Consider the following 71802-nt stretch of genomic DNA (forward strand, 5'->3'; position numbering starts at 1 on the left):
TACCTAACCAAGGAGGTGAGAGACCTCTACAAGGAAAACTACAAAACACTGCTGAAAGAAATCACAGACAACACAAACAAATGGAAGCACATCCCATGCTCATGGATAGGTAGAATCAATATTGTGAAGATGAACATACTGCCAAAAGCAATCTACAAATTCAACACAACCGCCATCAAAATACCACCATCATTTGTCACAGAATTAAAAGAAACAATTCCATAATTCATATGGAACCGAAAAAGAGCCTGCATAGCCTAAGAAAGACTAAGCAAAGAGAACAAATCTGGAGGCATCACACTACCTGATTTCAAACTGTACTATAAGGTCATAGTCACCAAAGCAGTGTTGTATTGGTATGAAAATAGGCACACAGAGCAAAGGAACAGAATAGAGAACCCAGAAATAAACCCAAATACTTAAAGCCAACTGAGATTTGACAAAGCAAACAAAAACATAAAGTGGGGAAAGGACACCCTTTTCAATAAATGGTACTGGGATAATTGGCAAGCCACATGTAGGAGAATGAAACTGGATCCTCATCTCTCACCTTACACAAAAATCCACTCAAGATGGATTAAAGACTTAAATCTAAGACCTGAAACTATAAAAATTCTAGAAGATAACATTGGAAAACCCCTTCTAAGCATTGGCATAGGCAAGGATTTCATGGCCAAGAACCCAAAAGCAAATGCAATGAAAACAAAGATAAATAGTTGGGACTTAATTAAACTAAAGAGCTTTTGCACAGCAAAAGGAACAATCAGTAAACAGACAACCCACAGAGTGGGAGAAAATGTTCACAATCTATACAACTGGCAAAGGACTAATATCCAGAATCTACAACGAACTCAAACAAATCAGTAAGATGAAAACAAACAATCCCATCAAAAAGTGGGCTAAAAACATGAACAGAAAATTCTCAAAAGATTTGCAAATGGCCAACAAACATATGAAACAATGCTTAACATCACTAATGAACAGGGAAATGCAAATCAAAACCACAATGTGATATCACCTTACTCCTGAAGAATGGTCATAATAAAAAATTCAAAAACAATAGATGTTGGCCTGGATGTGGTGGTCAGAGAATACTTCTAAACTGCTGGTGGGAATGTAAATTAGTACAGCTGAGAAGTGAAGCCAGCTGAGCTTCTGGGTCGGATGGGGACTTGGAGAACTTTTGTGTCTAGCTAAAGGATTATAAATGCACCAATCAGCGCTCTGTGTCTAGCTAAAGGATTGTAAACACACCAATCAACACTCTGTAAAATGGACCAATCAGCACTCTGTAAAATGGAACAATCAGCGTTCTGTAAAATGGACCAATCAGCAGGATGTGGGTGGGGCCAAATAAGGGAATAAAATCCGACCACCCGAGCCAGCAGCAGCAACCTGCTTGGGTCCCCTTCCACACTGTGGAAGCTTTGTTCTTTCACTCTTCATGGTAAATCTTGCTGCTGTTCACTCTTTGGGTCTGCACTACCTTTATGAGCTGTAACATTCACCATGAGGGTCTGTGGCTTCATTTCTGAAGTCAGTGAGACCACAAACTCACTGGGAGGAACAAACAACTCCAGACGCATGAACCTTAAGAACTGTAACCTCACCGTGTAGGTCTGTAGCTTCACTCCTGAAGTCAGTGAGACCACAAACCCACTGGGAGGAACAAACAACTCTGGACACACTATCTTTGAAAGCTGTAACGCTCCCCGCGAGGCTCCACAGCTCCATTCTTGAAGTCAGCAAGACCAAGAACCCACCGGAAGGAACCAATTCCGGACACATTTTGACAACTCCGCCAGGACAATCACCAAGCGGTGAGTACCAGTGGACCCCTTTCACTTGCCATTCTGTCCTATTTTTCCTTAGAATACAGGGGTTAAATATTGGGCACCTGTCAGCCAGTTAAAAGTGACTAGAGCAGCCGCTGGACTAAAGACACGGGTGTCAGCCTTTCTGGGAAAAGGCGCTCTGACAACTCCTGACTCTTCGGATTTGGGAGCGTTGGTTTGCCTAGAACCAGTTTCTGCTTTTCCTGTACTTCTGGGCTGAGCCGAGGGTCGACAGAGAAGAAAGGCACTCAATTCTGGGGTCCCAACAACAAGTTGGTTGACCCTGTGGCCATGAGCAGAACTCTCAAAGTCACATGGGCCAAGCGAGACTCACCCATCTATCCTATCTATCCTGACCCTTGCCTCCTGGGTCCTAATACCTGTCAGACAAACTTCCTCCTGTCTCTCTTCTCTGAGGCTAGTCCCACTTCTAAAAACCACTTCCTGTCTCTGGTGCTTTTCTAGTTTCTCCTATAAGAATGATTTCTAGAATAAACTCCAGGACTCTATTCCCTTCTTTAGGCACCTGGGCTCACCAATCAGAAAGACATATTTTTTGCCCAAAGCCCCATCATAGGGGGTACGATCTGGAATTTTAGGATCCCTCCTCAGACAAACAGGCCTAACAAAAGCTATTCCTGAAGCTAGGATATGGGGAGCCTCAGAAATTGTATCCTTCCTATTCATATAAGTGAGTACAAAAGGCATCACTCTTCCAACTCTGGAGATCCCTTCCCTCCCTCAGGGTATGGCCCTCCACTTCATTTTTGGGGCATAACATCTTTATAGGACGTGAGTAAAGTCACAGTACTAACAGGAGAATGCTTAGGACTCTAACAGGTTTTCAAGAATGCATCAGTAAGGGCCACCAAATCCGATTTTTTCTCGGTCCTCTTTGTAGTCTAGGAGGACAGGCAAGGGTGCAGGTTTTCAATAATGTGTTGGTAAGGGCCACTAAATCCAACCTTCCTCAGTCCTCTTTGTGGTCTAGGAAGAAAACTAGTGTTTCTGCTGCTGCGTAGATCGGAGCTGCGTAGTTGTGAGCACAACTATTCCGATCAGCAGGGTCCAGAGACCGTTGCGTGTTTTTGGGCAGGGGTTGTTTCTGCCGCTGGATCGGTGAGCGCAACTATTCTGATCAGCAGGGTCCAGGGGCTGTTGTGGATTCTTGGGCAGGGGGAGAAACAAACAAACCAAAACCACGGGGGGTTTTGCCTTTCGGATGGGAAACACAGGTATCAACAGGCTCACCCTTGAAATGCATCCTAAGCCATTGGGACCAATTTGACCTGCAAACCCTGAAAAAGAGGTGGCTCATTTTTTTCTACACTATGGCTTGTCCTCAATATTCTCTCTCTGATGGGAAAAAATGGTCACCTGAGGGAAGTATAAATTACAATACTATCCTGCAGCTTGACTTTTTCTGTAAGAGGGAATGCAAATGGAGTGACATACCTTATGTCTAAGCTTTCTTTTCATTGAAGGAGAATACACAACTATGCAAAGCTTGTAATCTACATCCCACAGGAGGACCTCTCAGCTTACCCCCATATCCTAGCCTCCCTATAGCTCCCCTTCCTACTAATCATAAGTCTCCTCTAATTTCCCCCACCCAGAAGGAAACAAGCAAATAAATCTCCAAAGGACCACAAAAATCCCCGGGCTATTGGTTATGTCCCCTTCAAGCTGTAGGGGGAGGGGAATTTGGCCCAACCCAGGTAAATGTCCCCTTGTCCCTCTCTGATTTAAAGCAGATCAAGGCAGACCTGGGGAAGTTTTCAGATGATCCTGATAGATACATAGATGTCCTACAGGGTTAGGGCAAACCTTCGATCTCACTTGGAGAGATGTCGTGCTATTGTTAGATCAAACCCTGGCCTTTAATGAAAATAATGCAGCTTTAGCTGCAGCCCAAGAGTTTGGAGATACCTGGTATCTTAGTCAAGTAAATGATAGAATGACAGCCAAAGAAAGGGACAAATTCCCTTCTGGTCAGCAAGTATGGATCCCTACTGGGACCTCGACTCAGATCATGGGGACTGGAGTCGCAAACATCTGTGTTCTAGAAGGACTAAGGAGAATTAGGGAAAAAAGCCCATAAATTATTCAATGATGTCCACCATAACTCAGGGAAAGGAAGAAAATCCTTCTGCCTTCCTTGAGCAGCTATGGGAGGCCTTAAGAAAATATACTCCCCTGTCACCTGACTCACTCGAGAGCCAATTGATTCTAAAAGATAAGTTTATTACCCAATCAGCCACAGATATCAGGAGAAAGCTCCAAAAGCGAGTCCTGGGCCCTGAACAAAATCTAGAGGCAGTATTAAACCTGGCAACCTCGGTGTTCTATAATAGGGACCAAGAGGAACAGGCCCAAAAGGAAAAGTGAGATCAGAGAAAGGCCACAACCTTAGTCACGGCCCTCAGACAAACAAACCTTGGTGGTTCAGAGAGTACGGAAAGTGGAACAGGCCAATCACCCAGTAGGCTTTGTTATTAGTGTGGTTTACTAGGACACTTTAAAAAAGATTGTCCAATGAGAAACAAGCCTCCCCCTCGTCCATGTCCACTATGCCAAGGCAATCACTGGAAGGCACACTGTGCCAGAGGGCAAAGGTTCTCTGGGCCGGAAGCCCCCAACCAATTGATCCAACAACAGGACTGAGGATGCCCAGGGCAAGCGCCAGCTCATGTCATCACCCTCACTGAGCCCCAGGTACGTTTAACCATTGAGGTCCAGGAAATTGACTTCCTCCTGGACACTGGCACGGGCTTCTCAGTGTTAATCCCCTGTCCCGGACGACTGTCCTCAAGGTTGGGAGACTTTGCTCTTTTCACACACCTTTCTTGTTATACCTGGAAGTCCCACACCCTTATTAGGGAGGGATATATTAGCCAAAGCCGGAGCTATTATTTACATGAATATGGGGAACAAGTTACCCATTTGTTGTCCCCTACTTGAGGAGGGAATCAACTCTGAAGTCTGGGCATTAGAAGGACAATTTGGAAGAGCAAAAAATGCCCGCCCAGTCCAAATCAGGCTGAAAGAGCCCCACCATTTTCCTTATCAAAGGCAATATCCCTTAGGGCCTGAAGCTCATAAAGGATTACAGGATGCTGTCAAACATTTAAAATCTCAAGGCTTAGTAAGGAAATGTAGCAGTCCCTGCAACACCCCAATTCTAGGAGTACAAAAACCGGTCAGTGGAGACTAGTGCAAGTTCTTTGACTCATCAGTGAGGCAGTAATTCCTCTATATCCAGTTGTACCCAACTCCTATACCCTGCTCTCTCAAATACCAGAGGAAGCAGAATGGTTCACTGTTCTGGACCTCAAGGATGCCTTCTTCTGTATTCCGCTGCACTCTGACTCCCAGTTTCTTTTTGCTTTTGAGGATCCCACAGACCACATGTCCCAACTTACATGGACAGTCTTACTCCAAGTGTTTAGGGATAGTCCTCATCTGTTTGGTCAGGCACTGGTCTAAGATCTAGGCCGCTTCTCAAGTCCAGACACTCTGGTCCTTCAGTTCATGAATGATTTACTTTTGGCTACCAGTTCAGAAGCCTCATGCCAGCAGGCTACTCTAGATCTCTTGAACTTTCTAGCTAATCAAGGGTACAAGGCGTCTAGGTCAAAGGCCCAGCTTTGCCTGCGGGGATTCCTTGGAATCACCAGCTTTTGCCGACTATGGATCCCCGGATACAGCGAGATGGCCAGGCCACTCTATACTCTAAACAAGGAGACCCAGAGGGCAAATACTCATCTAGTATAATGGGAACCACGGGCAGAAACAGCCTTCAAAACCTTAAAGCAGGCCCTAGTACAAGCTCCAGCTTTAAGCCTTCCCACAGGACAAAACTTCTCTTTATACATCACAGAGAGAGCAGGGATAGCTCTTGGAGTCCTTACTCAGACTCGTTGGACAACCCTACAACCAGTGGCAGACCTAAGTAAGGAAATTGATGTAGTAGCAAAAGGCCGGCCTCACTGTTTATGGGTAGTTGCAGCAGTGACCGTCTTAGTGTCAGAGGCCATCAAAATAATACAAGGAAAGGAATTCACTGTCTGGACTACTCATGATGTAAATGGCTTACTAGGTGTCAAAGGAAGTTTATGGCTATCAAACAACTGCCTCCTTAGATACCAGGCACTACTCCTTGAGGGACCGGTGCTTCAAATACATACGTGCACAGCCCTCAACCTGCCACTTTTCTCCCAGAGGATGGGGAACCAATCAAGCATGACTGCCAATAAATTATAGTTCAGACTTATGCCGCCTGAGATGATCTCTTAGAAGTCACCTTAGCTAATCCTGACCTTAACCTATATACCAATGGAAGTTCATTTGTGGAGAATGGGATACAAAGGGCAGGTTACCGTACTTGGCAAGTAACCGTACTTGAAAGTGACCCTCTTCCCCTAGAGACCAGCGCCCAGTTAGCAGAACTAGTGGCACTTACCCAAGCCTTAGAACTGGGAAAGGGAAAAAGAATAAATGTGTATACAGATGGCAGGTATGCTTATCTAATCCTACATGCCCACGCTGCAATATGGAAAGAAAGGGAGTTCCTAACCTCTGGGGAAACCCCTATTAAATACCACAAGGAAATTATGGAGTTACTGCACGCAGTGCAAAAACCCAAGGAGGTGGCAGGTTTACACTGCCAAAGCCATCAGAAAGGTGAAAGAGAAAAGACAGAAGGAAACCATCAGGCAGATGCTGAAGCCAAAATTGCTGCCAGATGGAACCTTCCATTAGAAATACCTATGGAAGGACCCTTGGTATGGAAAACCCCCTCCAAGAGATTAAGCCCCAGTATTCCCCAACTGAAACAGAATGGGGACTTTCACGGGGCCATAGTTCTCTCCCCTCAGGGTAGTTTATGACAGAAGAAGAAAAGATACTTATACCTGAAGCCAGCCAGTGGAAAATACTTAAAACCCTCCGCCAAACTTTTCATATGGGTATTGAAAATACTCATCAAATGGCCAAATCCCTATTTACAGGGCCAAATCTCCTCTGGACCATCCGACAGGAAGTCAAAATCTGTGAGATGTGTCAAAGATTTTTGACAGGAAGTCAAAAATCTTGGTCCACTGTAAGGCTCCTTTAGGAGAATAAAGAATAGGTCACTATCCCAGAGAGGACTGGCAGTTAGACTTCACCCATATGCCTAAGTCACTTGTTGGTCTGTGTTGATACCTTTACAAATTGGATAGAAGCTTTCCCTTGCAAGACAGAGAAGGCTCAGGAAGTGATTAAAGTCCTAATTCATGAACTAATTCCTAGATTTAGGCTTCCCCAAAGCTTATAGAGTGACAATGGTCTGGCTCTTAAAGCCACAATAACTCAGGGAATTTCCAGGGCCCTAGGGATACAATATCACCTTCACTGCACCTGGAGGCCACAATCCTCAGGGAAGGTTGAAAAGGCAAATGAGACACTCAAGAGGCACTTAAGGAAACTTACACAAGAAACTCATCTCCCATGGCCTACTCTTTTGCCCATGGTCTTGTTGAGAATCCGAAATTCTCCTCACAAAATGGGGCTCAGTTCGTATGAAATGCTGTATGGGTGACCTTTTCTCACAAATTACCTCCTACTTGATCAGGAAATGGCCAACTTGGTCAAAGATATAACTTTCTTGGCAAAATTCACAGAGATCCTTTCACAGAGAAAAGGGAACAGAGTTGTTTCAACCAGGAGATCCAGGAGATCTAGTGTTGGTCAAATATCTCCCCTCTACCTCCCCATCTATGGATTCTCTGTGGGAAGGTCCATACTCGGTAATCCTCTCTACCCCCACTGCAGTTAAGGTGGCAGGAGTGGAATCTTGGATTCACCACACCCGAGTTAAATTTTGGACACTCCCGAGGAACCTATGTGACTGTCAGCTCAGGAGTCCCAAGATCAGCCAGACCAGCCTCGGTACACCTGCGAACCATTGGAGGACTTGCATCTCCTATTTCAGAAGGAAACATCCCAGACGAAAAGGCTCCTACCACTGATCCTGAAGAAAAACCCCTTCCTCCTTAAAAAAAAAAAAAGTAAAAACCTACATAATCTTTATATTTAACACCTCTCCTTGCCCCTTTAATGGAATCCTTTTACTATTTCATCATATTATTAAGCAGTATACTAACCATACTCTTTGCGATAGGACTATATACTGTAGCTCCTGCTGGGATGAAAATCCTAATCACATCAACCTTCTTTCTATCTTCCTTCCTTCTGACATCAATTTACTCCTACCTTTAACTCAGACTGGATAAAATGATCTCATCTTGTAGAGCACCCTCTTCACCTTCCTATTTACTCTTTGCCTATTTATCCCTCCTGCTTCCTTGGATACCTCATACAATCACCCCTCCCCTTCCACTAGCTCCTAATTATCTCTACAACACTCTCAACTTAACCCACTCCCTGTTAAACCAGTCCAATCCTTCCCTGGCAAATGACTGTTGGCTTAGTATTTCTCTATCACCCTCTGCTTACGTTGCCACTCCCACTCCCGCAAAAAAATTGGGTCTTTACTACCTTAACCTACCACCCTCGTTATGAAGGAAAATATCATTTCTGACTTCTAAATATGCAATCATTAGCTGCATATTTAGGTCCATCTCTGAAAGGACCAAGAATACCCTAACACGACTTGCAATCCAACTTTTACGTTCTCACATTTCCAACCTCACCGATTACACAAGCAACGAAAAGCCCATGCATGGCCCTGTAACTACAAATACCATCTTAACTTTCCAAGCCCCTTTATGCATCCAACACAACCTGTTATCAGGCCTGCCCCTGGGGCACCTACTACCCCATCCGTGTAATTACACCCTACAACTTCAAGTCCCAACTGATCATAGTAACTTCCGAGTCACCCAAACAGCTCCATTCAGATGGCTTGTCCACTTCTCAAGGCCTCCAAAACTCATCACCTCCTCCCTGCTTAACAAAGAGTCCAGGTTTTGTAATGGCAAACATACTCCCTGCATGACCATTCATCCCTGGACCCCCTGCAGCAGCACCACCACCACTAGTGAACGCCTTCTCATCCCCTCTTTCAATCACTCTCTCCAATGGTTCCTAGTAGATACAAAATGGTTTTTTTTCCAATGGGAAAATAGAACACAGGGAGCCACTCAGTTTGCTCCCAACACCCCTTTCCAGCCGCTCACCAGAGCTACCTTAGCAAGTACTGTAGGAGTATGTGAAAATGAAAACAACAAACTCACACACCTTTTTAACAAACACAACCAGCTCTGTCTACCCATCCAGGTATATTCTTATATGGAATGTCAACCTATATCTGCCTCCCCACTAACTGGACAGGCACCTGCACCTTAGTCTTTCTAAGTCCCAACATTAACATTGCCCCAGGAAATCAGACTCTATGAGTGCCCCTCAAAGCTCAAGCCCATCAGCGCAGAGCCATACAAGTAATACCCCTGCTTATAGGGTTAGGAATGGCTACTGCTACAGGAACTGGAATAAGCAGTTTATCTACTTCGTTATCCTACTACCACACACTCTCAAAGGATTTCTCAGTTTGCAAGAAATAACAAAATCTATTCTTACTCTACAATCCCAAATAGACTCTGGCAGCAATGACTTTCCAAAACCAAGGAGGCCTAGACCAACTCACTGCTGAGAAAGGAGGACTCTGCATCTTCTTAGGGGAAGAGTGTTGTTTTTACGCTAATCAGTCAGGGACAGTATGAGATGCCACCTGGCATTTACAGGAAAAGGCTTCTGAAATCAGACAACTCTTTCAAACTCTTGTACCAACCTCTGGAGTTGGGCAACATGGCTTCTCCCCTTTCTAGGTCCCGTGGCAGCCATCTTGCTATTACTCACCTTCAGGCCCTGTATTTTTAACCTTCTTGTCAAATTTGTTTCCTCTAGATCGAGGCCATCAAGTTACAGATGGTCTTACAAATGGAACCCCAAGAGAGCTCAACTAACAACTGCTACTGAGGACCCCTGGACCAACCTGCTGGCCCTTTCACTGGCCTAAAGAGTTCCCCTCTGGAGGACACTACAACTGCAGGGTCCCTTCTTTGCCCCTATCCAGCAGGAAGTAGCTAGAACAGTCATTGGCCAATTCCCAACAGCATTTGGGGTGTCCTGTTTAGAGGGGGGAGTGAGAGATGAAGACAGTTGAGCTTCTGCGTTGGACGGGGACTTGGAAAACTTTTGTGTCTAGCTAAAGGATTGTAAATGCACCAATCAGCGCTCTGTGTCTGGCTAAAAGATTGTAAACACACCAATCAGCACTCTGTAAAATGAACCAATCAGCGTTCTGTAAAATGGACCAATCAGCAGGATGTAGGCAGGGCCAAATAAGGAAATAAAAGCTGGCCACCTGCACCAGTAGCGGCAACCCACTGGGGTCCCCTTCCTGGCTTTGGAAGCTTTGTTCTTTTGCTCTTCACAATAAATCTTGCTGCTGCTCACTCTTTGGGTTCACACTAGCTTTATGAGCTGTAACACTCACCAGGAGGGTCTGAGGCTTCATTCCTGAAGTCAGCGAGACCACAAACCCACCAGGAGGAACAAACAACTCCAGATGCACCACCTTTAAGAGCTGTAACACTCACTGCAAAGGTCTGCGGCTTCACTCCTGAAGTCAGTGAGACCACGAACCCACCAGGAGGAACGAACAACTCCAGACGCACCATCTTTAAGAGCCGTAACACTCACCACAAGCGTCCATGGCTTCGTTCTTGAAGTCAGTGAGATCAAGAACCCACCAGAAGGAACCAATTCCGGACACACAGTCACTATGAAAAGCAGTGTGCAGATTCCTTAAAAAATTAAAACTACCATTTGATCTAGCAATCCCACTACTGGGTATCTACCCAGAGGAAAAGAAGTTATTATACTAAAAAGATACTTGCACATGGTTTTTGTTTGTTTGTTTGTTTGTTTTTTGGTTTTTTGGTTTTTTAGATGGAGTTTCACTCTTGTTTCCCAGGCTGGAGTGCAGTGGCGTGATCTCAGCTCACCGCAACCTCCGCCTCCAGGTTCAACCAATTCTCCTGCCTCAACCTCCCAGATAGCTGGGATTACAGGCTTGCACCACCACACCCAGCTAATTTTTGTAGTTTTAGCAGAGACGGTGCTTCACCATGTTGGCCAGGCTGATTCTGTACTCCTGACCTCAGGTGATTCACCCCTCTAGGCCTCCCAAAGTGCTGGGATTACAGGCGTGAGCTACCGCACCCGGCCCAAGCACACGCATGTTTATAGCAGCACAATTTGATTGTGGAACCAACCCAAATGCCCATCAATCAATGAGTGGCTAAAGAAACTGTGATATATATGTTCCATCATACATATCTGTGTATATATATACACACACATATGTATGATGGAATACTACTCAACCATAAAAAGGAATGAATTAATAGCATTTGCAGCTACCTGGATGAGATTGGAGACTATTATTCTAAGTGAAGTAACTCAGGAATGGAAAACCAAACATTGTGTGTTCTCACTGATATGTTAGAGCTAAGCTATGAGGATGCAAAGGCATAAGAATGATGCAATGGACTTTGGGGACTTGGGGGGAAGGGTGGGAGGGGAGCGAGGAATAAAGGACTACAAATAGGGTGCTGTGTATACTGCTTGGGTGATGGGTGCACCAAAATCTCACAAATCACCACTAAAGAACTTATGTAACTGAATACCACCTGTACTCCAATAACCTATGGAAAAATTTTTTAAAAAAAGATTAAATGAAGTCATAAGAGTAGAGCTTGAATCTGATAGGACCGTAGCTCTCTCCCTCTGTCTCTGTCTCTCTCTCTCTCTCTCTTGCTCTCTCTGTCGTGTGAAGAACACAGCAAAAATTTAGCCAGCTGTTTGCACACCAGGAAGAGAGTCCTTGCCAAGTTCTTGGATGTCCAGCATCAAGAACTATGAGAAAATAATTGTCTCTTGTTTAAGCCGCTCAGTCTATGATATTTTGTCATTGCAGCCTAAGCTAACTAAGACAAACACTGTTGACTTCCTATTGGAAAACTTATTCCATGGAGACAGCTACAATTCCAAAATACATGGCTACATATCTCTCTGTCACTCCAACCTATGTGATATTAATTGATATATCATATTTGATATGCTTTAGTTCAGGAGAATCATAAACCCTGGAATCAATAGGGCCCATAGACAATTTCTAGTCTGGGGGTTTCAAACTGCATTGTTAGAACCTCTCAGGGCCTGCCACAGGCAGAGGAGAGTTTATATTTGAGCATCGACTATGTACTAGACACAGTGCCAGGAGAGTCAGCTATGGTACAAGGTTCCTGTCATCTTGAAGCTTACATGCTAATGGGGAGAGACAGATAATAGACAAACAAAAGAGTAAATAGCCAAGATAATGACAGAATCTCCTACGAAGGAAATGATAGACTAAATAGGATGGTCAGGGGAGGCCTCTTGGGGAAGTGGGGCCATGAAAAGAAGGAGGAATAACTTCCTAGATGGAGAGAACAACAGGTTCGAAGGCCCAAATGTGCAAAAGGGCTGCAGGTGGCCTGGGAGAGACGGAATCCAGAATACCTGGCACATACCGAGCAAAGGGGGGAAGGTGTGAGACGAGACTGCAGAAGCAGGCAAGAGCCAGACCATGCAAGACCATGAACATCTTGGTAGAGGATTTTAGGCTTTCAGAGCAAAAGAATGACACTGGACAGTTTCAGGCAGAAGAATGCACAACTGTGGGATTCTCCTGGTTGCTATAGAAGGAATGAGCTAAGGGGAGGCAGGAATGGAAGCTGGAAGACCATTTACAGGGCCTTTGGAGAAATGCAGGTGAGAGAGCATAGGCAGGAGAAGGTTATATTTTGAAGGTAGACTTGCTGCTAAACTGGATAAAGGAAGGGAGAGAAAGAGAAGACTTAAGAGTAACCTAGGCCAGGCACAGTGGCTCATGCCTGTAATTCCAGCACTTCGGGAGGCCGAGGCGGGTGGATCACCTGAGGTCAGGAGTTCGAGACCAGCCTGACCAACATGGAGAAAGCCCGTCCCTACTAAAAATACAAAATTAGCCGGGCATGGTGGCACATGCCTGTAACTACTTGGGAGGCAGAGGCAGGAGAATCGTTTGAACTTGGGAGGCAGAGGCTGCAGTGAGCCGAGATTGAGCCACTGCACTCCAGCCTGGGCAAAAAGTGAAACTCCATCTCAAAAAAAAAAAAAAAAAAGAGTAACCTAAATTCTGAGTTCAAGCAATTAAGTGTTACCATTCACTGAGGGGAAAGACTTGGAGATGAACAGATTTGGGAACTGGCAGAATCCAGAGCTGACTTTGGAGCAGGTGAGTTTTGAATGCCTCTTAACCACTCCAGTGCAGCAGTCAGATAGGGTGTATGAACTACGAAGTCCAGAGAGTGGAGGCTGGAGCTGGAACTGTAGCGGGGAAGAGTGTGTAAGTCAGTACTCTTTTGACTGTGAGAGACAAAAATTCAACTCAAGTAGCTTAAGCAAAATAAGTAACTAAACAAAAATTGAACACAATAATATTAGTGAACTTTCAGCTCACATAACCAGTAAACCCAAGGATGGGCTTCAGGCCCAGCTAGACCCAGAGACTCATATAATGCCATGGATGATGCCTCTCTCCATCGGTTGGTTCTTCCTTCCTCAATATACTGGATGAGGTGGCACCATCTCATAGGTCCTCCACACAGGAGTCCAGAGAAAGGGGAAAACTCTTTCCCACTGCCCATATGCTGAGGCTTCAGGACAATTCTCGTTGGCACAATTTGAGTCATGAGCCCATCTCTGAACTTATCATGCATCCAAAAAATAAAAGGAGAACATGACTAGTCTGGGTTGTCAGCCAATGCAATGGGTCATACTGGGGAGAGGAAGCCACAGAGCATAGAGATAAACAACCTTACCAACCCCTGATGAAGGGCAAAGAAGTCGCTTCCCCAAAGAATAAGCAGGGTACTTTATCAGACAGAGGGGATGGCTGCTAGATGATGAGTAACGTTAGTTATTGTAACAAGCAAATCCCAACATTTCTATATCTGAACACATTAAAATGCTATTTCCTGCTCACATAATGTTTCTTTTTTGAGACAGGGTCTTGCTTTGCCACCCAGGCTGCACAGCAGTGGCACGATCTCAACTCACTGCAGCTTGGATCTTCCTGGCTCAAGCCGTCCTCCCACCTCAGCCTCCCGAGTAGTTGGGACCACAGGCTGGAGCCACCATGCCCAGCCACTCACATAATCTGTGTGTTCTTGATCGGGCAGCTTTCTTTCAAGCAGTGATTTGAGGAAATGGGTTTCTTCTCTTCTGTATCTGTGCCAACTTCAACAAGTGGCTTCTAAATTTCTAACACTAAGCCAGGCCTGGTGGCTTATGCCTGTAATCCCAGCACTTTGGGAGGCTAAGGCAGGCAGATTGCTTGAGCCCAGGAGTTCGAGACCAGCCTGGGAAACTTGGCAAAAACCCCATCTGTATGTAAAAAATAAGAAAAAAAAAAAATTAAAAAACAAAACAAACGAAAAAATAAAATAGTAGCACTCACTCTTCTCAAGCCAGCAGAAGTGGGTGAAGAAGATTAAGAAGACACACCCATTTCTCCACCACCTCTAGTCACATACAGAACTAGCCATGGGGCCCCACTGTGTGTAGGGAAGTTTTGCAAAAGTCATACCTGGCTGGGCGACCGTTCCCAGCAGCCACTCTGCACAATGGGAGGGAAACAGCAGCCACGTCTCCCACAGGTGCTGAGCAGAGAGCAGATGTCCATCTCTAGCATCCATCCAGCAGTCCTGCACAGGATGCAGAGTGATCAGCGTGGGCTTACTCCATGCTTTTCTGGGCTGGTCTCTCTCACAACGAAGCTCCATGTTTATGATTCTTGGCCCTAGATGTATATTAGAATCACTTGTTGCCGGGTGTAGTGGCTCATACTTGTAATCCCAACACTTGGGAGGCCGAGGTGGGAGGATCACTTGAGCTGAGTTCAAGACCAGCCTGGGCAACACAGTGAAACCTCATCTCTACTAACATTCAAAAAAAAAAAAAAAAAAAAAATCAGCCAGGTGTGCTGGCACATGCCTGTAGTCCCAGCTACTTGGGAGGGGTGGGCTGAGATGGGAGGATAACTTGAGCCCAAGAGGTTAAGGCTGCAGTGAGCCCTGAGTATGCCACTGCACTCCAGCCTGGGTGACACAGCAAGGCCCATATCCATGTTCAGACTGATTGAATCAGTCTTTCATGGGCGGAGCCTGGCATTATTATTTGGGAAAAACTCCTTTGAAGTGGCTCTAATGTGTACCCAGGAATGAGAACCATTTGGCTTAAATAAAAGAAAGACATCTGGCCAGGTACAGTGGCTCATGCCTATAATCCCAATACTTTGGGGAGGACGAGGTGGGCAGATCACCTAAGGTCGGGAGTTCAAGACCAGCCTAACCAACATGGAGAAAACTTGTCTCTACTAAAAATACAAAATTAGCCAGGTGTGGTGGCGCATGCCTGTAATCCCAGCTACTCAAAGGCTGAGGCAGGAGAATTGCTTGAACCCAGGAGGCGGAAGGTTGTGGTGAGCCGAGATCGTGCCATTGCACTCCAGGCCAGGTAACAAGAGCGAAACTCTGTCTAAAAAAAAAAAAAGAAAGACATTTAATAGTTCTCAATAATAAAGAGAGGAACCAACTGTCTTTTAAAATTGTAGTCTTAAAAATTTGAGGGAGGAAACCCAGTGAATCCCATCTTGGGACAGGCGGCCATCACTAGACTAGGGACCATTGCTGTAGGGATGACTCATGAAAAATGTGTCACACAAAACTACAAATGTTCAGCACAGTGTTCAAACACACACTGGGCGTGGCATGGGGCAGAATCTGCAGCAGCAAGATCAGCGGATGGGAGGTGAGAAAGAAGCGGGACTGAAGGCTACACGTTCACGTTCAAGGAGTTTGTCTCAGTAGGAAACTGCAAAATAAAGACCATCCCTGACATGTTGACATTGATGCTGAAAGGGATACAGAAAGCCCGGAAGGCCAGGCGTGGTGGCTCACAACTGTAATCCCAGTATTTTGGGAGGCCGAGGCGGGTGGATCACCTGAGGTCGGGAGTTCAAGACCAGCCTGACCAACATGGAGGAACCTCATCTCTACTAAAAATACAAAATTAGCCGGGCGTGGTGGCGCATGCCTGTAATGCTAGCTACCCCGGAGGCTGAGGCAGGAGAATCACTGGAACCTGAGAGGCAGAGGTTGCGGTGAGCCAAGATCGTGCAATTGCACTCTAACCTGGGCAACAAGAGTGAAACTCCAACTCAAAAAAAAAACAAAAAAAAAAAAAAGAAAGGGAAAGCCCTGGAGAAGGAGTGACTCTTGGGACAGAAGGTTTGACACACTCAAAGTGAGAAAATTGATCACTCGGCATACACCATGCACAGGCCGAACCTGGCCCAAAATATCTAACTTTGTCTGAAAAAATGAAAATGTCACTTTCAACACCCCCCCCCACCAAAATCTTGATTTGTTTACAAGAACCATGTAAGGATTCTTACTCCTTAACCATTTGATGGCTGAGTCCCCCCAAAATAGAAATTAAAGCCACACACCATTTTTCATCTGCCCTCTCTGCAGGGGTACGTTCACTTTGGGCTCATCCCAGGCATTCTTTTTATTTTGTTTTTTTTTATAAAGAGTTTCACTCTTGTTGCCCAGGCTGGAGTGCAGTGGTGCGATCTCGGCTCACCACAACCTCCGCCTCCCAGGTTCAAGCCATTCTCCTGCCTCAGCCTCCCAAGTAGCTGGGATTATAGGCATGGGCCACCATGCCCAGCTAATTTTGTATTTTTTTTTAGTAGAGATGGGGTTTCTCCATGATGGTTAGGCTGGTCTTGAACTCGCAGCCTCAGGTGATCTGCCCACCTCAGCTTCCCAAAGTGCTGGGATTACAGGCGTGAGCCACTGCGCCCGGCCACATCCCAGGCATTCTTACAGAAAAGCTTAATCAAATAAAAATAAGCTTTTTAGGGGGTAAAAAACTGTTTTGTAAACAATGATATACTTTGGGACTCAGGAAGAAATGAAAGGATACATTTAAAACATGTATACCAAGAAGCAAATAAAAACATTAGTGGAGTTACTTTATTAAATCAGAAAATTACAGCATTTTTGTACATGAAAAAGCTTTCCCCCACAACTAATAAGGTACAAATGAAAGGCATTCTGTCGGAATTATCATGCACTGCTGTGGAAAGAACACTAAGGCAGGAAGTGGGTTCCAGAATTAGCCTGGTGAATGTTCCATGTGCTGATGAAAAGAACGTGTGTTCCGCAGCTATTAGAATGTTCTGTAAATGTCTGTCAGGTCCATTTGGTGTAAAGTGCAATTTAAATCCAATGTTCATTGGTTTTATGTCCAGGAAATCTGTCCCATGTAAAGTGAAGTCGTCAACTACTATTGTATTAGAGTCTATTTCTAACTTTAAATCTAATAACATTTGCTTTATATCTGGGTGGCCCAGTGTGGGGCACATATATATTTACAATTATTATATCCTCAGGCCTGGCACAGTGGCTCATGCCTATAATCCCAGCACCTTGGGAGGCCAAAGCAGGAGGACTGCTTTAATACCCAGGGTTTGAGACTAGCCAGGCAACATAGCATAACCCCATCTCTACAAAAAAATTTTCTTAATAAAAAAATACAATTATATCTTGCATGAATTGATCCTTGTATCATTACATAATGACCTTCTTTCTCTCTTTTTACAGTTTTTGACTTAAAGTCTATTTTATCTCACGTAAGTATAGTTATTCCTGCTCTTTTTTGGCTTCCATTTTTATGCGCTATCTTTCTCCATCCCTTCACTTTTGGTCTATACGTCTTTACAGGTGAAGTTTCCTATAGGCAGCATATAGTTGAGTCATGGGTGTGGTTTTTAAATCCATTCAGTCCATCTATATCTTTTAAGTGGGAGAATTTAATCCATTTACGTTCAAGGTTATCATCAATAGAGGTGTGGACTTTAAAAAAAAAATATCTTCCCAGGAGAATCGCCTGTTGTTTTAGAGACAGGGTTTCTTTCGCCCAGACTGGAGTGCAGTGTAGACTCACACTGTAATCACAGCTCACTGTAGACTCCAACTCACGACCTCAAGGGATCCTCCCACCTCAGCCTTTCAAGTAGCTGGGACTATAGGGGTGTGCCATCATGCCCAGCTAAATTTTAACTGTTTGTAGAGATGGGGTCTTGCTTTGTTTCCCAGGCTGGTCTCAAACTCCTGAACTCAAGAGATCCTCCTGCCTTGGCCTTCCAAAATACAGGGATTACAAGTATAGACCACCACATTTAGCCTTGATAGGAGAAGACCTATTTGTGTCATTTTTTAAATTGTTTTCTGGTAAAAATGCTAACAGTAACTAGGAGCTAAAAGATTCATTTTTTTTTCCTCCGGGCATCCACTCTGAGCCCTAGTGAAGAATGGTGCTGGCTGTGAGCACTACCAGCAAGCGTACCCTACTGGTTGGAGAACTTTGTTTAAAGGATATAAGTTGTATGTCTTCTGTAAAGGACATGACGATTCAATAATATCAATATCCATTCATCCACTATAATCATAGTCAATACACAGAGAAAACCATAAAATGCCAGAGTTGGCACCTTAAGATTCTCTTTCACAGCAAAGGAGCAGGACTAAAACCAGGCATCGTGACCAATATCCCACAGGTGCTTTGGTAAAATCTCCAAGACCAGGGCCCAGGCCTTCCAGTACCTAATTCAGTGTTCTTTCCACGCCCACACAAAGGCAAGCAGCAGGAGGAGGAGCAAGCATAACGCCTTCCCAGTCACCACAGCCATGCTGTCAAACCTCTCTCTGGATATGCTGTGTTAACTTCTGAGCCTTGGGGATACCCATATTTACAAAATGATAAATACAGTTAGTCACAGTGTTTAATATTTGGATATGGACCCAGACGCACAAATGAACAAGAATCTCATGTCCTGGGACTTCATGGAGCACATGTTACAGTGTGCAGAGAGACAAACTTGGAATCACCCGTGACACTGCGCATCGAGACTACTGGGGGCAACAATGGGACACACTGAAAGATGACGAGTATGTCACAGGAACTTGAAAGCATTCATGCTCCTTCCTTTTCACAAACTGAGACATCTTCATTTTTTTAACGTGTCCCAGAATCATCTTGACAACAGAAGCACTCTCATTACTATAAAGCCCACGATGAAAGCAGATGGCATGAATTCACCCTAGACAGGTCATGCCAACTTAACATCCCTTTCCAAATAGTATGCCGGTACTATACCAAATAGTATACCACTCTAGGAAGAGTGGTACCAGGTGATAAGCTCCTATATTCCAATGATCAGAGTAAAATTTCACCAGAACTTTATGTAAAATACATCTTGTAAAAGTATGATTACTTTTTCAGAGTGAAGGCAATATTCTGTGGTTGGTTAATGTTCTAAGATGCTACAAGAACTTTGAGACAGGGTTTCACACTGTTACCCAGGCTGGAGTGCAGTAGCACAATCATAGCTCACTACAGCCTCACATTCCTGGGCCTGTGATCCTCCTGCCTTAGCCTCTTAGTAGCTGGGATGATAGGTGTGAGCTACCACACCCAGTTATTATGAGAAATATATAAAATACTATTTGTGATCATGTTATTTGTAAGAAATATATACATTGTCTTAATCCTTGCTTGGTCTCTTGGCTCTAAACCCCTTGAAGTATCTTTTGTTTGCTAATGAAATGATCGGCGGCTGGGAGCCCCTAGGTAGTAGCTTCAGGATGAGGGGCTGCTCACCAGAAAGACCAAGGCAAGATTGGAGGGTTTGGACTCCCAGCCTCAGCCCACAACCTCCATAAAGGGGAGAGGGGCTGCAGGTTGAGTTAATCGCCAGTGGTAATCATGCTGACATAATGAAGCCTCCATAAAACCCCAAAGGGTCAGGGTCTAGATGAGCTTCCGGGTAGCTGATGGCGTGGAGAGGGCATGAAAGCTCCATACCCCTTCCCACATTTTGCCCCGTGCATCTCTCCCATCTGGCTGTTCATCTGTATCCTTTGAAATATCCTCTACAGGCCAGAGGCGGTGGCTCACACCTGTAATCTCAGCACTTTGGGAGGCTGAGGTGGGTGGATGACTTGAGGTCAGGAATTTGAAACCAGCCTGGCCAATGGAGTGAAACCCCATTTCTGCAAAAAATACAAAAATTAGCTGGCTGTGGTGGTGCACACTTGTAATCCCAGCTACTTGGGAGGCTGAGGCATGAGAATCGCTTGAATTGAGGAGGAGGAGGTTGCAGTGAGCTGAGATTGCACCACCGCACGCCAGCCTGGATGACGCAGTGAGACTCCATCTCTAAATAAATAAATAAATGAAAGATCCTTTACAATAAATTAGTATCGTACCCAATATGTAGTTTTAATAAAGTAATAAAATTAAAAATGGGTAAACATAAGTAGAGTGTTTCTCTGTGTTCTGGGAGCTGCTCTAGCAAATAAATCAAGACCAAGGAAGGGGTCACGGGAACCCCATTTTATAGCCAGTCAGAAGTACAGGGACTTGCGATTGGTATCTGAAGTGGGGGCAGTCTTGTGGTCTGAGCCCTCCACCTGTGGGATCTGACTTCAATTCCAGGTAGATAGTATCAGAATTGAATTATAGGACATCCAGCTGGTGTCCACTGGACAATCTGGTGTAAAAGTATTGAGTGGTATGTGATAACAGCAAAAACACTTTGGTTTTGTCCTATATCCCTAATACTATGCTTTTATGTTATCAGATGATGTTATTACAGATATGACTGGAGATGGGGTTCTTGGTCTTAAGAGTAATATTTCAACTACTTATTATTTACTATTCCTTTCCCACAGAAACTCAGTGAAAATGATAGAACATTATAGGACTTTTAATGTTTTTGACATGCAAGCATAATGCAGACCTCTTTGATGGTTGACAGATTCCTTTATTAAGTCAAAAACTTCATACAATTGGAAAATAAATGTTTCTTCAATGAATAATCAAACAAAAATTATCCAGGACCTTATAGGATTTTCAGTATGTACCAGGCTTGATGCACATCTTAGAAGACAGGACATTATCTTGCTGGGATCATTAGGGTATGACTGAAAATGAGAAACAGTAATTTTAAAAACATTTGCCTAAGAATAGCTTTCCCAAACAGTAGTTCCCCTGAAATCAAAACAGGAAATACAATTTACGTTTATACCTGGTTTTAGATATGACTCAATATACATCAATTTTAACTTTATGGTTTGGTATTACTTTTTTAAAGGTGCTCAATAGAAACTCAAATCTCACTTTAAGACCATGAATTTCAAGCTGCAATGAAGTGTACAATAAAGTTGTAATTTCTCGACATCAAAGTTTAATTATTACAAAATAGTTCAAGCAACAGAATTTCAAAAACAGTATTTGCTTTGCTTCCTTGTTTTGCTCCAACACTAATCATGCTAAGGTTTTTGAAGCACAGCTATGACTAGGACAGGCACTGGTGATTCAGTCACAAAAACCCTTCTTGGATGAACAATACTCGCTCTTTTCAGAAGAAAAGGCAACTTTACTTTTTCTATTTCTATTATGAAAAACAGAGCTAAACAATCTTTTTAAAATTTTTTTGTATTTTTAGTAGAGACAGGGTTTCACCATGTTGGCCAGGCTGGTCTTGAACTCCTTCAAGTGAGCCACCCGCCTTGGCCTCCCAAAGTGCTGGGATTACAGATGTGAGTCACCCCACCCAGCCTGTTTTACAATCTTGAAGTCTCCTTTTCCACCAGATGATTAAAATCTTAGTTTGTAAATTCCCTCAGTCTCTTAAAATCAATCTATCCAGAAGAGAAGACAAACTTAGTGAAGGAAAGAATGCTTCCTCACTCTCTCACCAGAAAGCCAAAGCAAAAATAGAGCCCCATAGAAATTTCAACATTGATTATTTTTTAAATCTTAAAGCTTAGTAGGAATCAAAAAACTTTACATAAGTCAGCAGATCTGCAAACCTTGTTAGTTCAATACAAACCATGATCTAGCAGACGACTTATATTCAAAAGCTCATCTTCCAAAAGGTTCCACTTGCCCATCTACTTACAGAGTCACCATCTTGTTTAGAGAGGCAAGTAGTAATCTTATATGACACATAAAAGCCGTTTCACTGTGATACATATATAATGAAAAGCAATCAGTCTCCAAAGTTTTTCCAATCCACAAGCATGCGTACACACACATACACACATACACAGTTTCGGTACTCTCATCTCTAATAATTTTTAAAGCCTATTTTTCGAATTGAATTTTAAAAGTACCTTGAATTTAAATTTTTTTTTAACTTCAGTCTTCAATATTGAAACTGCTAAGTTACCCCATTTTTCCTTGAAAAAAAAAAATAGAAAAATAAGGTTGGGGAAAAAATTGAAAATTAAAAATAAACTTGGGAAAACATTACTAAATAGGTTTAAGAGAAAAGTCTATACAGGCCAGGTGCCATGGCTCATGCCTGTAATCCCAGCACTTTGGGAGGCCGAGCCAGATGGATCACTTGAGGTCAGGAGTTTGAGACCACCCTGGCCAACATGGTGAAACCCTGTCTCCACTAATACAAAAATTAGCCAGGCATGGTAGCATGCACCTGTAATCCCAGCTACTCAGGAGGCTGAGGTGGGAGAATCACTTGAACCCGGGAAGCGGAGGTTGCAGTGAGCCGAGATCATGCCACTGCACTCCAGCCTGGACAACAGAGCAAGACTCCGTCTCCAGAAAAAAAAAAAAACAAAAAAAAAACAAAAGCCTATATAAAGAAAATATTCCAATAGGAGATAAACCTATGTGCACAGAGTTACTCACCCCACCCCAGCATGACCTGTAATTAATAACAATTAGAAACAAATGAAATACTCAAAAACAGGAAATTAGGGAGATGATGAAACAACATGGGAAATGCATGATAAGCCAAATATAAAAAAAGATCCCTGTGAGATGGAGCAGGGACCCCTCTTTGGGGTGTGCCAGGGGGATTCCCACAAGCACAGAAATAAAGGAAAATCTTGAGTTCCTTCACTGAAAATTCCAGGCACCTAGCTAGCCCTGAGAAGTAAACCAGCAACCTGATAAGCAAGAAAGTAGTAACAGTTTCAAACAATAGCCAGGGAAGTTAGTCTCCTAGAGATATCCTTAACATGTGTCCCTGAGCTACTTTTCAGAAACCCAGGCCCCCACCAAATGGATTCACACAGACATCAGATAAGGGGGAACACCAGGAACTAAACTCTGACCTCCAGTCTTTGTTCTAAGTTTCTTGCTGAGGGGCCTGGCCTGACCTTTTTGTTTCTTTCTGTGGATCCCAAGTTTTTAGACAAAGCTTTGCTTCCTTAACCAATCACAAATCAGGGAGTCTTTGAATCCACCATAACCTGTAAGCCCGCCCACTTCACCTTTCAGGCCAAACCAATATATAAGCTTCATGTATTGACTTACAATTTTGGTGTACAGCCAATCCACCCTGAAGGCACCCGATCTCAACTGATTTACAATTTTGCCTTTAACTTCTGCTTTCCTGAAATTTACCACTGCCTTTAAAAACTCTAGCTTGGAAGTCATCATGGAGATCAGGTCTGAAGTATGAGCTGCCCAATTCTCCTTGCTTGGCGCCCTGCAAAGAAACATCCTCCTTTCTCCTGCTGCAAAACCACCTTTTTGCAGTTTTGCTGTTGAAGTTTGCCTTTACTGCGCAGGTGAGCAAACCCCAGTTCAGTTACACCTGCTCTATTTGCAAAAACTATACAGGAACATTTGACCATAACAAAACCACTGGGTGACGTCTACCGGAAGTATCACTGCAGAGGATTACTCAACAAAAAGTGCAGTTTTCTATAGAAAGCCGAGGGTTTCCCTTGGGAAAGTGTTAATATTTTATTGTTAAGTAACTGGGGCAAAAAGACTAGATTTTCTATAACTGCAACAAAATAGGATTGGAAAGGCATCCCTGCAAGTCCCCAAAGTATAAGGATGGAATATTTTTGATGGTTTTATAATGACAACTATAATTTAGCTCTCTGAAGAAAATGTCCAATCAGACTCAATCACACAAAGCATTTACTATTTTCAATCACTTGCCCAATAACAAAATGTTTAGTAAGAAATTATTCAGAACATGAAGTTGTTTATGAAACATGTGACTAAGCAACATTAAGAAACGCTACAATAGAGCAGCTTACTGTATTCTGCAGTACTCTATACCACTACAAAAATAGTCATAAAGAGCTTAACATACTCAGTATAATGGTTTACTTTTTGCAAGCCATGTATCTTTCAGTTACATTCTCCCAGTTGATTATATTCCAAATAGCTTTTAGGTAATCAGGCCTGGCATTTTTATACTGAAGGTAATAAGCGTGCTCCCACACATCAATCCCCAGCAGTGGAATAAGGCCTGTTAGAAAGAAGGGGAAAAAAGAACGAACCATCAGTTTCAGTCTAAAACACTGCATCTTCTCAAGTTCAACTTTTATTATTCCACCCATACAAAATTACCCTTTGTAACAATCTCATTCACTTGGTTTTTTTATAGAAATAGGAAATCTAGATAAGAATGAATATTCCTATAGAATATTTTTAATTTATTGTTTACAAACAAAATGTGACAAATACTAAAAATAAATAAAATAGACTTAGGAAAATTAATAACTGCATTTTAATAGCTATTCTTAAAAATACCAACAAATTCATTCAAGAGCCAATTCTCAGCCTTCCTCATGGTGGTCTCAGGAGCAGCAGGAAGGGTGTATTACATCCGTGGGAGTGGGCAGACGCCCCCTGAGAATCTCCTCCAAAGAGTCTGGGCACTCACAGGGGTTTACGAGAAAACAGCTCTGCTCCGCAAGGCTAATTTTAATCTTTGGGAACACAGAGCAGTTGGAGGACACAGTGTTTTCAGAAATTAAGTGAGGTAAATGAAGAATTTAGTTCTAACTGTAAAACATTCATTTAAAAAAACTCTTGGGCCAGGCGCAGCGGCTCATGCCTATAATGCCAGCACTTTGGGAGGCCGAGGCAGGTGGATCTCTTGAGGTCAGGAGTTCGAGACCAGCCTGGCCAACATGGTGAAACCCCATCTCTACTAAAAGTACAAAAATTATCCAGGTATGGTGGTATATGCCTGTAATCCCAGCTATTTGGGAGGCTGAGGCAGAAGAATCGCTTGAACTCAGGAGGCAGAGGTTGCAGTGAGCCGAGATTGCACCACTGCACTCCAGCCTAGGCAACAGAGTGAGATCTGTCTCAAAAAAATAAATAAATAAATAGGCCGGGCACAGTGGCTCACGCCTGTAATCGCAGCACTTTGGGAGGTCGAGGTGGGCAGATCACCTGAGGTAGGGAATTCGAGACCAGCCTGACCAATGTGGAGAAACCCCATCTCTACTAAAAATACGAAATTAGATGGGCATGGTGGTGCATGCCTGTAATCCTAGCTACTCAGGAGGCTGAGGCAGGAGAATTGCTTGAACCCAGAAGGCGGAGACTGCAGTGAGCTGAGATCGCACCGTTGTACTCCAGCCTGGGCAACAAGAGCAAAACTCCATCTCAAAAAAAAGAAAGAAAAAATAAATAAATAAATAAATAAATAAATGCAAAACATTTTTGTTAATGTACCTATAAAATTACGTGTACTTATTTTAAGAAATATCAGGACTTCTAAAACATTTTTACTTACACAAGATTCTGAGTGTTATCTGTTAAGATTTGCACAAATTATTACATGATTGTAAGTTAAAACACTGCTGATTTTCCTTATTTCTAGTTGAATGCTTTACAGAAGAGCATCTCTCCCAAATGAAATGACAATTTTTAAATCTAACCTGTTGTTCCTTGCAGTGGATCCTGATTCGGACAAGCAGCAATTTGTAACTGTCCCCGTTCCTTATTAAAACCAAGCCAACCCCAACCTGAGCCTTGGACACCAACAGATGCAGCCATCAGCTTCTCCTTAAACTTTTCAAAGGAACCAAAGTCACGTTTGATGGCTTCCAGCAACTCCCCTATTTTAAAAAAATCCAAAAACACCCACAAATGAACACATTTCAACAATTACAATAAAATGTTGTATTACAAGTATTAAAATATTTCTGTCATAGGGCCCAAGAAACTAGACATCAGAAAGCGACACCTGGATCTAAGTTGCACAATTTTAATTCGCATGTTTTCGTTTTTTATAAACTTTTTTTTTTTTAATCTTTTACTTTTTGAGACGGAGTTTCACTCTTGTTGCCCAGGCTAGAGTGCAATGGCATAATCTCGGCTCACTGCAACCTCCGCCTCCCAGGTTCAAGAGATTCTCCTGCCTCAGCCTCCCGAGTAGCTGGGATTACAGGTATGCACCACCACGCCTGGCTAATTTTGTGTTTTTAGTAGAGACAGGGTTTCTCCATGTTGGTCAGGCTGGTCTCAAACTCCCGACCTCAGGAGATCCACCTGCCTTGGCCTCCCAAAGTGCTGGGAATACAGGCATGAGCCACCGTGCCTGGTTCAAATTTTATTTTAAATTCAGAGGGTGCATGCTCAGGCTTGTTACGTGGGTATCATGTGATGCTGAGGTCTGGGGTGCAATTGATCCCATCATCCAGGTAGTGAGTTTAGTACACAACAGTTTTTTACCCCCTCCCCTTCTTTCTCCCTCCCTGCTCTGTCCCCAGTGTCTGTTGTTGCCATCTTTATGTCCATAAGTACCCCATGTCTAGCTTCCACTTGTGGCATTTAGTTTTCTGTTCCTGGGTTAACTTGCTTAGGATAATGGCCTTCAGTTGCAAGTTTACATTTTTTAATGAATCGTGTTAGAGGGATTTCCCCACTCACTGTGCTATTTTTGTTAGGAAAGAAATAACTACTTCTGTTAGCGTTTTCTTTTCCCTGAATAGAAAATTTTCCCTTGACTTCTACCCTGCTTCTTCTATGTCTCTATTTGGGAATAAAGTTATTGTTCTTATCCAAGGCAGCCCAGATCTTCCTGTCTCGATTACATTGTTTTAAAATGGGCAATTTTCTCTATGACTGAACTAAGGGTATACTTTAAGAGCTACAACCCTTTTATTCTGTAGCAATACAGAATATAATTCTAGATTAGTCACATCAACTAAATCAATCGCACTTCTCTTATTCTACGGGTTTAAAAGTAATCATCTTTGTAAGCACAAATGATGGAATGAAATGGTACAGATTAAAAAAAAAATGGCCGTGTACCAAAACCATTGGTTGCATATGAATATATCTGATATTCTGATAACTGACAAAACTTCATAAGCATTAACTGATAGTCTGGAAGACTGAACTCAGAAGAAAAACAAGTTGGCTGGGCACGGTGGCTCACACCTGTAATCCTAGTACTTTGGGAAGCTGAGGTGGGTGGATTATCTGAGGTCAGGAGTATCAAACCGGCCTGGCCAACATGGAGAAACCCCTCTCTACTAGAAATACAAAAACATTAGCCGGGCATGGTGGTGGGCGCCAATAATCCTAGCTACTCGGGAGGCTGAGGCAGAGAATCACTTGAACCCGGGGTGGGCGGAGGTTGCAGTGATCCAAGATCAAGCCACTTCACTGTAGCCTGGGGGAAAAAGCTAAACTCCATCTCAAAAATAATAATAAACAAAAACAAAAATAAAAAGTTGCCCAGTTTCCCATGCTTATTCCCCTCATTCATCATTACCTTAAAATGAAATTTTGTATTTCAAGTGCATAAGATAGGCTGCCTTCCATAACACTGATTAAAAACGAACAATAAAACCACAGAAACTTGGGGTGCATATCTGGAGCCCAGAAACAAGAGAGAAGAACTACATTTATGCCTCATGCCCTCCCTGGGTGAGGAAGATAATTAAAGTCATCTGGGCCTCCACAAGCTACACAGGAAGTCAAGGAAACAGTGATAGCGAACAAGACCATCTAGCCCTGTACTCTCCTCATTCCCTGAACACTTTTAAAAAATACCCAGAAAACCTAATTTCCTGGAACAACTGACTTTTTATCAGTTAGGAAGAGTGAAAAATAGCAAATGACACTGTAATTTAATTCTCAAAACAACACCGTTGTTATCCCTGTATCACATAGATGAAAAAAGGTACAGAAGGTTAACTATCTAATCCAGGTCCTAGAAACTAGTAAACAGAAAGTTCATCTTTTCTAGGCTGGGCGCAGTGGCTCACATCCGTACCACAGCACTTTGGGAGGCCGAGGTGGGTGGATCACTTGAGGCCAAGAGTTCAAGACCAGCCTGGCCAACATGGTGAAACCCTGTCTCTACTAAAAATACAAAAATTAGCCAGGAGTGATGCCACATGCCTGTAATCCCAGCTACTTGGGTGGCTGAGGCACGAGAATTGCATGAACCTGAAAGGCGGAGGTTGCAGTGAGCCGAGATCACACCACTGCACTCCAGCATGGGCGACAGTAAGACTCCGTCTCAAAAAAAAAAAAGAAACTTCATAAAACAAAGTTTCTCAGTCTTTCCCTAATATGAAGTACGGTCCAGAAGCCAGAAGGTGGAGTTGATGTGATATTCTACGTGTGTGTGAACATCAAATCTTATGACCTAACTCCATGAATGCATTCTCCATTCCTACTTGTGTCCTTTTGAAAGTTACAACTTTTATCGTACTCGTTGTTATGAAAAATATGCCACTATGATACCTCTGGTAAGAATAAGGTAACTTAGGCCGGGCGCAGTGGCTCACGCCTGTAATCCCAGCACTTTGGGAGGCCAAGGCGGGCAGATTACAAGGTCAGGAGTTCAAGACCAGCCTGGCCAACATGGTGAAACCTCATCTCTACTAAAAATGCAAAAATTAGCCGGGCATGCTGGCAGGTGCCTGTAATCCCAGCTACTTGGGAGGCTGAGGCAGGAGAATCGCTTGAATCCGGGAAGTGGAGGCTGCAGTGAGCCAAGACTGCACCACTGTACTCCAGCCTGGGCAACAAGAACAAAACTCCATCTCAAAAAAAAAAAACAAAAAAACAAGTATAAGGTAACTTAAGTAAATCAACCATCGACTCCTACTGTGCACAAGATGAAGATAAGGGTGCACCAATATATACTAACCTTTGGGTTCTCCACCACCATTAGGGCTGAGGTTTGTCCAGAAAATGCTATGATTGATATGACCACCACCATTGAACTTCAGTGCAGGCTGAAGAGCTATCTGGGCAGTAACATCTCCTGAAAAGTTAAAATGCAAACACATTTTTTTTTATAACTCTTACTTTTTCAACCACTGTATACATCATATTTTTTTCTTTGTAAGCTATTAGATAATGGGACCAGCTTATCTATAACATCCCTGTTTGTCCTAAAATTCAACTCCCCCCAAAATTATTTGTCCCAGACATGCTGAACAACTGAGGAAGGGCCCAGCAGAGGTGGAAAAGCTAGAAAATTCACTCCTGGCTGCTGGCTCAGGGTTCTTTTAGATAGAAGAGATTTCAGGAAATGAAACACCAAAGAGGACAATCAAATAAAATAACAGAATGCTAAAATGTATGGCTCAACACACAGACTATACAGAAAACTTTCAACTCTCATTTTCAAGACAGATAACCATTCATTGGGAAATATCTCCAAGTCACATTAACAAGAAACTCAACATACTCAAAAGTGAACTCCTGATGTTCAACCCCAAACTTAACTCCTCCTATTGTCCCGCAATCTCAGTAAATGCCAGCTCTGTCCCTCAGGACATCCTTGGGAACCTGATGTCATTTTTGACTCCTCTCCCTTCACCCCCCATCCAATCCACCAGCATATCCATTAGCAACGCCAGCTCTACCTTTAAAATACATCCAATCTCTATAAAAGCACATAGGGAAAAATGAAAGACAAAATACAGCACAAGCAGAACCCAATCCCTTCTTCCTAACTCTACTGCCACCTCATTGCTACAGAGGACCAGTATCTCCCACTGCACTGGAGCCACTATTCCCTCAGTTTTGGGAGGGGGATGGGCTTTGCCCTCTCCAAAAGTTCTCCTTCTCACTGGAGTGAACCCTAGGTGCTTACACTCAGCTACTCTCACTACCAAGAGGCACTGCACTTGACCCCGTCATTGAGCATGTGCTTACCCAGCTGCAGCCACACTGGCATTTTTGCACTCACATGACCAACTCGGATGTTCCCTTCAAGGCTAGCTGAGCACTGCTGCCTCTGCTGAACAGTCTTCCCCATGACAGCCTCATACTGCATTCCTGTTCCTCCTTCAAGTCTCCACTGAAACATCAACCCCATCAGTGAAGCCTTCTGTAAACACCATACATGAATTAGCAATTCCCTGCCACCCTCCCAGACCCTTTACTCCTTCTCGATAGGCCCTGTAACTCCTGGCATACTGCATGGGTACCTTGTCAAACAAGTAGGCAAAATAAAATATTCTTTTCTATGCCTTCAAGAAGCTACAGATTAACTGAACTATTAATATTAGAAAAAAATGGAAATCCCCTTGTTTAATAAATATTTCATGCATATTATCCACACGATACCAAGAGAAGCAAAGTAAAGGACAGAGAGACCCACTGAGAGCTCTGCTCTCAAGGAGCTTACATTTTGGAAAAAGTTCTCAACTGCTGTTCTGAAAGTGTACATTAAGAACATGTCGGCCGGGCGCGGTGGCTCAAGCCTGTCATCCCAGCACTTTGGGAGGCCGAGACGGGCAGATCACGAGGTCAGGAGATCGAGACCATCCTGGCTAACATGGTGAAACCCTGTCTCTACTAAAAATACAAAAACTAGCTGGGCGAGGTGGCGGGCGCCTGTAGTCTCAGCTACTCGGGAGGCTGAGGCAGGAGAATGGCGTAAACCCGGGAGGCAGAGCTTGCAGTGAGCTGAGATCCAGCCACTGCACTCCAGTCCGGGCGACAGAGCAAGACTCCGCCTCAAAAAAAAAAAAAGAACATGTCTGGGCCGGCCGCGGCGGCTCACGCCTGTCATCCCAGCACTTTGGGAGGCCAAGGCGGGCAGATCTCTTGAGGTCAGGATTTCGAGACCAGCCTGGTCAACATGGTGAAACCCTGTCTCCACTAAAAATACAGAAATTAGCCAGGCATGATGGCGCGTTCCTGTAATCCCAGCTGCTCAAGAGCATGAGGCAGGAGAATAGCTTGAACCCAGGAGGCAGAGGTTGCAGTGGGCCGAGATTGCGCCACTGCACTCCAGCCTGGGTGACAGGGCAATACTCTGTCTCAAAAAAAAAAAAGAAGAAAAAGAAAAAAAGGTACATACAAGGCCAGGTGAGGTGGCTCACACCTGTAATCCCAGCATTTTGGGAGGCTGAGGTGGGTGGATCACTTGAGGTCAGGAGTTCCAGACCAGCTTGGCCGACATGGAAAAACCCCATCTCTACTTAAAAAACCACAAAAAGTAGCCAGGCGTGGTGGTGTGCACCTGTAATCCCAGCTACTCAGGAGGCTGAGGCAGGAGAATTGCTTGAACCCAGGAGACGGAGGTTGTAGTGAGCCGAGATCACATCACTGCACTCCAACCTGGGGGACAGATCGAGATTCCGTCGTCAAAAAAAAAAAAAAAGAACATATGTCTAGCTAGGCACAGTGGCTCACGCCTGTAATCCCAGCACTGTGGAAGGCTGAGGTGGGTGGATGGGGGAGCCCAGGAATTCAAGAACAGCCTGGACAACATAGTGTAACCCCGTCTATTTTTTAGATAAAATTTTAAAAAAATAGGCAATGCTGCTTTCTGAAACAAGCTCCAGTTGTTCAGCAATTCAGAAAGGAGGAGGGGACCAAGTGATATCTGAATACATGGCTAATCTCGAAGGGTTATTTAAAAGACACCAACTTTTTTTTTCCTTTGCTAGGTTTTCAAATAATTTTCTTATAGAACTGTGTTTCCCTTATTAAATTTGATTGAGAGTCACCCTAAAAATAAATGTAAGTTTTCTATTATTTTTTAATAAATCAATAGTAACTAAACTTTTCAAATGGGAAAGATACATGCTTAATGAGAGATAATTTAATAATCTTAACATCTTACAGTTTGCTTACTCATTTTAAAGTTAATAAAAATTGAGGGCTTAATATCTACTTTTAAGAACACTTTTCTGAAATTCAACATTTTATTTGGCTTCAGTTTAGTTTTTGCCTCAAATAATAATAAAAGTCAAATGCTTTTGGTTGAAAAATATTCATTAATCAGTTACATGTGATGAGATTATGACATTGTTTTACCTTTTTTCCCCAAGATTTCAAACATGAAAATCTAACTTTTTAATAATTTTAAAAATATGTTTAAGTAAAAGAAAGCTCTGCAGGTACTCAATCACTTATAAACAATATAGTACAATATAATATAAAGCTTTTTTCCAGTGGGTTGTATTACATAAGTAAAGCTCTGATTCCACAAGTAAAGGACTGAAATTAAGTTGTTTTTAAAATACTGAAGAGAAAGCTTCCCAGGTGTCAGATGTTGCCTTACAGGAATTACTTTCACAACTGGGGTATTCCCCAGTCTCTCCCCATTACATGTTTCCCAAATTTGTTATTTCCTAAATCACGGGGCCTTTTCTCGTAATTCAAGGTTCATCTGTCTCAAGCAAAGCTTCCAGAATGTGGTAACTTCCTCCTCTTTCAGTTTAGTCATTTACTTCAAACACAATCAGGCTGAAATACCGCACTTTTCCACTAGATGCCTCCAGTCAACAAGGTGGCACTGTCTAAAAATTACTCAACAAATTTCATAACCCCGAAATTCAAAACATTTAAGGAAAAGTAAACACTTTTTACTACCTAGCTCACCAAGCAATACAGAGTCTGAAAACATGACTATTGATCATCTTCCTTGCGCACACCAATAACGAACAGATTAAAAGGACAATAGTATTTTGTAAAAAAACGTTAAAACATAACACTCCCATACACACAGCCAAACGGCGCAGACTCACAAAGTCCACACACCCCTGGTTTTACCAACCAAGCTCTTGAGGGGAAAAAAAAAGTTAACGTCATATTTTTTAATTGCATAACAAATATGAGTCAATAGTAAATAAAAACAAGCCTATTTCAGTTTCCTACTGAAGGGCTATTTTCCTTGTGAACTTTGACCCCTAACTGAAATCAAGAAAAGTATCAAGTCTAAAGATTCTGAACTGTTCCGCAGTTAGGTTACTACTTTACCAGTTAAGTTACTGCTTTTTTGGGAACGCACACCATAGTGGTGTGCCTCCTCTTCTCCCACCTGAAGTCAACGAGTGGGCTCAGTGAAGCTTCCCCTGCAGGGTAGCTGGGGATGCAGGGAGTCTCCAAGTCCTAGGCTGGACTCCCGACCACGTTTGCTCTCAGGAAGATGACAAGAACCACGGCTCCTAGCACGGAGTAGTGTCCCCCTGTCTCCCACCTTCATTGTGACCTGGCAACAAGGCGCCACTCCCACTTCTATCAGGAGGTGACCCCGACACTCAGAGACACTCACAGACACTTGCGGACCTGATGATGTGTGGGCCGTCAGTGGACCAGGGGACAGGCGCTCTCAGCCCTCCTGCAAACGGCTGGCACACCTACCTGAGAGACCAAACATTTCGCCAAAACACATTATACAACACGAACAATTTCAGTTTGCAAAAAAAACGAGTGACACAGTAGAGCTTTCTTTTCAGGCCCTACAATTCACCAGTGCTGGCAATATGGGTAACGGAATGTGGCTTACAACACTAAGACAAACTCCTTCGCAGGACCCCAAGTTCCCTGAGACGACAGAAGTGTGTTCAAACCCATCGAGGCACTCCTACAACGAGGTAGACCATGTGTTTAAGAGAGACTACTGTGCCTGGAAAACTCGGAATCGGTACAAACACGAAGCGGGTTCTCCCCCACGGAGAGGCCCATTCGTGTGGGGCCCGGCGACTGCCTCCCGCCGCTCAGCCTGGAACCTACCCTTGGCCAACGCCTCCTGGTACTTCTCCTCGGTGACGTTCAGGTTGTTCACGTAGGCCGCGTGGTGCTTGCAGTGGTGCAGCTGCATGATCTCCGCGTTGATGTGAGGCTCCAGGGCGCCGTAGTCGTAGGGCAGGTCGGGGAGGCTGTGTTTCTGCCTGGAGCCCAGATACCCCAAAGCCGGCGCCAGCTGCCTGCCGGTGCTGAAGACGCGAAAGCACAGCCCGGTCAGTCCGCGCCGCGGGACAGTCTACGCAGGCTGGGTTGCCGAGGAACGGCAGCGCGCGGCGTCCCCCGAGTCCCCGCGTCCCCTCCCTGCGGATCCCCGCTCCAGCCGCCGCGCCGCGCACTCCCGGGAGAACCGCCCGCAGGTGCCCCGGCCCCGCCAGGCCCGGTGCGGCCACTGTCGCCAACGCCGCGGAGGCCCTGCCCGCCGCGCGCCCCTTCGCCCTTGGGGCCTTGACCGGGTCCCCTTTCGTCTCACCCGCAAACTGCCCGGCTCAACATGCTGCTAGTGCTGGTGTTGGTGCTACCGCTGATGCCGCCAATCTGCTGAAGCCGCTATCGAGGCCGCCACAGCCACAACTGCGGCTCCTGCGCCGCCCGCAGGCCTTAAGAGAGCGCGGGGAGCAGCCGCGCGACCCCAGCTGCGCCGCAAGGGCACCGCCGCCCCGCCCCCCCGCGGGCCCCGCCCCGCGCCCGCCGCGCCCAACCGGGGGGGCATGCAGGGCGCCCCCGGGCCTGTCCCGCCCGCCCGCGCTTGCCGTACACCCTGCGCCCAGGGCATGGGAGAAAGGGGACTGCAGGCTAGCCTCGGCCTCGGCAACCTCGCTGCCTGTCTGCCTTACTTGGGCGGTGCGCGGCCGAGGGAAGGCGGCCCCTGTCCCCGTGGAGTTGGTACGGCCCGAAGGCCCTGCCTCCGGCTCTCCCAGATCCGGGTGCCGGCGGGGATCGAGCTGCACGAGGCGGCTGCGGCACCTGCCCCTGAGCTTTGGTTACGCCGGGGAGGCCGCGGGGTCCAGAGGCCTCACTGCAAGAAGACATTCGTACCCTCCCAGGGCCCCCGGGACTGTTCCTAGGGAAGACAGGGCCTAGCTGCTGGTCAGCGCCGCTCAGCCGGCCTATGAGCGGAGGGTAGAGCCAGCGCCCTTCCAACCCGTATTCAGCACTCCTGCGCCGTGCCCTTGCTTTGCAAGTAAGCTGACCTTGGGACCTCCTCCAGGACAGGAGGCACACAGACTTTGTCCCCACCGGCTGCCTAAGAACAGTTCTTGGACACGTACGACTTGCCCGAGACTGCAGGCAGGATTTGCACACATTTATCTTTATTTTACCCCTAGGGTTGGTATTGTTGATTCCAGTTGACAACGAAATCCTGAGGTTAAGCAGCTTCGCCTGGGCAGTTACTGAGTGAGTCAGGACTAGTTCCTACTTTCCTGACTACTAAGCCCTGGCAGTCATGTTTTGTGTGTTTACAGTAACTCTGTGAACCAACTGTTCAGGATAACATAAAAGGACAAGAGGATTCTTTCCTGCGCTGTCTTGTAGCCTAGTAAGCTGTTAAGTATCAAGTGCTCTCTCAACAGTTAAACAACAATCCCGAATGGTGTGAATCTTCCATGTGTAGAGATTAGGAAATCTACACTGCCATTGGCGGGAGTTACCCCTTTATTGAAGAGAATATGATGGAAGGTAGCAGGTGCTGAACCGTTTCCGTTACTTCTTGCAACCCCGGTACAGCACTCCCAAGGATGACTAGGCTTCTGGTAAGTGGAATGGGAAAACATTCAGGCAAAGAGGAACCACCTGAATTTGGCTTCACAACAGGAAGGGCTGGGCTTGTTTACAGACATCAGAAGAATGTAACTAGGGCTACGTGTTGGGGTGAAGAAGGAAATTCAGGCTGGGACCAGGTTATAGATACGCTTTTTAAAAGTTATTATTTATATATTTTTGAGACACGGTCTCGCTCTGTCGCTCAGGCTGGAGTGCAGTGTCGCGATGTCGGCTCACTGCAACCTCTGCCTCCTGGGTTCAAGTGATTCTCCTGCCTCAGCCTCCGGAGTAGCTGAATTACAGGCGTGCGCCTCCACGAGCCGCATTTTTGTTGTTGTTGTTGTTGTTTTGTGCTTTTGGTAGAGACGGGGTTTCACTATGTTAGCCAGGATGGTCTCAAACACCTGACCTCAAGTGATCCACCTGTCTCAGCCTCCCAAACTGCTGAGATTACAGGTAGGAGCCACTGCACCCAGCCTACAGATACCCTTAAAACACAGACAAGAGCAGAGATTTCATGTGGTTGTTAATTGGAAGCTGAGAAACATTTCTGCTGAAGTGAGACACACTAAAGTGGTTTTTCAGGCAAGGTGGTCTGGCACTGACTTGGGCGGACGAAGGGAGTGCAGGCTAGTTAGGGAGCTGGTACATGCGTCTCAGCAGGAGGTACTGCAGGTCGCTTTTAGGGCACTAGCTATGAGAACTGGAAGAAAAGGGCATTTTGATGGATGAACTAACAGGATTCAGAGACAGATCAGTCACTGTAATGGAAAGACTTGATCTAGTGGTAATAAAATATTCCCATAGGGAGACTGAGCTCAGGCTACTTGCACTTCTTGTTTGTACAGAGTGATACTTTGAGATTAAAGTAACTCCTAGGACATGCCCTTTAGAACAAGCACCAAACGCTGGGGGCTGGTAGGACTGACAGCAGCAGTCAGGTAGAAGAATCTTCAACATCACACCTGTCATCAGCTCCATCATTACAAAACATTACCACGACTGTGAGCACATCCAAGGTTGTGGGATATGGGAGGTAAAATAAAAGTTTATCACTTTGTCTACCACACCCAGTGAATAGGCTCCATTTTCTTTTTCTTTTTGTCGCCCAGGCTGGAGTGCAGTGGCATGATCATGGCTCATTGCAGCAACTTGCTGGACTCTTGTGATTCTCCCACCTTAGCCTCCCAAGAAGCTGGAACTACAGGTGCATACCACCATGCCTGGCTAATTTTTTGTATTTTTTATAGAAACAGAGTTTCGCCATGTTGCCCAGGCTGGTCTCAAACTCCTCGGCTCAAGTGATCCTCCCACCTCGGCCTCCCAAAGTGCTGGGATTTATATAGGCTTGAGCCACCGCACCTGGCTGCCTTTTTTTTTAGCTGACCACTGTAGGGGTTACTGAATGGCCTCAGAAGTTAGATTACAGTCGATTGAGCTGTGTCCCGTTTCTCCAGGCAGCTCAGGATGTCCTCTGCAACATCAGGACACCATGAATATGGATTTCCCATAGATAAACTTCCTAAGGCTACATTGCACCCATCCTGAGACCCGCCACAGTGCAGACCTATGTATTGTTTGGAAGAGGCAACCAATGTGGGTTGAGATGAAGTCATTTTGAGCCAGGTATTAACTGCATTCATATTCCAGTAACAGATCCAGCCACAGTTTCTTTTTTTTTTTTTTTTTTTTTTGAGGCGGAGTCTTGCTCTGTCGCCCGGACTGGAGTGCAGTGGCTGGATCTCAGCTCACTGCAAGCTCCGCCTCCCGGGTTTACGCCATTCTCCTGCCTCAGCCTCCCGAGTAGCTGAGACTACAGGTGCCCGCCACCTCGCCCAGCTAGTTTTTATATTTTTAGTAGAGATGGGGTTTCACCGTGTTAGCCAGGATGGTCTCGATCTCCTGACCTCGTGATCCGCCCGTCTCGGCCTCCCAAAGTGCTGGGATGACAGGCTTGAGCCACCGCGCCCGGCCACAGTTTCTTAAACACAGAACAGTGTATTCCCTCATGTAACAAACATCTGAGGCAGTCAGTCCTGGGTTGGGATGAAATTCCAGTCATCAAGGATGCAGGCTTTCTGTCTTCAAAGCTGCCTCATGGTCCATAATAGCTTCCACAGCACCAGCAACCTCATCTCCTTTCTAGGAAAGGGGAAGCACAAAAGACTGGCCTCCCACTGTCTCCCCCAACCTTTTTTTTTCTTTCTTTTTGAATCAGAGTCTCGCTTTGTTGCCGGGCTGGAGTGCAGTGGTGCGATCTCAGCTCACGGCAACCTCCACCTCCCGAGTTCAAGTGATTCTCCTGCCTTAGCCTCCTGAGTAGCTGGGATTACCAGTGTGTGCCACCATGCCTGGCTACTTTTTGTATTTTTAGTGGAGCTGGGGTTTCACTGTGTTGGCCAAGCTGGTCTCGAACTCCTAACCTAAAGTGATCTGCCTGCCTCAGCCTCCCAAAGTGCTGGGATTACAGGCATGAGCCACCGCGCCTGGCCCCACTATCTCCATGTTAAGGATCTTTTGTAGTAGATTCACCCAACAAATTCCACTCACTGCTCACTGGTCAAAATTAGGTACAAGGCTACCTAGCACAGCCTAGCTACAAAGGAAGCTGAGAAATGTAGTCAGGTATGGGGCCAGGTGCAGTGGTTCATGCTTGTAATCCCAGCTCTTTGAGAGGCTGAGGTGGGAAGATTGCTTGAGGCCAGGAGTTTGAGACCAGCTTGGGCAACATAGCAAGTCTCCGTCTCTACCAAAAAAAAGTAGCTGGGTGTGGTAGCACGTGCCTGCAGTCCTAGCTCTGCAGGAGGCTGAGGGCAGGAGGATCACTTGAGCCCAGGACTTTGAGGCTGCAATGAGCTATGATTGTGCCGCCTTACTCCAGTCTGGGCAAGAGAGGTAGACACACACACAGACGTAGTCAGCTTTGCACATCTGAAGTCAGAAAAAACTTGCAATTCTGTACCTACAAGGGAAAATGAGTTTTAAAAAATCGTCATTGCTACGTATCCTACTCTAAGGCATTATTTCCACACGCTTTGACATAAACTGATCATTAATGGAATTATCTTAGCTACATTCGCTTGTTTTTCTTTCTTCCTGCCTGTGGTTTGTGGGGGTTTTTTCTGCTTTTTTTAAATTTGGGGTCACAAATCTTATCCAGGCAGGAATCTGAGAATTGGTTGTACCAACCTGTCCTTTGCAAGATTGGTATCGTTAATAGGACCATAAGTAGTACTGAAATTGCTAAAATGAAATGATCTAGGCTAAAAGAGAAAATGGTTATAGAGATATATTAAGGTTTCAACGTGAGCTTAATTTTTTTCCCCACTTCAGGCAAAATTATGATTAGATTGCATCCTCAAAGAACACATTTTAACTATTGGAAAGGAAAGGAGTAGCTTGGTTCAGAAAAGTGTTCTGTTAAACAAAGGGATAAAGTGGGCACGTGTGGCAGGTAATCACGAGTTGATTCTATCCATAAAGGGAAGAGGGAATCAGCATCATTGAGCAGATCCTCCATGTTGCTAGCTACTAAGTCAAATGCTTTATTCCTACTGTAAGCAAAGATAGTGACTTGACCAAGGTCACTCATAGAGCTAGTAGGTAGCAGGGGGGATATGAATGTACGGTTGACCCCTGAATGATGCAGTGTCAGGGGTGCTGACCCCTTCAGTCAGAAATCTGCGTATAGGCCCAGCACCGTGGCTCATGCCTGTAACCCCAGCATTTTGGGAGGCCGAGGTGGGCGATCACCTGAGGTCAGGAAATCAAGATCAGCCTGGCCAACGTGATGAAACCCCATCTCTACTAAAAATACAAAAATTGGCAGGGCCCAGTGGCTCACGCCTGTAATTCCAGCACTTTGGGAGGCTGAGGCAGGTGGATCATGAGGTCAGGAATTGGAGACCAGCCTGGCCAATACGGTGAAACTCTGTCTTTACTAAAAATACAAAAATTAGCCAGGCGTGGTGGCACACATCTGTAGTCCCAGCTACTTGGGAGACTGAGACAGTAGAATTGCTTGAACCCAGGCGGTGGAGGTTAGCAATGAGCTGAGATCTCACCACCGCACTCCAGCCTGGGTGACAGAGTGAGACTCAGTCTCAAAAACAAACAAAAAAACACTTGAACCCAGGAAGTGGAGATTGTAGTGAGCCGAGATCCCGCCACTGTACTCTGCACTCCAGTCTGGGCAACAGAGCAAGACTCCTTCTCAAAACAAACAAACAAAAAATTAGCCGGGCATGGTGGCAAGTACCTGCAGTCCCAGTTACTCAGGAGACTGAAGCAAGAGAACCGCTTGAGCCTGGGAGGCAAAGGTTGCAGTGAGCTGAGATTGTACCACTGCACCCACTGCATTCCCGCCTGGGCAACAGAGTGAGACTTTGTCTCAGAAAAGAAAAAAAAAAAAAAAAAAAAAGAATCCAATAAAAAATTTAGAAGAAAAAACAAGAAAAGAAATCTGACTATAACTTTTGACTCCCCAAAAACTTAACCACTAATAGCCTGCTGTTGACTGGCAATAACATAAAGATTATACATCACAGAGAGGACAATAACAAAGTTGATTAGCACATATTTTGTATGTATATTGTGTTCTTACAGTAAAGTAAGCTAGAGAAAAGAAAAATGTTAATAAGAAAATCAAGGAAGTTAAATTATATTTACTATTCATTAAGTGGAAGTGGATCATCATAAAGGTCTTCATCCTACTCATCTTTATGGTGAGTAGGCTGAGGAAGAGGAGGGGATGATCTTGCTGTCTCGGCGGGGCGGGGGCCGAGGCAGAAGAAAATCTACATAGAAGTGGACCCATGCAGTTCAAACCCATGTTGTTCAAGGGTCAAATGTATTGCTGTTAAACCTGTGTAACTCTGGGTCTTTAAACAGCTGCCACTCCCTCTCCCACATTCCTCAAACCCAAAATAATTGGGCCCAGCCTTATCTAATTGGAGCCCAAGGTTTGAAACTTTCCTCCTCCTTCTATCCCTACGCAACTTCCCAACTTATCCCTGTCTCCCCAACTCCCGATTGGCCTGTTGTCCCATCTCTTACACATGACTCTGGTCATCACTCTTGGACCTGAAGCTTGATACTGCTTCTCTGCCCTGACCTTGTCCATCTGCCCCTTAGATCACATTTGCTTTGTAGCCTCAGTGAAGACCCAGTTTCTTGGAGTTTCCCTTCACAATGGCCCAGCTGTCTTCCCAACCTAGTCTTACTGAAAGACTCAGACTTGCTGGGGACCCAGGAGGCCAAAAGAGAAGGGTTATCCCATATTGAGAGTCTGGCAGAGCCCTCCATAAGATCCCTTCATGAGGACTTCCCGCAACATCCTGCTTCCTTTATGGAAATGAACACCACCTCTTCCCCATTACTACTCCACGGAAAAAAAAAAAAAAACATGGTCACTGCATTTATGTAAGGGGTGGGATCTGTCATTATTAAACTGCCAACTTTTAGTTCATATCCCAGGATTTGTCATGGAGTAAGGTTGATTTCAGGTGCACAGTTCCAAGAATGACTCTCAAGAGCTACTCAAGCTACTAAAGAGTGGCCCAGACCACTGAGGGCCGTGACAAAGCATAGGATCTAGGCTGGCTGAATCTCTGGGCCAGCACAACCACCCCACACTGTACATCTACTCGGAGGAGCCAAAATAGGTACACAGGAGGAATGGCCTCGCATACCACCCATGCCAGATCGTGGTCCACTGAGAACAGTATTGATATCAGAGTATTTCTGGGAACCAGTGTCCCATCCAGGCAACTCCCAGGACTCTATCCATCCGGGCCGCATCACCGTCCTCTAGTGCCAGCTTACGTCTGCATTTACCCTTTGGTGAGAAATTGCATAAGACTTCATTTTCATGCTAAAGATATTTAGTTTGAGGGAACTAGTCAGCTATATGATGGTACACTAGAGGCGAGCCACTAAAAACGATCACTTTCAGTTAGATGTGGACAAAACAAATATTTAACAGGGGGTCAATTATTAAACATTCAAGGGATCAGATTGGTTTGCAGGTGTCTTAAGTTCCACTCCACTTTAGAGAATTGATGGAAATTAGAGACAACACATTACTAGTGTGGTGATGCAGAAGCTCCAATAATTTTCTGGTTCTTCATCTGAATGTATTTACATGTTTTAAGTTAAAATGCGTTGTTAACATGTGTGGCATGTTTTCCAACTCCCATTTTTTTTGATGGCATGGATAAGAAGACTTAGTCTCCAAGTACTAAATGAAGAACAGGTATCTCTCTGAGTCCATTTTGAAAGTAATGCTTAAATGTGTCTGGTCTCGGCCAGGTGTAGTGGCTCATACCTGTAATCCCAGCACTTTGGGAGGCCGAGGTGGGCAGATCACGAGATCAGGAGATTGAGACCATCCTGGCTAACATGGTGAAACCATGTCTCTACGAAAAATACAAAAAATTAGCCAGGCATGGTGGTGGGCGCCTGTAGTCCCAGCTACTTGGGAGGCTGAGGCAGGAGAATGGCGCGAACCCAGGAGGCGGAGCTTGCAGTGAGCTGAGATCGCACCACAGCACTCCAGCCTGGGCGACAGAGCGATACTCCGTCTCAAGAAAAAAAAGAAAAAATGTGTCTGGTCTCTGGGATGTAACATCTATCTTTGTTAAATTCTGACTTTTTATTGACCTGATTTTCATTTAGGTTCAATTTAAGCTTTCCAAATCAAGCAGAGACCTAATTTTCTTAAGCTTCCCTGGAACACAATGTAGGTTCCCGACTTTTAGATTGAACCCTGAGACAAATTCTCAGCGATGGGATGTTCTCCAAAATCTTATATAAGAGTCCACTTAAAGCAACTGTCAGGCAAGACAGTATGTAAGATTTCCCTGTATTCCACCCACATGCCACCACTGTGAGCAATATAAATATAACCTCACACCTGCTTCCTCTCCAGGCCAATCCCTGGAGATGTGAGAAACCATGGTTAGCATGCTCAAAGAAGAGGAGCAGCAGCAGAAGGCAAGACGCTGGAGAAGACACCTGCCAGCTGCCAACATCTTTCTCCCTCAGTAGGCTGCTGGTCTACTAGAGGCCTGTGCTGAAGAAGTCTTGACTTTAAATCACTTTTGGAGTTTTGGTTCTCACATGGGAATGAGCATTTTGGATAGTGAATTGAGCCTGTGTTTTGACTTAAAGTAATTATAAGACTTTTTATTAGTAAAGAACATATTTTTTAAAAGGTCATGGAACCAAGCCGGGCGTGATAGCACATGCCTATGGTTCCAGCTACTTGGGAGGCTGAGGCAGGAGGATCACCTGAGCCCAGGAGTTTGAGGCTGCAGTGAGCCACGATCATGCCACTGCACTCCAGACTGGTGACAGAGTAAGACCCTGTTTCAAAAAGAAAAAAAAAGTCATGGGACCAGCATTTGCTCCAGGGACGAAGAAAAAACAAGCCCACGAAGCAAATTTAATGACCTATTGGGCAATAAAGGAATATCACTTCATGATCTCATCCATGAATCACTGTTATTCATTGTGTAATAGTCACACATCAGTGCTATGGTGGAATCTCAAAATCTCCCATATTTTTGGTATTTGAACAGTACCCAACATTTCCAGCTTGAATGTGGACTTTCCCCCCCCAGTCTATATATTCTATGAGTCATTTCAGTGGGGATTTTAGGAGAGAACCTAAATTCCCCTTCTTGCCGGAGGATCACCCACCCCCAGTCAGCCCAAGCGTGACCTTTACAGTTAGAAAGTGCTATGCACAGCTTGCAGCTTTGGATCTTAAAGACTTCCTGAGTTGTCTTCAAACATTTTTTGAAATTCCTTTAGAAGAGTAACACTAGCTGCATTGACAGATATATTCCTGCTTCTCCACGGTTTACATTCTCATCACTGTCTCGTGCAGAGGTTCCTTGGCTTCCACTTCATGGCTTCATCCTCCTCTAGGTCCTTGGCTTCCTCTCCATCCAGTTGGCAGAAGGCAAAGAGAGTGAGAAAGGTTGTTGTGGAGTGGAAACATCACATATCCCCTCTGGATTATCTGGAGCTCAGCTACGTGGCCACATTCTGGCCTTACCTCTGTGACCAGGAAGAAGAGGAAATGGATTTGGTGACTATTTGATAAGTCTTTGTCACAAAAAGTTTATTAAGGTTTCTGTAACTGGTAATTAGTAAATGTTAAGATATCAATTAATATCCACAGACTATCAAGAAATGTTATGCCACAATTCTAGTCACTTTCTAAACAATTTAGACATGCAAGAAATGCATGCTTTAGCTGAATGCCTAGTGACCAGCTGTTAGGATCAATATCTGATCAAATGCAAACATTACCATCAGAGAATGAACTTCTGAAATTCAAGAATGAATCTGAAGTTTTATTCAAAATAAATTATTAAAACATTTACTAGTAGTTTAAAATTAATTAATTTTAAATACCTGACATAATTTCTCAACATGTCAGCTGCTAGAGTACTGCAGAGGTCATTGCAGAACTCTTAGATGAAGTATAAGTGTTGTATGTATTATTGCAAGGGCACAATCCCATAATATTTATAGTGATTGTGAAACTTTTTTTTTTCTATTTTTAAATATTAACCATTATACAATCATGGCTGAAAGTTAATTTTAATAATTAGGTTTTATGTACAAAGATAATTATTAAGAACTTTTAAAAAACCCAAATAGGGCCAGGCGTGGTGGCTCATGGCTGTGATCCGAGCACTTTGGAAGGCTAAGGCGGGTGGATCACTTGAGGTATGGAGTTCAAGACCAGCCTAGCCAACATGGTGAAACCCCATCTCTATTAAAAATACAAAAAAATGTCTGGGCGTGGTGGCTCATGCTTGTAATCCCAGCAATTTGGGAGGCTGAGGTGGGCGGATCACCTGAGGTCAGGAGTTCAAGACCAGCCTGACCAACATGGTGAAACCCCATCTCTACTAAAAATATAAAAATTAGCCAGGCATGGTGGCAGGCGCCTGTAACCCCAGCTACTCGGGAGGCTGAGGCAGGAGAATTGCTTGAACCTGGGAGGTGGAGGTTGCGGTGAGCCGAGATTGCGCCACTGCACTCCAGCCTGGGCAACAAGAGTTACACTCCATCTCAAAAAAAAAAAATACAAAAAATACAAAACAATTAGCCAGGATTGGTGGTACACGCCTGTAGTCCCAGCTACTCGGGAGGCTGAGGCAGAATTGCTTGAGGCTGGGAGGCAGAGGTTGCAGTGAGCCAAGATCACACTACTGCACTCCAGACTGAGCAACAGAACAAGACTTGGTTTCATACTGCACTCCAGACTTAGCAACAGAACAAGACTTGGTCTCAAAAAAAAAAAACCTAAATAGGCTGGACATGATGGCTCATGCCTGTATTTCAAGTGCTTTTGGTGGCTGAGGTGGGAGGACTGCCTGAGGCCAGGAGTTCAAAACTAGCCTGGGCAACATAGCAAGACTCCATTTCTACAAGAAATAAAAATTAGTCAAACACGGTGGTACTCTCCTGTATTCCTAGCTATTCAGGAGGCTGGGATGGAAGGATCCCTTCAGCCAGGAGTTAGAGGCTTCAGTAAGCTATGATCATTCCACTGCCCTCCAGCCTGGGTGATAAAGTGAGACTCTGCTCTTTTTTTAAAAAAAAAAAAAGCTAAGTGCAGTGGGAAGTTAATAAAGGCCATTAAAAGAGTACGTTATTAGCCAGATAACTTTAGAAAGACCATTATGTCCTTTTGAATCAACAAATGTGTATACGAAGATAAATGATATTAATCAGAATGAGATGTATTTAGCTCATTTAAAGTTATAAATTGCATAATATATATACATTTATATTTTAACTGACAGAATTTCACTGAATACAGAACTTAAGAATATTTTCACCATATACTATATCTATTGACTATCTAGACATTGATAATAATACAAATGGCATGGCATGTTCCTATGACTGATGATGTTAGCCTGGTTGAATATGATGGTAACCTATGCTGTTACATAATCGCTCATCTAGCACAAGGTCAGGACAGCCCACATGACATTAAAATTATCACTTGACTCCAGCTTTCCAAAAGTCAAGGCTGAAGTTATATAGATTTTAGAAAACTACCTAGATTATCCTTAAAACACTGATTAAATATATATTATCTTTTCTGTGCCTTCTAGTAAGATTCCTGTCTAAAGTAGGCACACCTATCTGCTGACATATATCCTGTGTATCTTGCTCACTCCCTAATTTCAGTGTTTGAGGCCCCCGAACATGCCCTGGCCCTTGCCAATCCCTTCTTTAGGGGCCAGATTCGTGTCTGTGTCCTGGCTTTCACTTGCAGTCCTAGATGGAATATAACCAGCTGGTGTGCCACACAGTTCCACCTCCTGCACTCTCTCACTGCTGAGCCCTGCTCGGAGAATGGAACTCTGGAAACATTTGTTTGCCCGAAACATGCCTAAGTTTTCCCTGCCTTCTGGCCATAGCCTTAGACAGCCCAGTTTTCCTTATTAAGGAAGCCTCTGGGGCCCTGATCATCTCCACTGCAGCTTCTTTTAGCCGCCTCCTACCCAAATCTGCCCTCATTACCATGTGCTCATTCCCGTCAGGGGCAGTGGCACTACTCAAACTTACTGGATCATTTGGCTAATGAAGCATTTTTTTTTCTCTCACTTTTTCCTAGAGAACAAGAACAAAATTTCCTTGCCCTGTATCTAAGGTTTTTTCTACTGAGGGAGACTTGTTATTCAGTTCAAAGGTTTATGGGCACAAAATAAGGATGTCCCAAATAAGGGACCTTACTTTTATCATATCAGTCTGATGAGCTTACACATACTTTAGATTATATTCTTTGAAGTTAAGTTGTGCTTTTATGCTGCTAAGCATTTGTAGTGGCTAACACCTGTAATCTCGGTGCTTTGGGAGGCTGAGGCGGGAGGATCCCTTGAAGCCAGGAGTTCAATACCAGCCTGGGCAGCAAAGCGAGACCCTATCTGTATAAACAATTTTTTTTATTTTTTTTGAGACTGAGTCTTACTCTTATCATCCAGGCTGGCATGCAGTGGTGCAATCTCGGTTCACTGCAACCTCTGCCTCCTGGGTTCAAGCGATTCTTATGCCTCAGCCTCCCAAGGAGCTGGGACTACAGGTGTGCACCACCACAGCTGGCTAATTTCTGTGTTTTAAGTAGATGGGATTTCACCATGTTGGCCAGGCTGGTCTCAACCTCCCAACCTCAGATGATCTGCCTACCTCCTCAGCCTCCCAAAGTGCTGGGATTACGGTTGTGAGCCACCCCGCCATACCTGTAAAAAAAAAAAAACAAAAAAATAAAAAAACCATATTTTGTTTATTGTTTATAAAAAAAATTTTTTTTTAAATCAGCCAGCAGCAATACAGGGAGACCCCATCTCTCCAAAAAAGAAAATAGCAGGTCTCGTGGTGTGCGCCTGTAGTCCCAGTTACTGAGGTTGAGGTGGGAGGATCACTTGAGCCCAGGAGATAGAGGCTGCAGTGTGTTGTGATAGTACCACTGCACTCCAGCCTGGGCAACAGAGCGAGATCCTATCTCGAAAAAAAAAAAAAATCCAGGTGTTGTGGTATTTGCCTATAGTCCCAGCTACTCAGGAAGCTAAGGTAGGATTGCTTAAGCCCTGGGGTTCAAGGCTGCAGTGAGCTCTGATTGCACCACTGTACTCTAGTCTGGCAAACAGTGAGACCTCATCTTTGAAAAAAAGGGCTTCTGGCCGGGTGTAGTGGCTCACACCTGTAATCCCAGCACTTTGGGAGGCCGAGGCGGGTGGATCACCTGAGGTTGCAAGTTCAGGACCAGCCTGACCAACATGGAGAAACCCTGTCTCTACAAAAAATACAAAATAGCCAGGCGTGGTGGTGCATGCCTGTAATCCCAGCTACTTGGGAGGCTGAGGCAGAAGAATAGCTTGAACCTGGGAGGTGCAGGTTGCAGTGGGCCGAGATTGCACCACTGCACTCCAGCCTGGGCAACAAGAGCAAAGGGCTTCTGTTTTTGTATGTACCTATGGAAATTCTGTTGTGTGTGTTTCAAGGAGTGGACTTGAAAGCAGCTTACTTCATGAAAGTTGAGGCTTTACCTTTTTTTTTTAAAAAAAGGAATATTTAACAAGTTTCACTTAGTACATTACTTCTAAATGGAAATCACAAGGAAAGATTTAAACAAAAGCTTCAGAATTCCATACAAATGACATGACAAAACTCCTAAAGTATTAGTATTACATCTTAAAATTGTCCCATATGTTAAAAAAAAGTAAAAGTATACACTCAAGTGTACACTCACATGCCTTAGAGGATATTAAACCAAAAAGCTAAAATTAAAAAACATGCCAAATGTTTTCATTTTGAATCGTATACACAGCCCCTATATTTGAGTTTTACAGAAAAGCATGTTTCTCAACGTGTCTCCAAAATTTTCAATGATTTGTGGTATAAGAGCAACATTTAATATAAGTGAAACTGCATCAACCTAAATATGCCTAATGCTTAGGTACACTCCTACAACATAACTAACTTGAGAAAAGCTGAAAATTGTTTCAATAGTTATGGTCAATACTGAACTTATTGTTATGTCAGAGATGAATGTTTCAGTGTTCAAAATTACTGAGCTCAAAGTTTTAAAATAATCTTCCACTTTTACAGTAAGCATGTAGTGTCACAAGCCTGTAATGCAAAACTGGTAAACTTTTGCTTGTTTTCTTTAAAAGGAGAGGCCAGGCGCAGTGGCTCATGCCTGTAATCCCACCACTTTGGGAGGCCCAGGCGGGCGGATCACAAGGTCAAGAGATAGAGATCATCCTGGCCAACATGGTGAAACCCCGTCTCTACTAAAAATACAAAAATTGGCTGGGCGTGGTGGCGTGTGCCGGTATTCCCAGCTACTCGGGAAGCTGAGGCAGGAGAATCGCTTGAACCTGGGAGGCAGAGGCTGCAGTGAGCCAAGATCGTGCCACTGCATTCCAGCCTGGCGACACAGAGAGGCTCCATCTCAAAAAAAAAAAAAAAAAAAGAGAAAGAAGACAAAGAAAGAGAAGCTGACTAAGAGTGATCAGAATAAATTATATTTCCCATTTATCCATCATACTGGATATACTAGATATCCCTCCCATTCTATTCAACTCCCATGAATGCACATCTTTTATATCTGGAGTAGCTCTTTAGTGCTCCTTCTCTATCTGAGCAAGGTTTGACTGACAGTCACTGGGGTTTTCCTCCAGAACGTGGTCATATCCACTCATATTGCTCTGACCACCATAACCACCATTCACACTGCTGTGACCACCATAACCACCTTCATAACCACCACTCACACTGCTCTGACCACCATAACCACCTGCATAACCACCACTTAGCTGTGTAACTAGATTGGTTGGATAAGCCCTTCCCTCCCATCATTTGGCTACCATAAGCACCACCACTTGCCCCCGCTGTAGAATTCAAAAAAGTTCTACAGGCTGGGTGGGGTGGCTCACACCTGTAATCCCAGCACTTTGGGAGGCTGAGGCGGGCAGATCACAAGGTCAGGAGATCAAGACCATCCTGGCTAACACGGTGAAACTCTGTCTCTACTAAAAATACAAAAAAGTAGCCAGGCGTGGTGGCAGGCACCTGTAGTCCCAGCTACTCGGGAGGCTGAGGCAGGAGAATGGCGTGAATCTGGGAGGCAGAGCTTGCAGTGACCCAAGATGGCGCCACTGCACTCCAGCCTGGGTGACAGAGCAAGATTCCATCTCAAAAAAAAAAAAAAAAAAAAAAAAAAGTTCCACATAGCTGTGATCATAAACCCCCCTACTTGTTCCTGCAGCATTTAAAAAGATCTCCACATATCTGTGCTGCCTATTAGCTTTGTCTTTTGCCATAGCTGCGACAGCATTTTCGTGGGCAGCAAACTCAACATCTGCACTACCAGTAAACTCTGTCATTGAGTCCAGTTTCAATATATACTCTCATGGGGTTAAGAGGTGAACAGAAATTATATCATTCTCAGTGGCTCTGTAAGGTAACCCCCTAGTGTGTACACAGTGCCCTGTGGTGCTCTGGAAGCTGGACCCACCATCTCCATATCTACGATCAGACATTCCTGAAAAACAGTAAATGCAGTCTTTTCCAAATCTATCAGACCTACACCCACATCCATCATTACAGCCACGATAGTCGTCATAGCCTCTATACCCTCCACCATAGGGACCCTGCCTCATCCTTTCAAACCCAGCTCCTCTGCCAATGCTATTATATCCTCGGCCAGCCCCTGCCCTGTCATTGGGACCTGGCCACTGCACAGCCATGAGCTTGTGAGGGGGATCATAGTAGGTTTGAACTTCTTGGCTATTCTAGAAGATTTCAGTGTACCTGTGCCCTGTTCTTTGCCTGTGTTTCTTCAAGGCCTTCTCAGCTACCTCCTGCGAAGCAAACTGCAAAAAGGCTTCCCCTGAAAGTCCACTCGCGGTGTTAATCCATTTGGCACAATTTCCAACCCTGAAAAGAAATGAACAATCTCTTCCTTGCTACAGCCAAACGGAAGTCCCCTAAGCCAGACGAAGCCATCACTGGAAGTATCAGGGCTATTCAGACCTGTGTGCTTCAATACCCAATCCATTTCAACACTGTTAGACTTGAATACTTCAGCGTACCTGTGTCCCATAGTTTCTCTGTCTTCAAAGCCAATTTCGCTTCATCTGCAGATTCAAGTTCAACAAATGCCTCACCACTTGGTCTGCCTTCTCTGATGTAGATGAAACAAATATCTGATGTGCCATTTTGTATTTTGCAATCAGGGAAGTACATCACTTCATCAGCTGAGCAGGACCAGGGTAGGCCCCTGACCTTCACCACGAACCCCTCCCTGCCTTCCGTGCTCAGCATCGTGGCGACTGTTCAGCTCTTGGTGGCAAGTCTGGCTGAATGCAATTTTGGTATAGTGGGCAATTTTCCTCCTTCTGCCTTCAAATGGGCTATAGTGAGATGACAACCAGAACTACTTATGCTCACATAAGCATGGTGTACATGAGTACACCAGCTTTACCTCTTATCTGTGCTGCCATCTAACTTCTCTGTGCCTCTGCTGTCCCATCTGTCACACGAGACTAATGCAGGCCCTCACTTCCCTAGATGTTGGGTTGTGAGGACCAAAGAAACATCATTCCCCATCTCTTTCTCTGCCTATACCTTTTCCTCTATTCTTTTTCCCCTCCAGAAACCCAATGACCTTGGACTTCCCTGAGTCCCGCACTGGTTGACACATTACATACTGATTCTTCCCTCTTAGGGAAGATGAGCCTAGCTTCCATCAGGAACAGACCAGCACATTCCGTCAGTCCCTTCTCCTGATTATACATTCCGTACTTCACTCCCAGGCTCAGCAGCACAGCCTCTAGATGTTTTGCTCTTGTTTCATCGCCAGGCGGTGCTCTTTCCCACAGTACTATAAAGCAATTCCTGTTTTTTACTTTGCTGGAAAGGTGTGCCAAATGACTGCAATTCTGTGTGCCCAGATTACAATAAGCCTACCCTGGTGTCCTGCCTAATTAATCACATCACAGCCCACTGGCATTTTCATCAGGAGCCTTTGCTTGAGTGGATGAGAGTAGGCTACAGATTCTTCTCTGTTGTCTGACGAGTAGAGCAGTAACTGTCTAAAGGTTTTCTGTCTTGGTAGACTGCCTCCTTTCCTGGACCTTTAGTTATACATAAGAGGCTTTTGCTGGGGGCTGTTTTTGGTATGTACTTGTTGACGTTTACAGATTGCTGGCTTCTGGGATATATGAAGCAAAAACAAAACACAGGGAGTCACTCCTGTGTCAGTCCTTGGATCCTGAAGTCCATAGCCAGTTTGCCTTTTAGTCTTCTTCTGCTTGTTTTACATATAATACTCATACTTGGTGAGAGGAACATGGTAAAGTATGTCTACTCCATTTTCCCAGGAGTGGAAATCTCCCAGAATTGTGCTTAGAAAAGGCTTGTTGTGTCGGAGACAGTTTTGATGGGAAGCAAAGATGGGTGGCAGAGGACCAATTAGGGGGCCACTGTTAGTGGACAAGAAAAGCTGAAGACCTGGATTGGCCAGTAGCACTGGGAGAAAACTATTTAGACGTTAACAAAGACAGGGAAGAGCAACAGAAACAAGTCGAACAGGCAGTCAATGTGGTCCACAGTAGAACCATTGCTTAAGGCAGAATTCCTCTGGCAGAAGTACAGATTTGCAGTTTGTCAACAGGCACGTAGTTTTTGAATGGACTGTCTCCTCTTCTAGTGGGTCTTTAATTTGTGGGGAACAAAAAACTGTTCTTTTAAAACCTGAAGAGATTTGACTGAGTGTTCGACCAAACAGGATCTTACTGTTGCATCCATAAGGTTAAACATAATTAGCAAGCATCAGAGGCAAACAGAATAGCATTCTGAAAAGTTCTGAAAATAGGCCAGACATGGTGGCTCATGCCTGTAATCTTAACACTTTGGGAAGTAAGCCCAGGAGTTTGAGACCAGCCTGGGCAACGTAGTGAGACTCCTGTCTCCACAAAAAATGCAAAAATGAGCTGGGTGTGGTAGTTCACACCTGTAGTCCCAGCTACTTGGGGGGCTGAGGTGGGGGTGTCGCTTAAGCCCAGAAGGTGAAGGCTGCAGTGAACCGAGATCACACGACCGAGATCACACGACCCAGTCTGGGTAACAGAGTTAGACCCTGTCTCAAGAAAAAAAAAAAAAGTTCTGAAAATAAATGCTTCAAGACCCTTACATTTTTATTGTAGCTAGCTTTTTGTCTTATAAAAGTTTGGTTTTCTGGAAATGAATAATGACTTCTAAATTTTTGCTTTATTAAATTATAAAACAAGGGCTATGTACATCATAATGTAAAAACAACAATAAAGCAAAGTGTCACAGAAAAATCTAGTCTTGCTGGCACCTCTCCATTTTATTTCACTTGTTTATCATATAAATGCCCTTCCTCTCTAACTAAGTTAGAATGTGTTTGGCTATGGGTAACAGGAATCCTGATGAACAGGATTTTAAATATAAGGACATATATGTTTTACCTAACACAAAGCCCAAGAACTGGCAGTCCCTTGGTGAGTTTGGAAGATTAACAGGGTCATCGAGGATCCAGGGACTTTCCATTCTTGACTCAAAATTCCCAGCAGCCTGCTTTCATTTTCCAACTTGTTGCCTCATCGTCGTAAGATGATTTCTATAGGTGCAAGCATCACAGCCTCTCACAGACTAGTAAGAGACAAGGGAGGGAGGGAGGGGGAAAACATTTCACCTCGTGTGCCTCTCTCTTCTCAGGAAGGAAAATTTTTCTCAGAAACCCCGAGAGATTTCCTCTGATCCCAGTCAGAACTGCTCAACTGGCCAACTCTGCCTGCAAGAAGACTGAGCACCATCACTATTTGGTAAAGACTATGATAGCCATGCTTACCTTAGACTAGGGGTTCTCATCAAGGGTATGACGGGAGGGGGCAGTATTGAAAATATAGAAAGGGACACTTTCAGTTGTCACATAAACAGAGAGGTGCTATTGGTATCTAGTGGGTTGGTCTAGGGATGCTAAATGTCCACAAAATACTTTTAACACACTCACAAATTGTCTTGTCCAAAAACAACAGCACACTTGTTGAGAAACACTGGCTTACAACAGCCGCAATTCATCTCCTGGCCTGAAGACACTATGACTCAAACACAATTTAGAAGTTCCTAGATTGTGCAAGAGGAGGAACATGGCTCCCAGTAGTGTGTACTGGGATGTTGGAAGGAGTACAGCAACGCCTAGTCATTCTGGCATGCTAAATCCTTTTCAGAAAGCTGCTGTTATTTGTACCGAATGGGCAACCAGGAAAGAATTACAGGGATCAGGAGAGGGAAATTACATGCAAAGTGTGCCTTTATTTTTCCTAATGAAGGGATTTTTTTCCAGTAGCTGGACAAGCCTGTTTCCAAGAAAAACTGACTCTGAGTTACCCATACCTCTGTTACTTCTGTTGACTAACAGATGCTCCTCATTCCCACCAAGGAGTTCAGAATGTTTAAAGCCTAATTCTATATTTATTTTTTTACTATTATTATTTTAGAATTGGAGACAGAGTATAAAATTATTTATAAAATAATTTATAGTCATAATGTTATTTTTAATGGACACATAATAACTGTACATATTCTGGAGTATACTGTGATGTTTCCATACATGTATACAATGTGTAGTGATCAAAGGGTAATTGGCACATCTATCACTTCAAATACCTATTATTTCTTTGAAAATATTCAAAATCTGCTCTTCTTTTGAAAATATACAATAAATTACTGGTTATTACAGTTACCCTATAGTGTTGTAGAACACTAGCACTTATTCCTCCCATCTGGCTGTACTCTTGTATCTGTTAATAACCTCTGGCTGTCCCCTCCCTACCCCCATCCTTTCCAGCCTCTAGTAACCACTATTCTACTCTCTCCTTCTATGAGATCAACTTTTTTAGCTTTCACATATCAGTGAGAACATGCAGTATTTCTCTTTCTGTGTTTGGCTTACTTCACTTAATATAATGTCTTCCTGTGGCTAAATAGTATTCTTACATATATACATGGATATGTACGTGTATATATATATATATATATATATATATATATACACACACATTTTCTTTTTCTTTTTCTCTCCTTTTCTCTTTCTTTCTGGGATAGGGTCTCTCCCCTCTGTCACCCAGGCTGGAATGCAGACGTGCATTCATAGCTCACTACAGCCTTGAACTCCTGGGCTCATGAAATCTCACCTCAGCGTCCCAAGTAGCTGGGACTATAGGCACACACCACCATGCCTGGCTAATTTTTTTTTTTTTGTAGAGATGGGGTCTTACTTTGTTGCCCAGGCTGGTCTCAAACCCTCCTTGAGCAATTCTCCCACTTCAGCCTCCTAAAGTGCTGGGATTACAGAAATGAGCCACCATGCCTGGCCATATATACCACATTTTCCTTATCCATTCATCTGTTGATGGACACTTAGGCTGAGTCTTTATCTTGACTATTGTGAATGGTGCTGCAACATACACGGGAACGCAGATATCTCATCAACATATGAATTTCTGAAATAATATTTTAGTAATAGCCTAGTAAAAATTATAACAATCTACTTAATTTTTTTAAAAAAAACTTTGAATATCAGAAGTCTTTGCCGTCTGCAGAGAAAATGAAGACTAAACATTATTAGCTTTAATTATAATTTAAAAAATCTAAATGTTCACTAAATCTGAAAGATACATTGGGTTGATATGCTGCATTGCTGCTCACAGTAAAATCTTGTCGGTCAGTATAAAATCTGCTAGACTAGAAAAAGAAGACTAGGAAGTCTGGTTTGCCTTCCCTATCTGTAAAACCACAAATCTCTATGCTTGACACAAACTAAGGTAAATAAATAATGTTTCTTAGGCTAATTGCTAACGGTGAATAGGAGATAACCTGGCATAGAAGAGTAGAAAGAGCATTCCAGACAGAAAGAATGGACCCAGCAGAGGTACTAACTAGTGAAACAGCATGATATGGTCATAGTCACACCAGATGTGAGCTCTTGAGAGCACTGTGGATTAACGTTAATGTTTTTAACCGACAACTTTGATCTCTCCAGGATCCCTGGATTTCTGGGTGCCAATACCAAAAGCTAGACTTATTGCAAAATTTTTTTTTTCCTCTGTACTTCTGCAATAGACGGAATGTTTACATCCACCCAGAATTCATGTTGAAATCTTAATCCCTAACGTGGAGGTAGGTGGTGAGGTGATTACGTCATGAAGGTAGGGCCTTCAGGAATGAGATCAGTGCCTTTATAAAAGGGATCTCATAGAGCTCTCTTTTCCTGTTTTCACCACATAAGAGATAAGGGAAGTCAGCTGGCGCGGTGGCCCATGCCTGCAATCCCAGCACTTTGGGAGGCCGAGGCGGGTGGATCACAAGGTCAGGAGCTCAAGACCGGCCTGGCCAACATGGTGAAACTCTGTCTCTACTATGTCTCTACCCATGTCTCTAGCCGAGCATGGTGGCACGTGCCTGTAATCCCAGCTACTCAGGAGGCTGAGGTGGGAAAATCGTTTGAACCAAGGAGGCAGACGTTGTAGTAAGCCCAGATAGGGAGAGGTGGCTTGCGCCTGTGGTCCAAGCTACTGGAAGTAGAGACACGGTTTCACCATGTTGGCCAGGCTGGTCTCGAACTCCTGACCTCAAGTGATCCACCCACCTTGGCCTCCCAGAGTGCTGGGATTACAGGTGTGAGACACGATGCCCAGCCTTGTTGTTGTTTTTTTGGGGGTGGGGTGGGGAGGGGATGCTCTGTCTCCCACGCTGGAGTGCAGTGGCACAATCTTGGCTCATTGCAACCTCTGCCTCCCGGGTTCAAGCGAATCTCCTGTCTCAGTCTCCTGAGTAGCTGGGATTACAGGCGCCCGTCACCATGTCTGGCTAATTGTGTGTGTGTGTGTGTACATAGATATATATGTAGCCTGTAGAATGATACTTTGATGGCATTTCCCAGCAATCTTTCATCTAAAGGTTTTAAAGTCCATTGACAGTCCTTGTCTGAGTCGATTGGTTTGCATCATGGTTATTTCTAATTCTATATTTTATTCTATACTTATTAGCTGGCAGCCTATACTAGAGCTTTTCCTCATCAACTGGGGATAAACCACATTTTTTTATTAAAAAATGTAAATATATGTGTATATATATTTAGTAGAGACCCAGTTTCACCATGGTGCCCAGGCTGGTCACGAACTCTTGACCTCAAATGATCCGCCTACTTCAGCCTCCTAGAGTGTTGGGATTACAGGCGTGAGCCACCGTGCCCAGCTTGTATGTACTTTTTAATACAGTAATATGTAAATAACTTTGTGTCTGTACGGGAAAGTGGTTTCTAATTTTCCCAAAAACTGCACCAAGGTAAAGCAAAGCTCTAGTTGATTTCAGTGTTGTGCAGGAGTTAGTGGTACTGCCCTCACTAGGCACTCATTGAACAGCAGCACAAACCCAAGAAATGGATGTTTGTAAGTAACTTTCATCATGTACTGGTATTTCATTTGAAATGGTCATGCCTAACTCAGCTGCTCAATATTTATTGCTTATAGTCTTATGACTCTTTTTTAGAATAATTATCTTTGCTAGTACTATTAGGTTTGCACGACAACCCTTTCTCTTGTATTTTCTGTAAACTGGAGGCTGTCCCACTATTACTGATACTAAATTTGATGGGTTGGTTCAAATGGTGACCACCAGATGGCTCCACTATACAGGTGTATTTTAACCTTTTTTTTTTTTTTTTTTTTTTTTTTGAGAGTCTTGCTGGGTCACCCAGGCTGTAATGCAATGACGCGATCTCGGCTCAGTGCAACCTCCGCTCCTGGGTTAAAGTGATTCTCCTGCCTCAGCCTCCCGAGGAGCTGGAACTACAGGCGCATGCCACTGCACCCAACTAATTTTTTTTTGTATTTTTATTTAAACTTTTTATTTATTTATTTTTATTTTTTTTGAGACGGAGTCTCCCTCTGTCACCTAGGCTGGAGTGCAGTGTCACAATCTCAGCTCGCTGCAAGCTCTGCTTCCTGGGTTCACACCATTCTCCTGCCTCAGCCTTCCGAGTAGCTGGGACCACAGGTGCCCGCCATCATGCCCAGCTAATTTTTTGTACTTTTAGTAGAGACGGGGTTTCACTGTGTTAGCCAGGATGGTCTAAATCTCCTGACCTCGTGATCTGCCCACCTCGGCCTCCCAAAGTGCTGGGTCTACAGGCAGCCACTGCGCCCAGCCTATTTATTTATTTATTTATTTATTTATTTTTTGAGGTGGAGTCTCACTCTGTCGCCCAGGCTGGAGTGCAGTGGCCGGATCTCAGCTCACTGCAAGCTCCGCCTCCCGGGTTCCCGCCATTCTCCTGCCTCAGCCTCCCGAGTAGCTGGGACTACAGGCGCCCGCCACCTTGCCCGGCTAGTTTTTTGTGTTGTTAATAGAGACGGGGTTTCACCGTGTTAGCCAGGATGGTCTCGATCTCCTGACCTCGTGATCCGCCCGTCTCGGCCTCCCAAAGTGCTGGGATTACAGGCTTGAGCCATCGCGCCCGGCCTTATTTATTTATTTACTTTTGAGGTGGAGTTTTGCTCTCCTTGCCCAGGCTGGAGTGCAATGGCGCGATCTTGGCTCACCACAACCTCCGCCTCCCGAGTTCAAGCGATTCTCCTGCCTCAGCCTCCTGAGTAGTAGCTGGGAGTATAGGCATGCACCACCACGCCCGGCTAATTTTGTATTTTTAGTAGAGATGGGGTTTCTCCATGTTGGTCAGGCTGGTCTCAAATTCCCAACCTCAGGTGATTCGCCTGCCTTGGCCTCCCAAAGTGCTGGGATTACAGGCGTGAGCCACTGCGACTTTTTTTTTTTTTTTTGTATTTTTAGTAGAGATGGGGGTTTCACTACGTTGGCCAGGTTGGTCTTGAACTCCTGACCTCGTGATCTGCCTGCCTCGGCCTCCCAAAGTGCCAGGATTACAGGCGTCACCCAGCCTGTAATTTCTTTTACAATTAGGTAAGTAGCCTGTAGAATGATACTTTGATGGCATTTCCCAGCAGTTTTTCATCTAAAGGTTTTAAAGTCCATTGATAGTCCTTGTCTGAGTCAATTATTTCATTAAGGTTTGCATCATGGTTATTTTCTAATTCTATATTTTATTCTATACTTATTAGCTGGCATCCTATAGTAGAGTTTTTTCTCATCAACTGGGGATAAACCACATTCTTTATTTAAAAAAACAAAAAACAGCAAAAAAAACAGGGTAGGTTGGGAGCGGTGGCTCATGTCTGTACTCCCAACGCTTTGGGAGGTTGAGGTGGGAGCAACATTGAGCCCAGGAGTTCAATACCAGCCTGGGCAATATAGCAAGACCCCATCTCTAAAAAAACCAAAAAAAAGCAAAAACACTTAGCCAGGTATGGTGGTGAGCACCTGTACTCCCAGCTCTTCTGAGGAGGAAGGAGGATCATTTGAGCCCAGGAGGTCAAGGCCACAGTGAGCCATGTTCGTGCCACTGCACTCCAGTCTGGATGACAGAGCAAGACTCTGTCTTAAAAACAAAAACAAATGAAACAAAAAACAAACAGGGTAAACGCTATCTCCCTTTAATAACTAATTTTCAGAGTATCGAATTGATGTAATAGATATTACTAGTGAGGGAAACTATTTTTGCCTCTTCTTATTCTCTCTTCTCTGTACTAGAGAGCAGATTTTTATTTAGTATTTGCAATCAATTGTATTCATTTTCTTTTTGATGCTAAAACTGCCCTAAATTTGGCCTGTGGGAGATCCTTCAAGCTGGCTCCCATGTCTCTAAAATGTATTTTTGAGAGACTAAAAATACAAATGGAAAATGGCCAGAATATACATAAAAGCAGAATTCTGACCCATTACCTGCAACAACTAGCCCAGTAAACCAACCACTTATCTACCATAAGTGCTGTCCTCCCAGCCTGAAAGCCAAACCTGCTATCAACCAGACTTGTAGGAAATCAGACTCTATCACTGGTATCTCTGGATTGCTATCTCTGGTAGCAATCCAGGAAGCTAAATAATAACTTCTATGACAATCAGCTCAAAATGGCCAGGACTTGATTACAAATTGACAGCTTCCCTAATTTTTGTCCCCATTTCTAGCTTATGACCATCCACAGGAAACCAAATATCCTCCTTTAACCAAGCCCATAGGATGCCAACTTGCAGTTAGCTTCCAGCTTCCCCATGCCACCAGCTTCCAGTCAGGCATACCTGTGAAACCTTTCCTTTTGTCCACTGTAAAGCTTTCCCGCTGCTCTGCATGCCTTTGAACCTCTGCCAAAACGTAAGGGATGGTGGCTGACTCCCTTGCTACAGCAAGTTGTCAACAGATTTTGTTTTCTCATTTGGTTTGCAATAAAATGTATCCTTTATAGTGACACGATTTGATGAATTTTGACAGATGTATACATCCCCGTTAACCATGACACAGAACATTTCCATCACCCCCAAAAGTTCTCCCATTTTCTTTTCCAGTCAATTCCTTCTCTCTTCCCCTCCTAGTCAACCACTGATCTGCTGTCTTTCACCATAGATTAGTTTTGTTTGTTCTCCTAAATACAGCTGGCATAGCCTCATTGGTCTAAGCACTTCCTTTGCATTTAGGCACAATGAAATACCTGGCTCATCTTGTACTTTTCCCAACCCAGAGCTGGAATCAGCCAATTCTCCAAAGGAGCTCTGGATCTTTTTAGTGGGAAATGGAATTTAGAAACCAAGATCTGGGTGTTAGATGTGCTCACTGTTACTGTAGGGTGACCATGCCCGTACATCCTGGTTCACCTGGGACTCTTCCAGTTTTAACCTGAAAGTCCAGCATCCAGGGAAAACCCCTCTGTCTGTGGCAAACTGGAACAACTGGTCACCCTAGTGCTTCTAGGCCCTTTCAGTCCACAGAACTAGGACATTACTTTTTTTTTTGCAGTTTAACTTTTTTTTCCTTTTTCTTTTCTTTTTTTTTTTTTCTTTTTGATAGGGTCTATTGCCCAAGCTGGAGTGCAATGGTGATATCACAGCTCACTGTAACTTTAAACTCCTGGGCTCAATTGGGCCCCTCGCCTTAGCCTCCCAAGTAGCTAGGCCTATAGGCACAGGCTACCACCCCTGGCTATTTTATTATTTCGTATTTTGTAGAGACAAGATCTCACTGTGTTGCCCAGGCTGGTCTTGAACTCCTAGGCCACTTTGGCTTCCCAAAGCACTGGGATTACAGGTGTGTGCCACTGCACCCAGCCCTCCAGTTTAAACTCTCAATATTACAGACTTTTTTCTTCTGAACTTTTTTTTTTTTTTTTTTTTGAGACGGAGTCTTGCTCTGTTGCCCAGGCTGGAGTGCAGTGGCCGGATCTCAGCTAACTGCAAGCTCCGCCTCCCGGGTCCACGCCATTCTCCTGCCTCAGCCTCCAGAGTAGCTGGGACTACAGGCGCCCGCCACCTCGCCCAGCTAGTTTTTTTGTATTTTTAGTAGAGATGGGGTTTCACCGTGTTAGCCAGGATGGTCTCGATCTCCTGACCTCGTGATCCACCCGTCTTGGCCTCCCAAAGTACTGGGATTACAGGCTTGAGCCACCGCGCCCGGCCTCTTCTGAACTTCTTAAAATTCTTTATATTAGTTTTTTTTCCCCCCAAGGATCAATTAACTTCTTAAAAATTGTTTTAAATTTTTTAAAAAATGGAGACAGGTCTCGCTATGTTGCCCAGGCTGGTCTCAAACTCCTGGAACTCTCAAACTACCTTGGCCTACCAAAGTACTGGGATTACAGGCATCAGACACCTGGCCCTTTTCTGAACTTCTTTGATCTTGCATTTGTATCTCATTTTCTCATACACTGCAAGTCTTTGTACATAGTAACATTAAAATACTTATGTTATCCTACCATATGCAGTACATAGTTTCAAAACCACAGTAACAATGTTACCATTAATCATAAATCAGTGAAGCTGAAAGCTCCTTCGCACTTTTTTCATCCTTAAGATACACAGTTGACCCTTGAACAACACTGGTTTGAACTGCCAGGGTCCACTTATATGTGGATTTTTTTTTACCCAAACACAGTGGGGCCAGGGACGGTGACTCACACCTATAATCCTGGCATTTTGGGAGGCTAGGTGGGAGGATCACTTGAGCCCAGGAGTTCAAGACCAGCCTAGGCAACATAGTGCTCTACAAAAAAACAGGAAAAAATTAGCTAGATGTGGTGGCACATGCCTGTGGTCCCAGCTACTCAGGAGGCTGAGATGGGAGGACTGCTTGAGCCCAGGAAGTCACATTTAGCTGTAGTGAGCCATGATCGTACCACTGCACTCCAGCCTGGACGACAGTCAGACCCCATTCTCAAAAAAGAAAAAAAAAGAAAAGCAAGGGAAGGAAAGGAAGAAAGGGAAGGATGGAGAGAGGGAGGGAAGGCGGGAAGAAGAGAGGGAGAGAAAGAAAAAAAGAAAAGAAAAAGAAACGAAAGAGAAGGAAGGAAGAAAACAAAGCAGAAGTACAGTGGGATGCAAAACACAACTACACAAAGAACCAACTTTCCCTATGCTCAGGTCTGGGACTTTAGTATGCAGATTTCTGTATATGCTCCCAGAAGGTCCTAGATCCAATCTCCTGGCACATAAGGAAAGACTACACTATCTCAACACAGATACACTACTAGAGTACTGTGTTCAAAAGCTCGGAGGGGCCAGTGGTGGTGGCTCATGTCTGTAATCCCAGCACTTTGGGAGACCAAGGCAGGCAGATCACCTGAGGTCAGGAGTTTGAGACCAGCGTGGCCAACATGGTGAAACCCCATCTCTACTAAAAATACAAAAATCAGCAGGGGATGGTGGCGCATGCCTATAATCCCAGCTGCTCAGGAGGCTGAGGTGGGAGAATCGCTTGAACCCAGGAGGCAGAGGTTGCAGTGAGCTGAGATTGCACCACTGCACTCCAGCCTGGGCAACACAGTGAGACTGTCTCAAAAAAAGAAAAAGCCCCAAAGAATAATTACTTTTTCTGTGTATCTCTAGTTGTATTAGTTAAGTTCATTTGTTTCTATTTGCTTTCAACCTTAGGATTTACTTTGTTTTCTTTTTTGTTTACTTTTTGGCTATGTAAAACTAAAAGTTCAAAGACAGAGAAGTCTTGTCTCCCCTCCACTCTTTCCCACCACTCTTCATAGGTAACTATTTTAAGTTTCAAGGATATCCTTCCAATTTCTCCCCTAGAATAAGCATATATATATAAATATTCATATTAAATATATTTTTACATATTTAAGTAAATATATAAAAGCATATATGCTTATTTTTGCTTGTGAATAAAGTGAATACTTAATATACTTATTTAAGTGAATACTTGATATAACTTGAGACTCATTCCAAAGCAACACATGATTATGTTATGAGTCTTTTTAATGGCTGCACTGTATGGATGCACCATTCCCTATCAGTTCTCTATTAATGGATATTTGGGTTATTCCTAACTTTTGCTATGACAGCACTGCAATAACCTTGTGTACCTATTGTTTCCGTGTGTGGAGCTGTACCTTCAGAATAGGGTTAGGGTTAGAAGTATAACTTCAAGGTGTAAGAACAAACACATGTAATTTTGTACTCCACAGAACTTCAACCATTTTTCCACTCCCACCAGAAAAGGCAATTTCAGTGTGTATTTCCATTGTAAGTGAGGTGGAGCGACTTTCTATGTTCATGAGGAACATAGAATTACATGGAACACAAAAAATTACTGTGTTTTTTCTGAGAATCATCTGTTCATGTCCTTCCCCATTTTCTCCTTTGGCTTTTGGACTTTTTGTTTTCAAGTTTTGAGAGCTCTTGCGATACAAGTTGCAAAGATTTTCTCCAGACTGATGTGATTCACTGGGAACATACTATGACCATCCGGAGTGTACTTCAACAAGACACTCCTTCGGGGATGAACAGGTTTGAGAAAGCCGGCTACGGACAGACCAATCAAAAGAATTACGTGCTCCTCTAGTAAGTGTTCAGAGACTGCTTCACGTTCTCCAGGTAACACCGCCCTTACTCGGCGGTCCAGATGGCGGCCTTGCTTCAGGGAGTCTAGTCCACCTGCAGGACCTCTTTGATTGGGTTCACTAAACCTCACAGGGCCGCCTTCCCCTCGTTCGAGTTAGCAAGGGGCCCTCAGCGCCGCGGACACAGCGCAACCTCCCACGCCAGAGAACAATAGCTCCTCGATGCGTCTCCAGAGATGTCAAGGAGGAACGAACCCAGCGGCCAGGAGGCCGCGCCTCACGACTGAAGAGAGGGAGGATATCGGATTCTAAGTTCTCAAAACTTACAGGTGAGCTTCTGCTAAGAATAAAGGCCCGCGGCCCGCCGCCGACCGCTTCTCTCCTGGGGTGCTACCTGGTTCTCCGGAACGCGGAAGCATCACGGATGAGCGTAGCGAACACAAAGCGGCCAATCACGCGCCGCCTTCGCCCAGATCCCTCCGCACGAGGCCGCCCCGCAGCCGCAGGTGGCCCCGGCGAGTACGTCCACCTTCTCTTCCCGTGATGCCCCGGGGCTGACCTACGACCTCGCTGGCCCGCCCTTCCCTTCGGCCGCTTCCCTTACCGCGCTAGCTGAGCTCCGGCGCCCGCGGAGCTCGCGCCAGGCTCCTGGGAAAGGACGGGGCGTGTTACCGGGGAGCAGCTGCTCCACTGCGCCTCGAGGCCCCGATCGGGCTAGGCTGGCGGCCTCCCTCCCTTCACCTTTCCTCTCCTAGCAGGGCCCGGCGGAGGGCGAGTGACTGCGGCCACGCCTGAAAGGCGACTCTTCTGTGAGTGGGCCAGAACGCGAACATGGCGGAGCGGGGAGGCTGGCGGGAGGCGGGAGGCAGTGGCGCTGGCCTGCGGCGAGTTTGGGCTGGCTGTGGGGCGGGGCAGGGCGGAGCGGAGCCGGGTGGCGGGGCGGGGCCGGGCGGCGAGTCCTGGTTTCCTCCCTCAGCGCCATTTTGTGGCAGCGAGACCCACAAATAAAGGGGAGCGCTGGGGTTGCGGCGGGACTAGGAGCGCGGCGGGGCAGGCGGCAGAGCTGTCCGGCTGCGCGGGGGCCCGGGGGGCCCGGGCGGCAGGGCAGGCAGCGCGGCCTCGGTCTATGCGACTGGCGGTGCCGGCGCGGCTTCCGCCTGAAGAGGTAGGTGCAGGCCGGCTGGCGGGAGCGGCCGCGGGGGACCTCCGGTGCTGAGGGTTGGGGCGCAGCCGCCCCCGGCCGGTAAGGGGCTGGCAGGACCCGAGAGGCCGCTAGGGCCCGGTGCGGCACCAGTCTCGTTACCGCTCTATCTTCCCGCCAGCGGGGAACACTTCCGCCGCGTCGAGGCCATTTTATCTCCGTCCTCCGTCCCCAGGGCCCGGGGTGAGAGGGGTGCTCCGGCGGCCGGAGAGACCGGCCACTCATGGAGGCCGGAGGATGCCCTCCCCGGGCTGAGCGGCGGCGCTCGTTTTTTCCTCGCCTCGGTGTCGCTCCCTCCACCTCCCTTGGGCCTCTCCCGAGTTCAGCAAGGAAGAAAAGAAACGTTCGTTCCCTACATTTCATGTCACGCAGTAAGATGTTACTGCGGCTATGTTCCCTTGTAGACTTCCATTTTTAAATGAGTGCATGCATTCTGAGGAAAGAAACCGAATTATTTGCAGATTTTTGTGAAATCCAAGTCTTATCTTGGATCCCTGTGAGACAGTTACTACATTATTTTTTTAACCTTTTTTCAGAAGTCAGTGTACACGTAGTGGAAAAGGCCAAGTTCTTGTTTTGATAAGGAAGTCACTTGGTTGGTTGATCCCAAAGGACTAGCTTAACATTATCAAAGACTAGCATAACTGTTTATGTAAAAAAAAAAAAAAAACAAAAACTGCTTAGTCTGGTAGGGAAATACTTCGGTTAGTATGTTACAGTTAGAAGTTGTATTTGTGCCTATTTTATCTAGTTTCAGTTAATTCCATTGTTTCGGAAGATAAGTGAACGTCATAGATCCATCACAAGGTCTCGTTTCTTGGATATTAAAATTTTGACCATTAAGTTTTCTACGATAAACATGTTGTGGTCATTTAAAACCGTAATTTAAAATTATGAGCGAAAAATCTTTTCAAGGTGGATACATTTTAATTCATTCGAGTAGCATCTGATTAGGCAAGTTCGCAGGTTGGCTTGTGATAAGGTCGAGGTTACATTTTACGGGTTTGGGTAGGTGTGTTTCTTACAGTGCTTTTAGGTCTTAAGGTATCTTAAGCAGACACATAGTTTAAAAGTTCAGTATTTTTAGGACTTTTTCAGTGGCAGAATTTGTCCAAGCTACCAGAATGTCTAACTCCTAAAGGATAAAAGTAATAATAATAGTGTGTCCCAGGCACAGCTTATTTTTACATGGCTCTTTTATGTGTAGCTTTTCCAATTCAACGTTGAGTCATGTTTGCTGGAAATATTTTTGTGTATTGTTTGTCAGAAATAAGCTGGTAGAGATGAAACAGAAAATGTGTAAAAGCCCTATGATGTGGAGATGAGCATTGTCACAATTTGTACAGTACAGTAAAGCGTTCAAGGTCTCTTATGGTCTTGTATGTAGTATTGAATCCTTTGAATATATTGTTTAGCAGTTTAGATTATTTATTTGTTTCTTGCTCGTCAAAATTGTGTGTTAGTAGGTCCTTCAGCAAAACAAGACTGAAGATAGTGTTTTTAATTTTTTTAGTTGTCTCCAACTTTCTGCCTCTAAATATTTTGTTTCTTGTAGTTACTAAGCTTAACACAGAAAAACTTTTCAGTATCTCCACAATAGTGTACTTCATTGTGTATAACAGGGTGTTCTATCTAACTAGAATATAGTGCTATAAATATTTTCTGCCTTTGAAGATACAGTTAGTAGAATTTAATTTTTTCTAAGTGCACATTGAAGTTGCCTTTTATGTTCATATTATGTTCATATTTTGTTTGAAAAATCTATTTGTAGCATTTTTGTTGTGCTGAAAGCATTAATATTTGCTGCACTTTGTGAGGCAGGCAAAATTATCTTTTTGCTGACTTGAAACTGCAAGAGTTAAAAGACTTGCTTGAAATCACACATGGCAGATAGAGGGTAAGGAAAAGATGGCCTTTCAGTTCCTCATCAGTACCTTGCTACTACAGTGTCTGAAGATTGGTTTCTTATATTCAGCTGTGATTTGTTTCACCAAGGTACCGTGTGTTGGCTGGCGCTTGCCTCCTTTCATAGGAAACTGAGTTACCTAACTTTATGATGCTGAAAGCCAGGAAGGTACTGGGATCTGGGATGCTAGGCACCTAACTAGTCAAGACTGAACTCCATACTAACCTGTTTTTCTATGTTAAGGCATCAAGAGTAGGTGGTTGTCCTGATATTCTGAGACATATTATCTCTGAAATATCTACATAAATAACTGAAACCTTTACGTAATATTAAAACTAGTCAATCATGTTACCACCTTTTTGGGGGGCACCAAATTTGAGACCCTTACCCCAATTTATTAATAATTGTTTTAATCACCTAATAGCTAATCACCTAATGACTGACAGTCATTTTCATTCTGGAAAATGGGAACTAACTTTGACTTTGAAAAGTGCTGTTATTCAATGTGTGACTCATAAGAACTGAGCATATTTTATTATTTTCCTTCAGGATTCAACTTTAATTGACTCCAAATGATGTTATGGTCATTCTGTTTTTCTGATGCGACAATAGATTGTTCTGAAAACCTGGAATATTCATTGTCTTTATGAATCTAGAATTGACTTTAAATGGTAATTGTGTTTGTCATTTGCACTAAAAAAAGAAAAAAAAATTGCCCTGGGGAATACCAAACTTCTCAGTACATTCTTGCAGTGTGAAAGTCAAAATTGCCAGTTAGGTTCTATTTTGACCAAATAGTTCAGTGTCGTTAGATAGTTGTAAATTTTGAACCTGTTCTAGTTTGATTTTGCCAGATGGTGCATTTAACTTTGTGGCAAATCATGGTGGACTGTCAAGGAAAGATTTACTTTTCATCAGATTAAAGTTGAGAAAGGATTTTCTTTCAAAATGCTGAGGCTCTGAATTTCCCAAGCTGAATACCTCAGACAGCTAGAGTGATCTTAAAAGTGACTCTGAGAATTGACTTAGAAAGCATACACGTTTATCCAAAACCTGTATTTACACCTGACTTACATTACAAATACAGAATTTTATTTTAAAAAAAAATTTCAGTAAAAATCTCCATTTAATTAAAATCTACTCGATGTCAAACTTTTTAAAAAGAACGTAAGCCAACGTCGAGTTCAAGACCAGCCTGGCCAACATAGTGAAATGCTGTCTGTACTTTAAAAAAAAAAAAATTAGCTGGGCATGGTGGCACACGCCTGTAGTGCCAGCTCCTCAGGAGGCTGAGGCAGTAGAGTCACTTGAACCCAGGAGATGGAGGTTGCAGTGAGCCGAGGGTATGCCCCTGCACTCCATCCTGGGCAACAGAGAGAGACTCCGTCTCAAAACAAAAAAAAAAGAAAAATTTCAGTAACTGTAGGCTGGGCATGGTGGCTCACAACTGTAATTCCAGCACTTTTGGAGGCCCAAAGAGGAGGATCACTTGAGCCTAGGAGTTCAAGACCAGCCTGGGCAACATAGCAAGACCTCATCTCTACTAATAAGAAAAAAAAAATTAACTGGGCATGGTGGTGCACGCCTGTGATCCCAGCTACACAGGAGGCTGAGGCAAGAGGATCAGTTGAGCCCAAGAGATAGAGGCTGCAGTGACCCATGATCAAGTCACTGCACTCCAGGCTGGGCGACAGAGTGAGACTCTGTCTCAGAAAAAGAGAGAGAGAAAGAAAATTTAAGTAACTTCTGTGTAGAATTCTAAACATTGGAGATGCCAAGAATTCCGCGGTAAGTGTTAGAAACAGTCAGGAGGACAGTGTGACTATTATCCACAACCTGTGGATTATCTCTTCAGGTGTTTCAAGAAACACTGAGTCTGTGTTTTTGATGGGGAGAAGGAAACTAATAATTAAATGCCCATTTTGTTCCAGTTACCATGCTAAAGATTAATATCTGTCTTCAGAAATAGCACAATATTTGGACCCTGGTTGCAGTAATTCTCTTTGAGGTGGGGAAACTGAGGTGCAGAGATTTTGCTACTTTTGTATTTGCAAAGTTGATAGCCTGTTTTAGAATACCAAGGTTATCAGAATTGTCTTCATGTGTTTCTCAGTCCTTTCAATGCCGTTTAAAAACAGATTATCATCTCGTTGCTAACTAAGCTTACAGTTAATTTTATTTTAATGGAATAAGAATATGGATACCTGTCTTTAAGAAGAGGGTAAGCAAGTCAACTTTATGAAGAAGCAAGTAAACTTTAAGAAGAGAGTAAGCGCCGGGCATGGTGGCTCAAGGCTGTAATCCTAGCACTTTGGGAGGCCGAGACGGGCGGATCACGAGGTCAGGAGATCGAGACCATCCTGGCTAACACGGTGAAACCCCGTCTCTACTAAAAAATACAAAAAACTAGCCATGCGAGGTGGCGGGCGCCTGTAGTCCCAGCTACTCGGAGGCTGAGGCAGGAGAATGGCGTAAACCCGGGAGGCGGAGCTTGCAGTGAGCTGAGATTGGGCCACTGCACTCCAGCCCGGGCGACAGAGCGAGACTCTGTCTCAAAAAAAAAAAAAAAAAGAGAGAGTAAGCAAGTAACTTTATGATGCTGAGAGCCAGGAAGATAGTGGGATCCAGGAAGTGTCAGGTTGTAGAAACATACACAGACAATCCTTGCCAAAATCCTGGCATAGGAATTTGAGCCCTGGTGTATGAAAAGTCTGCCCTTTGCATACTCAGGTTTCGCATCCCATGAATGCTGTATTTTTGATCCGAGTACTGTATTTTTTATCTGAGTTTGATTGAAAAAAATCCACATATAAATGGACCCATGCAGCTAAAACTTGGGTTGTTCAAGGGCCAACTATAATAACTTTCATAAACTGGAATTTATATTGAATAGCGTCAATGATACTTCAGTATTACAACTAAAATTGTACATACTGAGTAGGTAGGATGCCAAGTAACTAGATAAAAGGTATACCACCTAGCCTTAGTGATAAATACAGCTGTTTTCAAACTCACTCTCTTACCGCAGTACCTGTTACATGAAGTTCCTGGTTGGTTCTCAAAATTTTGTGTTTGCATATACATAGATACAGATACTGATGTACTGGTTAAATATGTACAGCTAAAATTGTCTTTTAAGATTTTTTAAATTAAAAATATTGGCCGGGTGTGGTGGCTCACACATGTAATCCCAACACTTCTGGAGGCCAAGGCAGGCGGATCACCTGAGGTCAGGAGTTCGAGACCAGCCTGGTCAACATGGTGAAACTAAAAATATAAAAATTAGCTGAAAGTGGTGGTGGGCCCCTGTAATCTCAGCTACTCAGGAGGCTGAGGCAGGAGAATCACTTGAACCCAGACTGCGGAGGTTGCAGTGAGCCGAGATCGCACCATTGCACTCCAGCCTGGGCAACAAAGACTCCGGGGTGGGTGGGTGTGTATGTATGCGTGTGTGTGTGTATAAAATTAATATTTCGCTCTAGAAAAATGGGAAATTACAAGGAAATGCCGTTTTTGATATCTGAGTTCTAAGACTTTGCAATCTAATGGAGTGGATGCACGTGTCATGCTAAAATAGAAGTAGTTAGACATGTGGAGTTAAAATATGGTGATGGTTTCTCAAATGATTAAAATGACTGCCACCAGGTTAAGGTAGTTACAAAGCGGCTTTCTATAATAGTAGCAGAGATTATAAACTGGGCAACAAGGGTCATAAAGTAGGCAGGAACCAGTTTAAAGAAGAAAATATATACATTTTATTCATAGTAATACGGTTTATGTCTTCATAGGACAGAGTGACTTGCTCAGTGAAATAGACTTTTTACAGTTATCTCAGAAACAAATAATATACTGAGTTTTTTTTTATCAGTTTACTATATCCCTTAAGGAAGATTAAAGAGGGAAGGCAGAGTGCAGTGGCTCACGCCTGTAATGCCAGCACTTTGGGAGGCCGAGGCAGTTGGATTGCTTGAGCCCAGGAGTTCGATACCAGCCTGGGCAGCATGGTGAAATCCCGTCTCTACCAAAAAGTACAAAAATTAGCTGAGTGTGGTGGCACATGCCTGTAGTCCCAGGTACTCAGGAGACTGAGGCCAGGAGGATCACTTGAGCCTGGGAGGTCAAGATTGCAGTGAGCCATGATCGCACCACTGCACTCTGGTCTGGGTGACAGAGCAAGACTCTGTCTCAGGAAAAAAAAAAAAAAAGCCTGGCACAGTGGCTCACGCCTGTAGTCCCAGCACTTTGGGAGGCTGAGGTGGGCAGATCACCTGAGGTGGGGATTTCAGGACCAACCTGACCAACGTGGAGAAACCCTGTCTCTACTAAAAATACAAAAAAATTAGCTGCGTGTGGTGGCGCTTGCCTGTAATCCCAGCTACTTGGGAGGCTGAAGCAGGAGAATTGCTTGAACCCAGGAGTTGGAGGTTGCGGTGAGCCAAGATTGCGCCATTGCACTCCAGCCTGGGCAACAAGAGTGAAACTCCATCTCCAAAAAAAAAAAAAGATTAAAGAGAGAAAGAAGCAAGCCAGTAACCTAGATCAATTTATGATTTTTCCTCTGAATTCTGCTTTCTTCAACACAATTTACTTAATCTGAAAACCAGGATTTAATAACAGTATGATTAGAATGTTTCATTTATAAAGTAGAGTTGAGATTGTACATAGTATAAAAAATGCTGTTGGAAGGTTATCTCCTTTTGAGGAATCTCAAAATCAAGTGGGAGAAATCAAGTAGTTTTGGTGTTTGTGTGTTTTGTTTGTTTTAATGAGAGACAGGGTCTTACCACATTGCCCAGGCTCGTTTCAAACTCCTAGGCTCAAGCAGCTCTCCTGCCCCAGCCTCCCAAAGTGTTGGGATTACAAGTGTGAGCCACCACATCAGCCTCAAGTAGCTTTCGAGATGGGGCCATAGCACTCCAGCCTGCCAACAGAGTGAGACTCCATCTCAAAAAAAAATTCAGTTTAGCATTCCAAGCTTTTGGTCAAATTTCTAGTAGTTTAGAATTTATAGTAAGTATGGGTAAGTAAAATAAACCATAAATACTGTAAAGTAAGGGAACAATTTATGTCTGTGCTATTAGAAATAATACCTAGGGCTGGGCATGATCCTTGCACGTGTAGTCCTAGCTACTTGGGAGGCTGAGGTGAGAAGATGACTTAAGAGTTCAAGACTATCCTGGGCACTATGGTGGGTCCCTATCTCTTAAGAAAGAAAGAATAAGAATAACTAGTATAAGAACTAATTTCTTAATTTGTATAAATTATTAATATGCCGATTGCAATTTCGATGCTTTTTCAAAAGATCACTGGTACTCAGAACCTGATTCAATTTTTTAATCCTCAGAATTTTTATATAAAGATTTTATGTTTGTCAGGTTAGCTCTTCATGTTGTATACTTTTTTTTTCCGACCTTGTACTTTAACGTGATGCGTAAGGTACGTTTATTACACATTTTTCCCTTTGTCTTTTTTTATTGTATGGATTTGTAGTTTAACAAATAACAGCTGCTATTAGCATTCATTCTAAAAAATAGCATATAATAAAGTGTTCTCTACTTGAATTCATTAACCTATCTTTGAAACAGGGTTAAG

At 44.2% G+C, this 71802-nt stretch overlaps 2 protein-coding genes, 1 non-coding gene and 1 pseudogene across 8 annotated transcripts in view; 1 reads left to right on the forward strand and 3 right to left on the reverse strand.

Annotated features, from left to right (window-relative positions):
* Positions 1 to 20802: 20802 nt before the first annotated feature.
* On the reverse strand, positions 20803 to 34458 carry SOD2 (superoxide dismutase 2). 3 transcript variants are annotated; one of them, XM_023219072.1, is made up of 6 exons: positions 34276 to 34458; positions 33792 to 33994; positions 28960 to 29076; positions 25727 to 25906; positions 24159 to 24300; positions 20803 to 20983 (listed from the first exon to the last, which is right to left on the reverse strand). In XM_023219072.1, the coding sequence occupies exons 1-6, from the start codon at positions 34296 to 34298 to the stop codon at positions 20956 to 20958; spliced, it is 693 nt and encodes a 230-aa protein (XP_023074840.1). In that variant the 5' UTR covers positions 34299 to 34458; the 3' UTR covers positions 20803 to 20955. The 3 variants fall into 3 exon arrangements, with proteins under 3 accessions (XP_023074840.1, XP_023074842.1, XP_023074841.1); XM_023219074.1 differs by having other exon boundaries at positions 24142 to 24300; XM_023219073.1 differs by lacking the exon at positions 20803 to 20983 and adding an exon at positions 21212 to 22243.
* A 14153-nt stretch (positions 34459 to 48611) lies between these two features.
* LOC111547335 lies at positions 48612 to 52036 on the reverse strand (annotated as a pseudogene).
* A 4420-nt stretch (positions 52037 to 56456) lies between these two features.
* Positions 56457 to 56580, reverse strand: LOC111547358. Its single transcript, XR_002733107.1, has one exon. It is a non-coding gene; the product is annotated as a U4atac minor spliceosomal RNA (small nuclear RNA).
* A 6269-nt stretch (positions 56581 to 62849) lies between these two features.
* Positions 62850 to 71802, forward strand: part of WTAP (WT1 associated protein) — a 31232-nt gene continuing 22279 nt past the window's right edge. For 2 of the 4 annotated variants that reach the window (XM_023219069.2, XM_023219071.2), the window contains exon 1: positions 62850 to 63912. The gene's annotated coding sequence lies outside the window, so the exon portion shown is untranslated. Of the gene's footprint in view, positions 63913 to 64024; positions 64269 to 71802 lie in introns of those variants that run through there. The other 2 variants (XM_023219068.1, XM_023219070.1) reach the window with 1 other exon arrangement.

Source organism: Piliocolobus tephrosceles, chromosome 5 (genome assembly GCF_002776525.5).
Source record: "Piliocolobus tephrosceles isolate RC106 chromosome 5, ASM277652v3, whole genome shotgun sequence".
Classification (NCBI taxonomy): domain Eukaryota; kingdom Metazoa; phylum Chordata; class Mammalia; order Primates; family Cercopithecidae; genus Piliocolobus; species Piliocolobus tephrosceles.

Coding starts and splice junctions, on each gene's coding strand:
- SOD2 (XM_023219072.1), bottom strand. CDS start 34,298: ATGTTGAGCCGGGCAGTTTGCGG. Junction 29,077..33,791: donor CCAGGAGGCGTTGGCCAAGG/GTAGGTTCCAGG, acceptor TTAACTTTTCAG/GAGATGTTACTGCCCAGATA. Junction 20,984..24,158: donor AGATACATGGCTTGCAAAAA/GTAAACCATTAT, acceptor TCTCATTTTCAG/TCATACCCTAATGATCCCAG.